The following is a 69,617-nucleotide window of genomic DNA, read 5'->3' on the forward strand; positions in this document are numbered from 1 at the left end:
CTCTGAGGCTGCTGGTTCCGTACGTGCCCGCCCCGCCCGCAGGACGAAGGCGCGGACAAAGACACAGTGTACGCCCGACGGCGCGGGGCCGGAACGGCGGGTTTATCCGAGGTCAGTCTCTGCAGCGCGAGCCCGCCGTTCCGGGGGAGTCCGGGGACTAGGAAGCCCCTTCTTCAAAACTCCCTCCTCCAAGTCACGTTGGCCGCACAGCCCGCAGGAGCGCAGCGGCCCCCAGAGCCTCAGCTCCGCGCGCCAGGCGGGGGCGTGGCCGCCAGGCGGGGGCGTGGCCACTGGGCGGGGGACGGGCTGCCGGCGTCCCGCAGCTGCGTCCCCGCGGGCGCCGAGCCCGGCCCCACGCCCCCTCCACTCGGCGAGACCGCTGCCGACTGCGCGGGTGGGGCGCCGCGCGCGTTGGGAGGGCTTTCTTTTTTTTTTTGGTCAAACTTTGGCCACGTGAACCGCCCCCCATTCACTTTTGCACCAATCAGAGGGCGCGGACGGATCCCGAGAGGGGCCACGACGCCTCGCCGCCCGGCCGCTTCTTAAACGCGCCGTGCGTGACGTGAGGGGCTCCTGTTGCAATGGCGAGCTAAGCCGGAGGATGTGCAGCTGCAGCGGCGGCGCCGGGCACGAAGAGCACGGGGACGGGCGCCGCGCGATCGCAGCCGATCCGGCCGGGGGACGCGGGCAGGGCGGGACAGCGGCGCGGACTCGGCTGCCACTGCAGTCACCGTTGCGCTGGCCCCGCGCCTCCGCGCGCGAGCGGGAGGAGCCGCCTCCGCCGCTGCCGCCGCCGCCGACTTGCGCCGGAGCCGCGGCCGGCGCGCGCCGGACATGGTCCCCTCTTAAAGGCGCAGGCCGCAGCGGGGGGCGTGCGGAACAAAGCGCCGGCGCGGGGCCTGCGGGCGGCTCGGGAGCCGCGATGGGCGCGGCGGGCCCGCGGCGGCCGCCGCGCTGCCGGGGCCGAGCCTCGCGGCGCTAGGGCCGGCTGGCCTCCGCGGGCGGGGGCAGCACACTGAGGGCGCGCGGAGCCTGCGGCGGCGGCGGCGGCCCGGCGGGCGGAGCGGCGCGGATATGGCAGCGCGCGGCCGGCGCGCCTGGCTCAGCGTGCTGCTTGGGCTCGTGCTGGGCTTCGTGCTGGCGTCGCGGCTCGTCCTGCCCCGCGCCTCCGAGCTGAAGCGAGTGGGCCCGCGGCGCCGTGCCAGCCCCGAGGGCTGCCGGCCCGGGCAGGCGGCGGCTTCCCAAGCCGGCGGGGCGCGGGGCGATGCGCGCGGGGCGCAGCTCTGGCCTCACGGCACGGCCCCGGATGGCGGCCAGCGAGACAAGAACTTTCTCTTCGTGGGAGTGATGACCGCCCAGAAATACCTGCAGACCCGGGCCGTGGCCGTCTACAGGTGAGCCCCCGGTCCACGGGCACCTCCTCCTGCATCCAGCATCCTGGCGGGCAGCCCTGCAGACCCTCCGAGGCTCAGCTCGAGCTTTTGCCCGACTCCCAGAACCTAGGCTGCCAGGGTACCCACTCCTCGGACGATGCCAAGCATTGCCAGCAGAGGTCAAAGGCAGGATGTGGAGCGCCACGCTCAAGAGCATGGGCTTTGGGGTCATATGCACTAGGGTGTCCTCTTCGGGTGTGGTCTTCATCCCCCTGACTCTGTGAAAGGCACTTCGGCTTTTCAGGGCCAACCTGTCTCCTTTGTTAGACGGGCCTGACTGAACGCGTTTCCCTGTTCAAAATGTTAGAAAAACTCTTACCTGTGACAGAGGTGGTGATTATTTGATTCTTCGAAAGCCACTTGTGTGCCCTTGCAGAACTAGGGCCCCGTGTGAATTAACCTGACGAGACCCCTTCCAATGGTCTGCGTGTGGATTTTACTGTTGGCAGCACTCCTGTGAGTGGAAGGGGGTGCTCTCCGCTCACGGAGCCCACCAGTCTGTTCAGTAAATGGAAGGAGAGCCTTCGGGGAAAGCAGCCCCTGGCCCCTGGTGGATCTGGTATTAACTCGCCCCGGTTAGTGATGATATCCGTCGTCTGGGCCCTAGTTGGCCAGATGAGTCATAAAAGTGGCTGGAATCATGTTCAGGATTAGCAAAGGGATTAGCCAAAGTCGCCTTCCGAAGGCAGATGATTCGGGAACAGCAGCTTTGTATCGGAGTGCATTGGAGATAGGAGAAGTGTATGAATTCATGAAGGCACTTCAAGAAAAACCTCCGTGTGTGTGAAAGACCGAAATGCTGAAGAACAGGCCAGCCAGCGCGGGTAGGTCGTCTGGGAATAGACTTTTCCAGCCCTGAGTGCTGAGCAAGGCCAAGCTGGTTGCTGGTGGTGGTTCTTCGCTTCCAACCAATACCTTTGTGACTTTGGCTTTTAAATCTAGCCCTGGTCCGAATTTTCAGGCATGAGGAGATTGTGAGGGGGAAAGCTTCCTGGATCCCCGTTTCTCTAAGGGAGGATGTAGAGGATTGAAAAAGGATAAAAGAGCCAGAGTGATGTCTGCCCTTTCGATGCCTCAAGCCCTGTGAGTTTCCAGTAGGATCTTGTCAGAATTCAGGGCTCAGGTTCTGCCCGGGAGGGTCCTGAGAGACTGAAAAGCTTCAAATGTCTGTAATGTAAAGTTAGATTAAATTCGCAGTTTGAGAATCTGCAAGGTCAAGGTTTTTCCCCCCTCTCATGTTTACTGTGAATGATCCAGAATTTATGCAAATTGCGTGGGTTTTTTTTTTTTTCCACAAGAGATATATCCGCATCCGAGATTGAGGCTGAGCTACCTTAATTCTCCACTGAGAGGTTTCAGAAGTAAACCCACAGGACTGCAGTTTGGTGATAGACCCTGTGAATGTACAACATTGAGGACAATGATCAAAGAGCAGTTTGTTCCAATAGTAGGTAGTGCCACTCCTTCCTTGTCCCTCCCCCCGGCCGAAGAAATACATTTTCATGGGTACAGAATCAGTATACACCAACCAGCAGGGTTCCGTTAGACCAGCAATAGTCAGAAAGTGCAGTGCTGACTGAACCAAGTATTTTACCCTTGGGGGTGATCTTGTCCCAAAGCCCATGCTTGACCTCTCTTGGCCTCCCGCCAAGTCTCCCACAGCATCTCTTTGAGATGTATATTTTATCCCATTGTTTGTTTCCTTTGCGGCAGTTGGGGGGAAAGTGGAGACGCGATTTACACTGTTTCCTCTCCCTTTGTGACCGCTGCCTTTCTGATAAAGGGAAGCACTTTTACGGGAAACATTGTATCCTATCTTCCTTTTTTGTGATAACTGTGCTTTCCTTTTTATTTCATAAGTATACTTCAGATACAGGAAAATCCTTAGGGGGGAAACAGTGTATCCTAGCTAATCATCCTGTCAACTCTCCCACATTCCTTTTTTTTTAATCTCTCTGATTTTAAGAAGTCACAGTTACCTGCCCCGCCTGGTAAGGTCCTCTGCTTCTCAGCTGTCCACCCTGTGTTTAGACTGGCTGCAAAGAGATGGCACAAGATGATTTTAGCCCTAAGGAACTTTGGAGGCCGGCCTGAGTTGGGGTGGAGGTTACGGGGCGTAACTTATGATTATGACTTTGCTGTGCTTTGCACCCGGGGCCAGAAGTCCACACTCAGCCCTTAAATTGGACATTTCATGCACGGTTCAAGTATAAAAAGCAGCGTGAATCTTCTAGCGCAAGGTACACCTCTAGCTGGATACTGGCTTCCATGTTGTGCTTCCATGCTGGCGTATTGAAAATGTCAGAAGGGAGGTCTAGGGACTAGGTAATCACTCAGGGAGGAACTTAAAATAACCTTTGAAACGTTCGAGGAGATAAGCCCGTCTGCACTGAGGCTGGTGCTTTTGATGACAGGACAGCCCTATCGCTACGGACTTTTACTTTTCAGACCTACCATGTGCTTGAGGTAGGGAGAGGGGCCACCAGCAGGTATTCTTAGCAATGCAGTGACTGCAGAGAGCGAGTGAGAAAGTGATTTTTTAAAAATGGGCACAGACGAAACTCAGAGTGTATCAGATCAGGGTCCACCCAGGGCTGACTTCTTTCACAGGCCCCGAGCAGGTGGCTGTTCAAGCCAGAGACGTGATCCTGATTGGCCAACGTGTTCAGATACGCACACTTTGAATTTATGCCTGTGCTCAGCAGGGACGTGCGCGGCTCCCCTGAAGCCAGACTCTTGACTGGGGACACCAAGTGGGGGATACTTGTTGTCACGGAGCAGCTGCTGTCCCGGTGGGAGGGACAGACGCTAAAAAGAGGGTTGCTGCTAGTTAGTGATGGGCACTGAGGAGAAAATAGAACAGGGTAAGGGCAGGGTGGGGCGGTGCCTTCTTTTTGGTGGTTGGGGAAGGACCTCAGAGAAAGTGGTGGCGTTTAAGCTGAGACCTGATGAGGAGGAACTGGTTGTGAGTGTCACTGACATGCAACTCAGTGGGAAGAGCTGGTTAATTAGAAGGCAGGGACCAGCCTGGAAAGGAACCTAGAAAGAGGATGGAGGCCTGGTGTTTTAAGATTTTATTTACTAATTTTTTAGAGAAAGGGGAAGAGGGGGAGAAAGACAGGGAGAGAAATATCAGTGTGTGGTTGCCTCTGGCACGCCCCCTACTGGGGACATGGACCACAACCCAGGCATGTGCCCTGACTGGGAATTGAACCTGCAACCCTTTGATTCGCTGACCAGCGCTTAATCCACTGAGCCACACCAGCCAGGGCAAGTGAAATCTTATTCTAAATGAATTAGGAAGCCCGCTGATAATTGAGGCAGGAAAGGGAGGCTATTGCATCAAGTTCTGAAAAGTTCCTCGTGCCTAGTATGTGGGGGATGATGGATTGTAGGGAACCAAGGAGGGGTAGGGGGTCACCCAGGTGGAGATCAGGATGGCCAGGGTAGTGTGGTAGCAGTGGAGAAAGCAGTGGTTGGTTCGTGGGTACGTGCCAGATGGAGCAGGAGCAGTGCTCCTGAGGAGTAAGCAGAGAGGAATTAGCAGTGACTTCGAGGACTTGACCCTGAAGAGCAGGGTGGGTGGGTGTGTCATTTATTGAGATGGAGAAGATGAGAGGGCAAACAGATTTAGTGGAAGAAGGCGAATCAACAGGGAGGTGGTTTTGCACAGGGTGAGCTTCAAGAAAGCTTTCAGGTGCATGTGTGGGTGTCTCCTTAGCTCTATCCATGTAATGCACTTAAAAAGAAATTCGAAGGAGACTTGCTTCTGAAGTGGTAAGTGGTAGAGCTCTGAAGTGATCCTCAAGTAAGTTTCCTTGAAGGCGCTGGGTATCGGGAGTTCTACAAGTAAATAAAATAGTGTGTGTCGACGCAGCTGCAACGTGTGTGTGTTCTAGGTAATTCCACTTTAAAGTGGAGCCGCGATTCCTCCATAGTAATTCATTCAGCTGCTGAGTGATGGGTCATCAGACGCCCCGGATTCCTCGTGTCTCTCATTACTCGCTGCAATTCATCTTTTTCCCATATTTTTCTTCTTCTTTTTGCTCTTCTTCCTTTTTTTTTTGATTATGTTGTTTGATACACAGTGTTTTCCTTTCTGATTTTAGGGGGTTTTGGTTGTTGTGTGTGTTGTTGTTGTTTTCTAAGCTCAGAAACTTAATGCCCAGGGGACATTTTTTTTTAAGCAACATTTTTTCCCCTGATTCTAGAAGGGCTGGAAACACCCAGACCTCCTGTTCCCCAGCTAGTATTATGTCTCAGCAGCACCTGGTGAAGCAGCCCCCGGCCCCCTACCAGCGCAGACGCCCTCTCCCTCCTCGCAATTCCTGGCTGTGTCTGTGCATTTCCCGTGTGTCCCATCGACCCTCCGGTCTGTCCTCAGGCCAGTGCCACCCGCTGAAACCATCGCAGGTGGAATGTTTTCATATCCGGTAGACAAGTGTCCCTTTGTTACGCTTCTGTGGCAGACATTTCTTGGCTACCCTTTACCTGTTCTGGCTGGGAGAGTTTTGATGCTTTTAGATTTTTTTTAATTAATGCTTTGATTTTTTTTTTTTCCTTAAGCACACATACTTAGCTTTTTTAGTCCACTTTTATGCCCGGAGCGCAGCGCGAACCTGACACCTTTTATTTGTCTTGGTTCTTAGCTGCCCTGGGCTGAAGATGGTGTCCTGTTTTGTCCTTTCTTTACTTTCTCAGAAGAAAGCGGGCCTGGTTTCCCTTCTTTGCCCCGCGAGTGATAAAGGGCACTGCGAAAGATTGGCATCGGCCTGTGGGGAGTTGTGGGAAGAGGGTTTGAGAAACACTAGCTCTGGATTGGGAGGCCTTATCGCCAGATGTCAGAGCAGTTTAATGGCCTCTTCCTAATGCTTTCAGTGAAGGCAGACCGCGCCTCGTACCAGCCTTCACGAGCACATCGCCAGAGTGCCTTTGCTTCTTTCTCCGACTCAGGAAACCTGCTTTGTCATAAAAGGCCGTAGAGCAGCACTTGCTGTCTCGGAAAGGATTCGGATTTGGTAGAAATCTGCCCAAAGCCTCCCATAGTCCAAGCAGCCAGCCTGTGAGCAAACTTGGGGAGCACGACCCACTTCACGCTGTGCATTGAGGCTGGTGGAGAAGGTGGCCCCGACAGGGAGTTTTGCTTCGTTTTGCGTGGTTAGACCAGCCCAAAGACACCCGTGGTTGTAGACAGAACGTCATATGTGACTGTGTTTCCTTCAAATCAGCGGTTTCACTTTCCCCTGCCCGTTAACTAAGCTGCTGTTTATTGAAAATAGACGGCTGATCCTATCTCCGTGCAGTTCACCATTCAGGGAAGAAAACTAACAGTAACAGCAGGTGAGCAGGGCGCACAGGCTGCCTGGGCTCCTGACTCCGGGGGTGCAGAAGAAAGACCTGCGCTGGTGTATGGCAGAGGCGATGAAGAAGGGTCTGGCCCGCAGCGCTGCCCGCTCTTTCTCTTGCTTCGTCATGAAGGCTGAGCAGGCGTGTTTGAGGCCGGGACGATAGGTGCCCAGAAACGTGGAACCAGCAGGAAGGAAAGAGGGAGCGATGAAAAGGCACAGCTCACGGGGGCTGGGATCTGAGATCGAGCGCATACATCCTCCGGAAACTTTTCCAGAGGCACTTAAAGCTCTCCTCGGAGAAGTAGACATTTCGAGGACCTGCGGTGTCCTACAGTGAGAGCCACGGGCTCCAGCTGATTCCACCAATGTAGCCCGGATCGCCTTCTCAGCCATAAAACACGGTGCGGCCGAAGTGCTGGAAGGAGGAGAGGGTCGGGGTACGTTTGTGAGCGTCGGTAGTGCAATCGTACACTCGGCCGGGGAGACCCTCTTTGTTTAAAGTCAAACAGTAAACTCTGTGTGGCACGGGAAGGGAAACAGGGTAAGGGTCCCCTCGGCACGGCGCCGAGGGGTCTTCGTATTCTCCTGGGCACTTCTCTGTTTCTATAGAGTTTTTCCACGGTGGTGGGGGGCGAGGAGGAGACGGCAGCTTCAGGAGTGCGGCGAAGTCATGGGCAGCCGCTGGGCACAGATGGCCCGTGGGCTCCTGGCTCCCTGGGCCTGGTCTGGGGTCATTCCTGTTTCACTGAGTGACAGTGAATCCTGTCCGGTAACACAGGGTGGACAGGTGCACTTGGTTGTTGTGATCAGATTTTCCTCGGCTGCTGAAACGTCACAACTCCTCGCTGATCCTGGGAGAGTCGGGCGGCATCTTGCACGTGGCCGCGCCTCCTGTGCATTTCATGGGAGCGCTGCACACCCCGGCCTGTTCTCTGTGTCGCTGGGGCCTCTGCTTCTGGCTGGTGGAGGGCAGACAAGAGGTTTAGTTACGATTTAAAAGTTGCAAAGCCGTCCATCTTCTCACTTCCGCTCCGTGTCACTTCTGAAGCACTCGTGGCCACAGTGTTTGTGCCGTAGCCGAGTACCCGTGTTCGTGGATGATTAAAAATAGGCTCCAATGTAACGTGTCTGGGTGTACAAACCCAAAACCTGGGGATTATTGAAAATGTAGACAATGGCGCCTCTTAAACGATCGTTTTGTAAGTCGAGCTTAGGTGCAGAGGCTGATTTGGCGTGAAACCTTTTGCGGTCCGTTTCCAGTCCAGTGCCAGGAAACGGTGGCGCGGATTTAGAGTATGGAGTGGCCGAGGGAACCAGGCGCAGAATGAGGGCTTCACAGGCCAACGTTCGTCCCGTCCAGCCTCCCGGCCGTCAGCTAAATGCAGCCCCAGCTCCGGAGAGGTGGCCTCCACGGCAGCTCTAGGCCAGGCCGACTCCGAGCGGCCGGAAGTGGCTGAAGTGGACGTGAGGCCACTCTCCTCCTCGTCCACAGAAGGGCTTCCTCAGCCTTCTCAGCAGAAGAGGGACGGAGAGAGAGATATGTGGGCGATGGCCTGGGGAACGGAACAGACAAAGGGCCGGCCGGCGCGGGCTTTAGACTCAGGCCCCATTTGAGTGCTGGCTTTGACATTTATTACCTTTATGATGGTGGGCAAATGACTCACCAGGCCCCGAGCCTCCGTGTCCTGCCCTGTGACATGTGGATGAGGGTCCCTCACAGACCTCATGGCGTTGTCACTAGGTAGAGGGTCCGATGCCCCCAGCACAGCACCTGGCACTTGACAATTGCTCGGGAAGGGCGGTGGTCAGCCCGTGAAGTGGGCTGGGTGCCTCAGTGAAGGAAGACAGACCCAGAAAGCATCTGGCCAGAGTGGATTCCGAGTCATTTTATTGTTGGCATTCAGTAACACTGACTTTGTGTGTGTGTGTGTGTGTGTGTGTGTGTGTGTGTGTGTGTGTGTGTTTGTGTAGCATTACGTTTGAAAATGACTCTTGCTCATGTGTGATCTAAGAATTAATTGCCTGCTGGCACTTCTACGTGCCCAGCAGCAAAACGCGAACTGTGAAAAGTCGCTCTCTGCCCCTAGAAGCATAGGGAACGTATCATGAGATCAGAATTTGCTTTTGGTCATCAGACTCTGGATTTTAATTCTTGCCTTCCAGAGAGGGTGTATTTGTGGTCGCAGCTGATGAGTAGTCCCATTGTTCGCGTGAACCCAGACTCCTAAGGGCAGGCGGCTCTTAGCTCGCGCTGCCTTGGGACGGCCTGCTGGGCTGGTGCCCGGCCGCCGTCGAGGTGGGAAGCTGAAATCCACCCGCCAACAGCTTTGTCGAGGGAGAAAATAAGGTAACAGTGAAGACTATACTTGGATTTCTCTTGCAAGAAACAGTTTTCCCACCTTTTTGCCTACTATCAAAATGAATTTGAGATTGCTCGCATCCTAAGGGCCTGCAGGCAGTTAAAGATGTGAAAAGAGGAGACTGCAATTCTGGAAACCCCACGTGCAGAGGGGGAGCGGGCCAAGCGCAGCGCCCGGCTGCAGGCAGGTGGTGCCTGAGCGCCTGTGGGACGTCCTACCGACATCCCGCCGGAGCGTGTTTCTTGGGCTCCAGGTGAGGCTTCCAGGCATCCGTTGGTATCCTCGGAAGACGGACCTCAGCAAGTTTTCCCAAGGGCCTGCTCCAGCTCAAGGTCACGGTAGCTCCGACTGGCAGCCTAGACCTGGGTGTAGTTTGGGGAGGAGGAGCTGAGGTGGCCTAGCCATCGCCCTGTGCTTCGTGCGAGGACTCTCGCCGCATTGGCTCTGCTTTCTCTGTCCTGGACCCCCGCTCCCCTGGCAGGGGGATCTTCGGGTCTGAGAGTCTGGGAGAGGTTCACCGAATGCCGGGCCGTGGGACACAGCCTGGGGGCTTCTCTTGAGTGCCTGCTGGAGATCTGTAGCTAAAGTGAGCAGATGCAGGGATGACGTGATGGCAAGGAGGTCTCAGCACTGGTGCGGGATTGGCTCGGCGCTGGCCGTGGGTGTGCGGCTGGCTTTGGGGGGGGCCCCACCGTGACTTTGCCCCGCCCGCCACCCCCAGGTGTAGGGGCACCTGCACACCTTGCTCCCACTTTCCTACTATAGATTTTCTTCAACCTCATTTTCTCACTTCTTTTTTCCATCACGTATACATGTATGTTGTCTTAAATTTTTTCCGTACCAGGGAGAATATAAATAAATATAGTCTGCATTTAATTCCTGTCATCTATCTGTTCTCCAGGGTAAAGCTGTGGTCTGCTTCCCTCTACTGACCCCAGATTCTGAGGTGGCGTCATCATGGGAAGTTCCTTCAAAGGAGCCATGTGACCATCGGGCAACACGTGTCATGGTGACTTGGGGACATCACAGGGAATCTCTGCTTGTCGCCTGTGAAAATTAGTATGACTGACAGTTTAGGAAATTGGGAAAGAAAGTGCTCAGTCTCTCTCCATTTTCTTTTACCTTTTGTCCACGGAATAGAGTAAACAGTGTTTTCATTATAGAAATAAAGTCTTCTATTGTCTTTTTTAAAATTTCTTTGGATGCTTTTTAGCTTAGAAGCTTTCCCTTCCCCCAATATAAATTTTCCCCAACTCTGAAACCGTAGAAAACACGAAGAAGAAAATGAAGCCCTTTCTGGTCCTTCATCCAAAATAACCCGAGTAAACAGGGTGGAGTTGCACTCGATACATTATTTTATTTCGTGTACTTCGTGATCCACACCCCAAGTCGGCACTGCCATCTGCCTTGTACACTTACCCGCGTGTTCCAAACGTGTACCAACAGTCGTGCTGCAGGCCCCATGGGCTCAGAAATGCACTCAATGTCATTTTTGTTAAAAGGACCCTGACCGGGCGTGGGGACCGTCCTTGGGTGTTCCTCGGCGATGCCGCTCCCCGCCAGCCGCACTGCGGAGCTACGATTTCTCCCTGTATCAGGGGAGCGTTTAAGAGGCCTGGCAGCACAGAGGGCCGCTTGGCGCTCTCACATTTCAGCTGTCTTATCTGTGCTCCGGCAAGAGCCGATTATCAGGCCGCGGAAACCGAGCTTTCCGGCGAGGGCCTTTGCTAGCGTCCCGCGGTTCCGGTGAGGTGAGAGCGCTCTGCTCCCGGTGACCAGTGCGTTGATGACAAGGTTGGCGCTTGCTTATGAACATCGAGGGGCCGGCCCGGCTCTGTCCCAGGAGGGCCCGCACATTTCCTTCCTTCCTTTCACATGTGCCCCTTCTCCCCCCACGGGTGAGTCCCACTTCACATTCAGAGCGCCGACTCGCTGGAGCCACTTAAACGCAGGTCCCTCCGCGGAAACCTCCTAATGTCTTCAGATGGCAGGATTTCCGAAAACGTCATCTTAAGAGATTCCCCTCAAACCACCAGTCATTTAAGAACAGAAAAGGGCAATGAGAGGTTTTTTTTCCCCCCTGGGTTCCCTAAAAAGGAAAAGAAAACTGGGTGGAGTTCACCATAAAACTGCGGCGAGGCCTTTAAGGAGGGTTTGAGGTCAGGTCGTCTGCTTTGGAAATTAATTGGTTTCTCTGCCTGGACAGTGACATCATTTCAAGTCTTAGATTAGTCCTTCACTGTGCCAGCACCCAAAGTGCTTCTGTCACTCTTTTCTGCCCAGCGGGGCACGCGGAAGCAGGGCCGGACGGACGTGAGTTTCGACCCTCACTCTGGTGCAAGGAATCCTGGCGTTCGCCCGACTTTGGCCCTGACATTGGCTGAGGTGGACAGTAAAACAAAATTCTGACTTACAGCCCGAGTGTCGGGTGTTGAGGCGGAAATGTGAGAAGAGGCAGTTTTCTTTCACCCCTTCGCTGGACACTGGTCGGCCCTCCCTTTCCTGTCTCCCTCGTTCTTTATGTCACTCCCTTATTTTGTTTGCTGATAAGTCACACCTCTGGAACGCTTCCTGCGTGCCACAGTGACTTGGAAGCATGTCACCCTCGCAGCCCTGTGAGGCAGGGACTGCACTTGTCCCCAGTTTACAGGAAGAAGGAGGAGGCATAGAGTGAGTTGCCCGGAGTGGGGCCGAGATTCTCGCCCCAGCAGCCCGGTTCCAAACTCTTGCTCTGAACTGTCACACCCTGGGTGATCGGCTCTGTCCTAGGCTGTTCCTTCCAAGGCCACCAGCGGTGTCTCGCCTGCCCCTGACCCAGAGGATGTCACCGTGCTTGAGTATGTTGATGGCTTTTGGGCTTGGCGGCTTTAGTACCACTTTGAACTTGGTCTGTCTTATAAATGACATGTTAGTTCAGAAGCAGCTGGGTCGACCCTCAAGTTCAGTTGATTTTGTTTACTACGCTTTTAAAATCCATTGTAATGTAAGACAGGTTTATTTATCTTGAAACCCTATTTCACAAGTACTATGAATGGTAGTGTGTTTCAACTCCAGAGAGCCTGTGAATTTTACCTAATTGTTTTCTGCTTGCGGTTTGATTGGACTTACTTCTTCACGAGGGAATGGCAGGAAAACTTTGTGTGGCTCGTGGAAAGTGATGAGACTCTTGCCTGGAAATGTCTGGAAGGGAGAGACAGAAATTGTCTGCCCGCGTGTGCGCACAGATACACGTGTACAGTCTTTCGGTCACTGATGCCACGCAGGTAGGCAGTGTCTCCTGACCTCTCCGCCGTGCCCAGCCCTGAAACCAGTTACGTTTGCAGAGCACTGTGACTGCCCCACGGAAATCGTTTCTACACGAAGGGAGGAGTCGGGCTCCTTGGCCGGGATGGCAGTCCTCTCAGCCCTTCCTGTCATCACCGACTTCCTGAGGCGGGGAAGTTGCCCTCCTCCCCATGTGACCACATCAGAAGACTGTGTCTCGTTTCTTACACTTTCTAGGTAGGTTGTGGTTCACTCTCATTTTGTTTTCCCGCTTTGACTTTTATTGGTATGTATTTTATGCTGAACTCACTCCCGGGCCGTCAGTTTTTGTGGCCTCAGTTCCGTCTGGGGCGCCTGTTTCTTCTGGGCTCGGAACGAGCTGCCCTTTCTCAGTGGGGGCCCCTCGGGGGGGCCGGGAGAGCTCCTGTGTGCGGGTCAGTCCGCCCGCCAGCTCCATAGGTTCTGCGCCGCATCTTGGGAGCTCAGTTCGCTGGGACGGGCTCCAGGACCAGAGGCTCTAAGACCCTTAAGTTCAGCGTTACTCTCTGCGTTCATAAGCACGCATAGCAACAATTCAGCGTTGTTTTGGGGCCTCTGCCCCTGCGTCCAGCCCCGCCGTTTGGCCCCGGGCACACCTGCCAACCCCACCACTGCAAGAGCGGGAGGGCACACATTTCTTCCGTCAAGTGACATCCTTCAGGGCTTGGTGGCTTTTCTGATATGCATGCCCTGGATGGCCCAGGCCATTTCACCTGTGTGTGTTTTTTTAGTGAGTACGAAGGTTTGAACCTCTGGATTTGCATAACTTTGTAAGGGCGTCTGGGTCGAGTGACTAGTGAACCGTGTTCAGAGGGCACCTGTGGCCACTCCAAGGAAGAACTCACTTTCACTGTTCAGTGCACTTGTCTCTGTAAGGGAGGGCTTGGCTTCTCTTTCAGTTAATTGCCCATCCTGCCTGGGTGATCCAACACGCTTTTCTCCAGGGGCATAGTCTTCATGAAAATGCAGAGTGTGCAGCTGTGCCGTCGTCATCTGCTGTCCCACGGGGCTCCGTGTGTGCCGGATTCTTTGTTACAACGTCCCACAAGTGACGGATGGATGGCTACAGTTAAAACCCGTCGGCGTTAAGGGGAAACATCACACCTACTGTATGGCATCCGTTCTGAGATGCGCCTTTTTTTTTTTTTTTCTTTTCACACTTTAACATGTCTGAGCCCTTGGGTGCCTGTCTCAGATGCTGGCGTCATGTGGTTGTGACTGGCGATTGTTACTGGTACACAAAACGGTGGTGCAGCTTACAGCAGGCATCCTGGATTTGATGGAAAATGATACATGTACGTTCAGTTCTTGGACACTTGGAGACGTGTGCTTGACACAAATCCTTGTGGATTTTCCCCTCTGCTTGAATGCAACAAGCATAAAGTCATTTTCTATTCTTTGTATTTGGGCTAAGAAGAGAGTTAAAAGCCAGTGGTAGTAGCTTTTTTTCAGTGTAGATTGTTTTTAAAATGACAAAAGCAATATGTATGCTTTAGAAATTCAGTTTTGCAAGATGACGAAACTTGGGCAGAATGGATGATGGTGGTGGTTGCAGAATAATGTGAATGTGCCTTGATGCCACTGAACTTGATACTTAAAAAAACGGTTAAAACGGTGAACTTCAAGCTTTCTGTGTTTTATCACAATTCGTTTTTTTTTTCCAGGAAGTAATAAGCATATAACAATCGCGCTCACTGTAGAGACAGACAGAATAAAAAGTGAAAGTCACCTCTCGCCTGCTCCTCCCCACCCCCCACTTGGTATTGATTCCCCAGAGGTGGGGTACATGTTTTCAGATAGTCTCTCAGACCTTCCAGGAGAGTCTGGCCTTGACCCTGCACGTCACTTGTCACTATAATAAATCCCATGGTGAGGGCCCTGCCTCGGAGCTGTGCCTTTTCGATCTCCCTGAGGCTAAATTTACTAATTGAGTCATCCTCTGTGAGATGTCTTTCCTAGAAGTCGTCTCTACACATGCATGTTTGTAGCTGGACTATTTCAGCTCTTAATACGCAGCGTAAGGGAAGGGGAAGGAAGAGCGGGACTCCGGGGCCTTCCACCCTCGGAGAGGCAGGACTTTGTGCCTTCTGACTGATCACCATTTCCCCTGTCTGTGGGGCGGGCAGGCCCTGCCCTGGGGGTGCACACACCTAGTGCTTCATCTCCCTTCTGCTTTAGAGCGGGAAGACCCCCGTCTCGGGGGCGAAGCGTCTGGCAGGCCCCGCAGTGTGCCCCCATTGACACCGCCCTGCCCTGCGCTCTGGGCCTGTGGGGCCAGTTCGCACTCATGGTTCTCATGCCTCTCGGTGCTGCGAGCCTTTCCTTCAGAGCCTGGTCTCCACGGATGGCAGTGTGTACGTCCATCTGTGAGACCGTTTGATGAGTGTCTGTCTGTCCCCACGCCGCCGCATGGGTCGAGCCGCCTCTGTCTGGCCCAGCACACACTCGGTGCAGAGCGAGCGTTCAAAGAAAGTGTCGAGTGAACAACTTGTTTAATAGAGTGGAGGAGTGTGTGGCTAGGGAGCGAGCAGTGACAGTGAATATTTAGACCTCGGTGGCCTGGCAGCTTGGTTTTCAGCCACAGCTGAAACTTCTCCTGACGCCATTAGAACGCTTTACCCTTCTTTTGGGTTGGGGTTCTTTTCAAACGACTGTGGAGTGTGGAATATCCAGTGCCACGGGGGCTTCCGCGGAGGGGCAGCCAGCCGACCCAGCAGCTCCCTGTCAGTTTCCTGTGAACTGCACGGCGGGCAGCTCACCAGGAGCAGGCCCGCGGGTTCCTGGAGACAAGGCGTTGGGCCCAGACCGTGCTCTCACTGCATTTTGTTTCCATTCCAGAACGTGGTCCAAGACAATTCCTGGGAAAGTTGAATTCTTCTCCAGCGAGGGCTCGGACACGTCCATCCCCATCCCCATAGTGCCACTGCGGGGCGTGGACGACTCCTACCCGCCCCAGAAGAAGTCCTTCATGATGCTCAAGTACATGCATGACCACTATCTGGACAAGTACGAATGGTTCATGAGAGCGGACGACGACGTGTACATCAAAGGGGACCGGCTGGAGAATTTCCTGAGGAGCCTGAACAGCAGCGAACCCCTCTTCCTCGGGCAGACGGGCCTGGGCACCACGGAGGAGATGGGGAAGCTGGCCCTGGAGCCCGGGGAGAACTTCTGCATGGGGGGGCCCGGAGTGATCATGAGCCGGGAGGTGCTCCGCAGGATGGTCCCGCACATCGGGAAGTGTCTGCGCGAGATGTACACCACCCACGAGGACGTCGAGGTGGGCAGGTGCGTCCGCCGGTTCGCCGGGGTGCAGTGCGTCTGGTCCTACGAGGTAAGAACGCCAAACAGGTCTTGTCCGTGTTGCCCTTGTTCTGAGCCAATCACGGGGGACACTAGCAATCCTGTCCTGAAGTGCTTTTACATCTTGATCTTCTTCTTTTTTTTTAGAAATTTGCATTCCCTCTTGTTAACCATGTCTCTTTGGTTTTTAGAGCATACCTTCTGTACGTTTGTCCCAATTCCTTAGTTAAGAAGTGGGTGGCATTTGGGGGCCCCAAGAAAAGGTGGTTTGCCACAGCTGGGCTGTTTTCTTAGTGACCCAAGAAGATCCGTCCCAACTCTTCTACTGAGTCCGCAGATGGGATTGCAACAGTGTGTGTGTGTTTGGAGTTGGGGGGGTGGTGCTTGCCCTGGCTCTGTCCCCCCAAAGACCAGCTGTTCTCTGGTCGTGTTGACCTGCACAGCTTAGAAGCCTCTGTGATTCAAGTTCATGAAATGAGTAATGGTGTAGAAAGCCAAGAGCGTGGGTCTCCACGTTGATTTCAAACGTTGGCTCTGTAGGCAGAGATGGTAATCTGGGAGTCTGCAGCGTTGCTAGCCGCTCCTCTCGGAATAGGCGGCAGGCGGCTGCGGAGTTACCTTGACACAGGAGACGCGGTGTTTGGAAGGAGGCGTCCTTGCAGCTGTTTTCTCTTCAGCCGCGCTCGAGGGTCTGAGTTGGCCTGCTCTGTTTTTGTTGGCAAATGCACACACCCTCCTGCCTGCGCTCCCAGGATCTGATATTAGTCAGCGTGGAAAAACGACTTAGGCTGTGTTGTGTTCAGAGGGACAAACCACAGACAGTCGTCAGGGACAGAGGGACTTGCTAGACCTTTCCTCCAAGAAAAAGCAACACACTTTCTGATATAAGTTAGCTTTTCTTCCGACTTTATTTTCCGAAGTGCTTCGGGTGAAGCGGTTACATTCTTGCCTGTGCTTGTCTTCCCCCCCCACCCCCAGGCTTGCTTTTAAATGTCTCCACATTGCTGTGTTTCTTTCTTCTGAACTTTTAGGGAAGTGGACGTTTTCAAGTACACAGGAAGTAGCCTTCACGTCATTTCTAATTATAAAAGACACGTTTTAAATCTCTGTGTGCCCGCTTCTCCCCACCCCACCCCCACACGGTTGATGGAGGGCTTGGTGGACCTGGGGGCAGGGTCTCTGCTGCCATGGACATTTGCAGCAGGGAAGGCTGTCGGGGGCACCGCATGCAGCTTTCAGCAGAATGCAGCTGCCAGTGCTTGGGCATGTCCCCATCCTTGATGAACTTAGCCTGGTTCTTAGGGGCAAAATATGTAACTTTGGGGTGCCTGCTGCACCCCTGGTCTCTGAGAAGCTGGCATTCCTGCTGGACTTGGAGAGGACTGACCTGCCTTTGACAGAGAACGTCAGAAGCCCCGTGCCTCAGCAGTGCCGTGCTGTTGTGTATTATGCTGGGCGGGACCAACACCGGCGAAGCCAGGACCTCGAGCTCATCTAGAACTTTGACCCAGTGCGAACGCCAACTCAGTTTAAAACATGTCCTGGGGCCACGGGGGTTGAGAGACAGTTTTCAGGCTGTTTTCCTCTCACTGTGATGCCATTGCCCAAATGTTTGGTCATCCTGTCTCTTAGAGCCACCTCTTAGACTTTTGCTGCATCTGGGAAATGACCTTGCTACCTAAAGGGCCCTGGTGGGGCCGGAAGCCCCCTGCCCTGCCTGGGCAGCGCCCTGTCCCCACCGAGGGGCTCCCGAGAGTGCAGGCAGTCGGCTCCCAGGGTGTCCCTGCCGCTGTCCAGGTCCTCGAGGGCCCGATGGCAGCGGGGCTGCCCCAGGTACTGGGCTTGCTCTCCAGAGGCTGGTACCCAGCGGCCCTCTGCATCTTCTCCGGGCAACAGGGCCTGCCTTTCCACGTCCAAAGTGGGGTTTTTATTATGTGCAGACTGCGAACTGAAGTATCGTCTCACTCGTCATTCTTTCCCAGGAGAGCTTGTGAAATCTTAAGAGATCTCTCCCTTCCTTAGGTTTCAGGAATTGTCTCCTGTTTTTCTCTGAATTTAAAGTTTCACTTTTTACATGTAGCTCGTCAGCATTATCGTTTTGAAGGATTCTGTCTGCTGGGACCTTCTCCATTCTGTGAGACCTTTGACTTCTTTTTTCAGCAGGGCTTTTAAAGTGCTTCTAACTTCAGTCATTGTTAGGATTTTTCATTGTGTTCACCAGGCAAGGCAAGACTAATCTCGCACACGAATGGGGAACTTTTATTTAAAACTTCCTAAAATCTACTTCCTCCATTAAGACGCACATTATGAGAAATTATCGAGGCGGAGTTTTATGTTGAAGGCAATTATGTGAAGCTTTGGGTCGTGGAAGGTGCTCATTTAGCTCTTTCATAAATCTGGCCAGAAGGTGTAATGTTTTTTTGGTTTTTTTTTGCAAGCTGCAATAATGCCTTGGGATTACACTTAGATAATTAAGATGGTTCGTGACCAGCCACTGCCATCGTCAAAATCCACATTCATTTCCGAGCTGGTCCTGATGATATTTTGTGGTTATTCATGAACACACGGTTTTTAAAAACTTTCTTTGGAAATAGTTGTAATTTCACAGAAATGTTACAGAAAGAAAAAAAGAGCAGTGCTGAGAGTCCTCACACACCATCCGCCCAGATTACCCTGCTGACACTTCCTGCCATTTGCACTGTGGTTCCTGCAAGTCTCTGCCCCCCTCCCCTCCCCTCCTCCCAGCCCCGGTGAGGGAGACAAAGACCACCCTCCTCCCACCCTTTAGTTGGAACTTACACTGTGGCCCTTTACTTTAATGTCAATGTATTTTGACTAAGAGCAGGGAAATCTTATGCAATCTTTATGTAACCTCCGCATAAGTAAATTGAACATGGAACATGGATACTTCAGCCTGCTGTGTACACAGTGATTTATCCGTGGACTCAGCAGGCCCCATGGAGCAGTTTCTTCTTCTCCCAGGCCGCGTCCAGCGCAGGCGCTGGGACTGCATTGGGTTGTCCCATCTTTTGAGCCACCTCCCATTTGTTCAGCCTTTTCCTCTGTCTTTGACAACCACGACATTTTCTCTAAGTGGCTTTGGAGACTTCATTTTCATAGCGAAAAACCGGCGGATGCCATAGAGTAAACCGTAAGGCAGTTTCTAGGGATGCTTCTCAAGGCTTATTGAAAGCTCCTCCTGTGAAGAGAGAATGGCCTGTGAGGCTGTCCCCCTGGCAGACAGGCCCCCTCACTGCCCAGGGTCACCACTGTCACTGAGGGTCGAGGGATCGATTTTCAGAAACATTACTGAAAAATCTGAGACAATCGTTTCTTTAGGCAAATATGTGAAACACAATATGACTCTTAATACAAAGGAACAAGAAGTGAATGGGCTTAAGTAACCTCTTCGTTTTATTTTTAGCTTTTTATTGAAGCGGTTTATGTCTATGGGAAAGTATGCGGGTCGTAAATATGTCCGGGCCCAGCAATTTCACAAGAACACAGCCGGGCAGTCAGCATCCAGACCTGTGTGGTCTTCACTCCACATTTCACTCGAAGGGAAGGGGTTTGGGGCGGAAGGTAGTCGTGGCTGCTGAGATAGACTCGGCCGCTCTAAGAAACACAGTCTTTTTTAATAGTCGATGCTGTCACAGGGCACAAAATTCAAAAGGCAAAGGGTCTGTGGGGATATAGGTCTTCCCACCGGTATCTCCAGCCACTGGGTCCCTCTGGTGAGTCAGCTGCCACAGGGCACCCTTAATTGATAGGACTGCATGTGGGTGTGCACATGCGTGTGAGCGATCAGTTGTGTGTGTCTTCCCCCCTCTGACGGAGTGGTAGCACGTACGCTTGGCTGGAACGTATGTTCTGCTGTCGCCCAGCAGGTGTCCCATCGATGTCTCCGTGTCTAGCTGTGTTTGTGTGTGCCCTTCTCACGGTGGCACTATGTGGGGGGTCTCACACCAAGCTGCTCTTCCTCCAAGAGAGACCAGCCATGAGAGAATTGGTCAAGATGGGTGGTCACAAGGGCACGTTCCCAGGAGCCCCCCACCCCCTGAACCAGGCTCTCGGCAGGGGGAGCCCAGTGCCCTGCAGTGTTTATGGGCTTCTCTGGTGAGGTCTTGTGCGTGTTCAGGGAGCCGTCGACGCCGTTCATACTCTTTCAGCATTTCCTGTGGTCCAGTGATGTTTTTGACGGAGACCGAGCTTATGTTTTGGTTACAGCTGGCATCCGCGGTAACCCCTGCACTTGCAGGGCCTTGTCCTGGGGAGCGGAGAGGGCGAGAGAAGAGTTCTGACTTCCGTTTTCTCCAGTACGTCGCTTAGTGCCCAGTGGGCAGTGGACTTGGCACCAGCCCCCTCTTATCACCAGTGTTGGACAGGCTGACGCTTTATACATTTGTTTCCGTTCTTCCCGCCTCGAAGCCGTGCTAATTGCAGTCAGTGAGGAGCCAGATAGACCACAAGTGCCGGGTGACAGTGAATCCTCAGTAAACGACAGCGGAAGTTCTGTTGGATGTGACAACAGAAACAAGTCCTGGCCGGAGATTAAACTGACAAACACTTTAGAGCTAAAACTAAGTGATATCTTCAGCGTATTTTTGTCTCTGCAGTGGATTGTACAGATGTCTTGTGTATGTGGTTTAGTTAGAAATCTTTCTCGAGCCTCAGCTGGGTTTTTTTTTGGGGGGGGGAGGTAGTTGCTTCTGTTAGTTGCCATGAACGATCACTAGAGATCAGCTTACCAGCAGATTTCAATTTGGAAGAAGAAACAGATATTAATGTTTCAAAACAAAATATTAATGACTATTAACACTATTAATTGATAAGCTTCCCTCCTGGAGGCAGAGCTTAATTCCCCTCCCCTTGCCTATGAGCTGGACTTAGTGACTCGTGTTTAATGAATGGAGTAGGGAGTGGAAGAAACATAAACTTTACAGTGTGAAGAGCTGGCAGCACCTCCTCCACAACAGCGATACTAAGTCACGTATGTCATGCGCTGTGGAGTGTGAAGGGGTTGGAAGGGCTCCTCACTGTTGCCTGGACCTCCCTCCTGTCTGGTCACAGAAAACATCAAAGCCAAGGTGAGGGACAGTTTGCAAATTACCCCACCCAGCCTTCTAACATGCCAAGGGCATGGAAAGTAAGGGAAGACTGAGGACCTGTCACAGATTGGAGACCAAGGAGACAGGACAGCTAAATGCATGCAGAGTGCTGGGTCGGAAGACAAAAGGGACATTAGTGGGAAACCTGATGCAGTCTCAATTAAGCTTCCAGTTTGGTTAACTGTGTTGTGTGAATGTTAATTTCTCAGTTTGGTAGTTACATAAAATGTTTAACAGAGGGAGCCGGGCGATGAGACAGGACCTCTCTCTACCGTCTTCATAACTCTGCTGTGAATCTGAAATTATTCATAATAAAAAGGAGTTGTCCTAATTGGACACAGAAGTGAAGCTGCTGCGTCTGCCCCTGTCTCGTGGTGACTGCCCCATGCCCTGGGAACCGGGCTGCAGCCCCAGAAGACTAGCCCTTCTATGAGCCTAAGTGGATATTGTGCAGGATGTGAGTTTTAGCTTATTGACTTCTAGGAAATCTAAGACAGAAAGGTCTTTGTTTGAGAGGGCTGCAGGCTTCTAGCCCTCATAAAGAGCTTATCATCTGAGCAAGCTTATAATGCACCGTGTTATTACTGTAAGAATTTGTAATGGTTCCATTACAGCAAAACTTTTCCCTGGCTACAAAGAATCTTTCAGCCTTCTCTCAGCAACCCAGCGCCAGCGCTCTCGATCACGTCATCATGGTTAACCCCGTAGGGCGTTGTTTCTGGTTTCTCTCAGGGCACACTCACAGGGATAAGAAAGCAGTGCCCAGGAGGGCGCCCTGGCCAGTGCGGTTCAGTCGGTTGAAGCATCGTCCTGTAACTGAAAGGTTGCAGGTTCGATTCCTGGCCAGGGCACATGCCTGGGTTGCCAGTTCTATCCCTGGTATGATGCCCACTCGGAGAGTGTATGGGAGGCAGCTGATCGATGTTTCTCTCTCACATCGATGTTTCTCTCCCTCCTTCTCTAAAAAGCAATGAAAAAATGTCCCTGGTGAGGATTAAAAAGAAGAAAGAGGAAGAAAAATACCGGAGGTCCTACTTTTTCTTTCACAGAAGCTAACATGCATTCTCCTTCTACAGCCACACTCATCTTAAAAACAAGACTTTTTTTTACAATGATGTGGTTTACTTCAGGTAGAAAGATAATTATTTCTTTTGTACCACTCAGTATATGCCTGCCTGTTTGCTTTTGAGGCTTTATAAATTGATTCTGTGATAGTTCAGAATTCTTATGATTTTTTTATTACAATAACATGGGTATGCAAATTGAAATATCCCACATGATACAAACACACTTACATGTTCAGAAAGCTTAGTTCATTTAAAAACGCTCTCTGTGTGCCTGCCTGCTACGTGAAGGCCTGTTGGAGACACAGCAGAGCCTGCTCTGGGACACGTTTGCTGCTCAGTGGGGTCAGGAGAGCAGAGAAGGAGGAGACCAGTCCGTGCTGGCAGGCGGTGCGAAGCCTCTCGTGCCTCTGACCTCGGGGGCGGTAAAGCCTCTGTGTGCTGCGGTGCGTACCTGGCACTTAGGAAGCGCTCCGCAGTGGCCACTCCCACCCGCAGTTTGCCCAAAGCAGCGACTCTCAAAGCGGGTCCTGGTCCCTGCCCCGCCCAAGCCAGCGCTGCTGCCCGAGGCCCCGCCCACTTCCGGTGTCAGAACTCAGCTGGTGTCAGGCTCTGGCGCCAACCCAGGGCGCCTGCTGGCGTTTTATGATGCGGATTGCTAAACCTGCAAGGTTCCTCCACCTCTCTTCCTGGCTTGAGGGTGCGTTTTCTCTTTAGTGCGGAATATTGTTCCATTGTCTGGATGGGCCACCACCGTTTATTCATCCACTGAAGGACCGCTTACTTGTTTTTAGTTTGGGGTGGTCACGCCCTAAGACATTTGCATGCATGATTTTGTGTGGACAGAAGTTGTTAAGTCAGTCGGGAAAATCTCTAGGAATGAGCATGTGAGGCCGTGTGGGAAGACTGTTCAGCTTTGTGGGAAACAGCCAAACGGTGTCCCCGGTGGCCGAGTCCACCCGCCGCGGTGCCAGCGTGCCCCAGGCTGTCATCCTCTCCAGCAGCTGGTGCCGTCAGCGCTCTGGGTTTGCGCCATTCCGATCGTGTGTGTCTCTCACTGCCGTTTTAGGAAGAGCTGTGCGTGCCTCAAGTACAGTTGGGTCCAGGCCGATGTGCCTCCAAACGGCTCCTGTTCCAGCTATTTACCATTTCAACAGGTGGCTCCTTCCGCTTTTGCGTTTTAGTAATATTGAGCTTGGACAGGTTTCTGCTTGACTATAATGAGACTATGGAAACTTGTTGCATTGATCTCCTCTGTGGTTGGGTTTGATTTTAACTTCCCCCTGTTCTTTTTATGCTTGCTCATGAGCCGCAGGCGTCTAGAATATTAACACAGAGCACTTAACAGTAACAGCAAACGGTCCCAGGACAAGTCTGAACAGCGTGCAGAAGGTAGTCAGGTTCCACGTGTCCTGCATCCTGCCTGGGTGAATATTAACGAGCCAGGAACATTTTGAAGAGGCACACGTGAAGTGTTCTTTACGTGTTCATTCAGCAGGTCCTTGTGAAATACCTCCAGTCAGATAGGGGTGCTCCGTGGCAGGGTGGTGAGGTGAGGAACCTGCACTCGCCCCCGCCCTTGGGGGTGTTTTCTGATGGGACAGGCAGTGATGTGTGAATGGCAGCGATGTACTCGACGCCCAGCAAAGCTGACAGTCTCCACGAGCCTGCTCTGTGGCTGCAGTGGCAGCTGGGCACTGGCTCTGACGTCCCTGTGAGGTCCCCATTCATCAGTCCCCCGGGTTGGCACCGCCCCCCAAAGACATGGGATGAGGGCTGTGCACACGGGAGCAGGCAGCCTGCCCAGACTGGTGGGGCAGGTGGCCTCCCAGAGGATGTCAGGAGGTTCAGGTCCGGAGGGGACTAGCCGAGGCGTGGAACCGGTGGCCAGGTTGGAAGGATGTCAGACGACAGAGCCTGGGAATGTGCTATCCTCAGCTCCCTCTGGCCCCCAGCAAGCCCGTGTTTGTGTGTCGCTCCCCACCCCCTCACCCTCATGGGGAATGAGGCGCCCCTGGCAGAACGGAAGGCACCTCTTGCCAGGGCCGGGCTTCCTTTGGTGGCATTTCTGCTGCCTCGTAGAAACAGCACAGATTGCTATTGGCATGAAAAGCATTGCTCTCCCATTAGCCAGACAGAGGACTGAAGGTAAGCAAGACAAGCGCCCCGCTCTGAAGAAGCCCGGCATCCCGCAGCCAAGAGGTCGTGTGTAATCACTTACGTACCCCAGGGAAGACTCGCAGCCCGGACCAGGGTGTTCTGGGAATCCGAAAACAGATGGCTTAGCGGTGGACACATCAGGAGGAGGGGGGACAGCAGCCCACAGTGGTGCCCCAGTAAAGAGGATGGTCCCACCCCACAAGGGTGGGGCACCTGTCAAAAGGAAGAGCAAGGGAGAAGTCACAGGGATATGGGACCATCTGACCTGCTGTGAAAACTACACGTGGCTTAGTATGACCGGAGCAGGGGGAAGTTACACTGGAAAGATGGTGAGCCAAGCTGGCTGGATTTGATTTGGGGGGACGAGGGCTTCCTTTCTGCAGCCTGCTCTATTCAGGTTGCCTTGATGTTTTAGTCATAAAAAAAAAAAAAATCTACCCTGGCTTATGTGGCTCAGTGGATCAAGCCAAACCAAAGGGTTGCCGGTTTGATTCCAAGGCACAGCACATACCTGGGTTGTGGGCATAAAATCTTTTTTGAAAACCTTTTTCCTTATTAGTTATGAAGTGAACTAATAGACCTTTCATGGAAAAGTTGAGCTTTCTATGACGTAAGGTGATGACAAGGGAGAGAGTAAAGATGTCCAGTTTCTTGGTTCCAGGGCAGATGTGCGTGCCCATCTTAGACCGCCTGACTCTTCCACGGGAACCCGTGCAAGTCAGAGTCACTCCGTGTGCCGTCGAGTAAGAACTCCAAGTGTCCCTGATGGTCTTGCTGGTCACCAAACATCGTGGAAGAAGTCGGTGCAGACTCCCGTATCTTTCAGTGTGGTTGCAAAGCTGCATTGTGGAGTCTTATCGAAGGTGTTTGCTGAGCAGCTTCTGCTAAGAGTTGGGGGGGTGCACCTAAAATCTAACTCTTAGCTGCCCCCTCCCCTCGGACAAGGGAATCACCAGGTCATTTTTTCCTCTGAGCTTGAAACTTGAAAAAGCTGTGAAAAGCAAGCAGATTCATGATTTGTTCAGACGACTATAGGAATTTGGCCTTAAACAGAGCACTCTGAATCGGGCAGTGGGCCCCTGGCAGTGGGGACCTAGCCATATTCGATTCTAAGCAGCCACCCATCACAGGAACCCCCGCTATGTCACGGACCACTAAGAAAGAGAACACTGCCCCCGCTGGCTGGGGCCGATGCATTTTTATCAGTGATCAGTCACATGCTGACTTCAGACTTAATCAGGTGTGAGAAACCTGGGGTGCATGCAAAATGCAGTTCCCTACTTACTGGCCCACTGGGGTATCAGCTGTGGAATTAGAGTTGACCGTGACATCCAAGTTTTGTTCCCGACACGCTCAGTGCGTTGCCTAGTTGAGTGAATACATGATGGATGGGATGGGTGGAGGGATGGGTGGCTGGGCAGACAGACGGACAGATGAAGAATGAGCCATCCTGGAAATTTAACCTAGACCATATAGAAAGGTTGATTTTTACTGCTTTTTCTTCTCCTTGGTTGACTTTATGCAAACATAGCTCTTTATGGTTGCATAGCAACTGAATTTATGTTTGTGGTTTTTATTGAGCATTTTTGTTTTTTGGTACTTTCCCCCTCATGGAACATGGAATATTTCTGATGGTTTGTAGGCTGTGAAGCATGACCAAGGTTTTTACTTTGTCCTCCTTCCCCAAAAACAGAAAAGGCTGCATTACATACAGGTTTTTATCTCTCATTTTTCATATATAAATCTGTATAAGTTGAAGTTTTATTAAAATAATTTTCAAAGTTTAGGGTGTCATGACTCATTAGTCATCTTCCGTTGGAAATAGGTCCTCCATCTTTCCTTGATTTTTATTATTTTTTTTATTTTACAGGTTTCATTTATTTATTTATTTTTAGAGAGACGGGAAGGGAGGGAGGACGAGAGGGAGAGAAACATCAATGTGCGGTTGCCTCTCGTGCGCCCCCTACTGAGGACCTGGCCTGCAACCCAGGCATGTGCCCTGACTGAGAATTGAACCAGCAACCCTTTAGTTCGCAGGCTGGTGCTCAGTCCACTGAGTCACACCAGCCAGGGCTCCTTGGTTTTTAGGCCTTGACACTGTGGGCAGTTACCGGCTGGTGGGATGCCCATCCGTTAGGATTTGTTTTTTGTTTCCTTGTGATTACATCTAGGTTGCACGTTTGGGGCAGGAACCTTGCAGAAGTGATTCTGCATCCTTGTATCCTAACAGCCCACAATCTCGATTTGTTCTGTTGTTGGTAAGTGTTAACCTCAATCACGTCATGGAGGTGGTGTCTGTATTCCTCCCAGAATCTAATGTAGTAAATGATTGATAAATTCACACACGGAGGGACTATGATAAAGGTAGCTTGGGATTGAAGTAAAATTTCCCCGAACAGTGACGTGGAATAGTATGTGAAGTGCTGGCCTGCGTGGCGGCGGAGCTCGGATCACAAGTTGGCCTCTGAAAGCCGGAGTGAGTAATTGTTAAACACAGTTGTTAGTTGGCAGTGCCGAGAAGCACTTGGTGATACTAATTCCTCCCATTCTGCAGTTTTATGTGGGTGTAACTCTTTCCTCTTCTTTCAGCCAAAGATTTTTTTTGTTCCCAAAAATGAAGTGTAGAAGAAAAGCCTTTTATTCCCATTTTAGGCAGCGAGTGGTTTCCTTCTCTTTTTGACTGTAAACGCCACAGTAAATATTAAAATGTTTGTCAGGAGTGGACTGATTCTGAGAAACAGACAAGATTTGTTGAGGTTTAGTGTGTGGCACCCCCCCCTCCCCACTTTAGGTTTGTTTCTTTGCTTTTGGTTTTGCTTTCTCTTGTCTGCAATTGTTTCTCTTCAGGAACTTTTTTTATTTTGTACCCGCGTAGCTGCAGCAGGGAACCCAGGTGTGTGTCAGTGTGCGGGAGCGGTACTGAGTCGCGTACGTTTCCAGAATTGTTCATTTCATCCCGCCACGGGGTCGAGAGAGAGAGAGTTTTCCACGGAGACAAACGCATGCATTATAGAATGTAATGCAGTTCTGTGTGGCTTTTTAAGGTGACAGATGCGGAAAGAACAGGAATGTTTATCGGAGGGCTGCTTTAGGCCATGCTTCTCAATAGTCACCCCGCTCAGTTGGGGGTACTGCTGTGTGGAAAACAGGAGAAGACCCCGTGTTTTCTCACGGGTTATAAGGTGTGTTTTGTCCCTGCCTGCCCGGTGCCAGTGTGCTGGCGTGGTCCAGCCGCGCGCTCTCTCCCACCTTCCTGGCTTTAACAGTTTTCTCACTTCCCGCGAGCTCCATATTCTTCCGCTGATGTCTCGCTCCGTGAGCGTTCATTTTCGGTAGCGTCCCTCAAGTGAAGTCAGCCCCCATGAAGTGTCTCTCTGTTCCAAACCTTTTTCCCAGGAAGCCAGTGTCCGTCGCTGCTGCCGTCCGGGAATGGGTAAACTAGTGGTGGCCGTAAATTCACACCGAGAGAGGCTCGCAGCTCCTCTCGGGGATGTGGCGAGTTCCTCCACGCACTCCCGCCCCGACCCTTTAAGAACAGACACGCGGGAATCGGTTCTTTTGGTCTGAGGCCTGTTAGGTTTTCGCCAGGGCCTGGCTGCACCGGCGTGGCCTCACTAGCTTCCCTACATCTTGCCTCTGTTGAGAGACCACCCTGGCCGGGAGAGAAAGGATGGCTGGCCTGGGGTTGGTTTTGAAATCAAACTTCTCATTTATCAGGCAGACACTGTGTAACCTACCTCCAAAATCAAGTGCCCTTAAATACTGTTATTTAACAAGGTTGGAGTGCATGACACCAGCTCTAGGTACTTCAAATGGAAAATAGCACCGTACCAGGGGCTTGGAAACGCGAGCAAATTATTAAACCATCTTCAAAATTCAAGTTTGTCACTTTGAGCAAAGTAAACGTGTAGGGTTGCATGTCAGCGTGTCAGAATGGCTAACACTAACGGTCATCCTTAGCAACGCCAGCTTTGTAACAGTTTGGTTATCACGTTCCCTTCAGGTCTGCCTATGTCTCTTTCAGCAAATAGCTCTAAAATGGGCGGAGCCGCTCTGTCCGTCAGGAGGGGAAACGTAAGGACCACACTTTTTCTTTAAGGGCAGACACGCTGCTGGTCTGGGAGTCGGTGCTGGCCTCTCTCCCCTCGGCGTCATCGGTGTGTGCGGCGGTTCGGTGACTAGGAGGCCCTGTGAATTGTCGGCCGTGCAAGCTGAGGTCATACCCACAGCACAGCAGGCAGAGAGGATGAATTCAAGACAGAAATAGTAACAGGTTTTTGTCCAGGAAACCTCAAAGAAGATAATGAGGGATTGCTGTGTGGGTTCCTTTAATAAAAAAAAAGGAAAGGGGAGTAGGAATCCAAAAGATGAAATATTGAAACCTTAGCTTTAATTGAACAGATTTCAGATTAAAGGCTCCTTGCTTTCTACTTAGGAAAACCTCCCTGAACAGCCGAAGGGGCCTTTAAGAAATTTCTTACCATAATTTCATGATTCATGCATTGGTGATGGCGCATTGCAAAACAACCGTCACTGCATGGTCATTTTAACCGCTTTTTGGGTAATTTTTTATTTTAAAGTAATTTTAGACCTAGAACTATTTCGAGAATAGTGCCACGAACTCCCAAATGCCCTTCACCCAGGCTTCCTGGTTGTTAACATTTACCACGCCGGCGTCATCACTTTTGTCCCTGTATTATTTTTTCCCTGAACCACTTGAGAGTAAGTTGCAGAAATAGCACCCTTCCTTGCCCCTAAATATTTCCAACGCATAGTTCCTAAGAACAAGGACTTTAACTCACATAAACACAGTGTGACAAAGTCAGGAAGTTAATATTGCCATAACACTATTATCTTATCTATAGACTCTATTTATATTTCCTAGCTCTTAACAGCATCCTTCACAGTGGGAAAAGAGAGAGAGAGGGAGAATAATTCAAGTGTTCCAGGGTGCAGTCCAAGATCACAGGCAGGGTTTGGTGGACAGATCTCTGAAGCGTCCTTTAGCTTTGACCTTGTCTTTACAATTCACGATCTTGACATTGTCAAAAAGTGCCGGCCAGTGACTTTTCAGGGTCCCTGTGCTCCGGTTTATCTGCAGTGTCCCTGGCTAAGTGACAGGCGTCCTTCTTGGGGTGTCATGTCACAAGGCACATGATGTCAGTGTGACCTCAATGGGCAGGGTTAACTTGGATCTCCAAGTTTTCACCGTAAGATCACTGTTTTTCCCTTTGCAATCTGTACATGTTTTGCAGGGACACCTTGTAAGACCAGGGGCTCTCCTATGCCTCCACTAACCGCCATCCACTGATTTTAGCATCTACTGGCGACTCTTACCTGGACTGTTCTGACGTGACCGCTCTGGCTTGCACCTGCGCAGTGGGAGGGAGCTCGGGGCTGTGGGCAGGGGCTGCCGTGCGCCCTCGGGGGTCTGCTGTGCTGTCCGTTACTTAGTCTATGTGTTGCATCACTCCCTGTCTCTGGGGCTGGTGGGACTCAGCACGCTGCACTTTAAAGCTCCGTTTGAGGTGTAAACAGTTCTTACTGAAATTAATCTGAGGGGATTTTGCTTGTTTCCATTACTTGAAAGTGGCCATTACTCAATCCTGTCCTCTCATGCTTTTTATTTGTGCATATTCACTGCAACTAATAAAAGGGGATTTTTTAAAAACACGGAGGCTAGGTCTCCATGCACTATAAACCCCAAAACCACAGCATTTCTCCCCAAATCATTGCTGGTTCGCTGGTAGGAGGAAGAGCTGTGTAAACACAGAAACAGTGTGTCTCACTGATACCTTGGGTACTTTTTTCTAGGTTGGGCTCAGTAAGTGCTGTCTGGGGTCACGAATGCGGTGCCCCCCCCCACTGCCCCCTCCCAGCCTGCGCCCCGCCCCCCCCTCCGGCTCAGCAGACGGGAGCCTGTCATGGGCGGCCTGTGGAGTTGCTGAAGCTGGTGCAGCGCCGGCAGACCTGCTGCGTTAGCTCAGAATGAAAGCTGAGTGCTGTCACGGGCCTGAGGGCCGTCCTTGCCCGTGGAGATGGCCCTTGGCTGGCTTGCCGCTAACCTGAGGCCATTTCTGACCCCTCCTGTCCCTGCTGGGAGGCCATGAAGGCAGCCTCCCAGTCACTCTTGGGCCCAAGTCAGGAGAGGTAGAGGGCGACCATCTTTCTTCCTTTCCTTTCCATCTGGGTTGCCTGGTGTCTCTGAGGAGGGCAGCCCTGCCAGCCCGGGGCCACCAGAGCTACGGGGTAACGCCTATCTCCTCTGTCGCTGGCCCTGCTGACCTCTGGTGACCTCCATGCAGTGACTCACAGCCGCAGCCTCGGCGAAGAGTCGGCTCCTGCGACTTGGTGCCTTCCTGCCTGACCTCCCCGCTGCTCGGCCTCCTGCTGGAAAGGGAGCCCCTTCTCCCCCATTAAACACATGGGCTTGGCCCCAGCAGGACATCAGGAAGTGAGGCTGGGCCTGTGGGAGGTAGTGATAGGCAGGTCGCCCTAAGGACCCTTCCTCCAAACACCAGCCTCTCGGTGTTCTTCACACAGTGGGTTCTGCCGGGGCCGGCATCCGGGTCTCGGGTGGTTCTGTACCTGGCACCGTGTGCAAAATCCCTGTCCTGGAAGGATATTCAGGGAGGTTCACCTTCGCCCTCCCCTTCTACTCCCCAGCACATACACAAACCCACCCCTTCCTGTGGGCACACGTGGGAGATCCTGTGAGGGCCTTGGCGTGGGGTGGTGGGCGACGCAGGGCACCCAGGCCCCCCACAGACCCAGAGAGGACTGAGTCCGGGTGGACAGCGTTGACCCAGGGAGGCCGACCAAGCTGGGAGGTCCCTGTGTGCAGGGGGACCCGCCGGCCCAGCCACAGCACTGCCCTGGGGCCGGGCCTGCTGCCGGTGGCTGGGACGGGAGGGGCCCTAGGGATGACCCAGGGCCATCCTCAGGGGTGGGTGGAAGTGCCAGCCAGTAAATAACACGCCCAGAGCTCCACATTTGAAAGGCCACCCTGATGGGACTAATGGAAGGTAAGGCCGGCAGGAGGAAGACCAGGAGAGAGTCCCGCAGCAGCCGGGTGGGAAGCAGAGGGGGCAGGGCCGGCTCCGGAGAGCCTGGCCGAGGGCTGCACAAGCGTGGGCGCGTCAGAGAGAACGGGGTGCAGGCGACAAGCCGGGAGCAGCCAGGGACCCTCGTCCGTGCCTGTTGCAGGGTCCTCAGAGTAGCCTGCCGGTGACCCCTAACCTCGATCATGCTATTAATCTGCCCTACGCTGTGACCCCGGAGGGGGTCCACGGTCAGCCCCCTCCCTTCACAGCTGAACTGAGGCTCGTGCGAGGGCCCGAGGCCCGTGGGAGGCGGAGGAGGCCCCAGCTCCGCGTCTCTGCTCGCATCTCACCAACCAGCTACCCTCACTGTTCCAGCACAACACACCCTAATAATTTTGTTTATGGCTAGCTTTTTTTCTGTTTTGTTTTGTCAAAAGCTCTTTTTATTTTTTACATTGAAATTTCCAAAAACCAAAAAGAAAAAAGAGACTTCCAGAAGTAAGCTGGCTCGTGAAATGACTATAGATGACAACAACACTTTTGTCTTAATTCAGCCTTGAGGGTGATGAGCATTTGGAACTCAGCCAGTATTTATTTCATGCTCTACAGTGATTGACAGCCAGACAGCTGTGCCTGGCCTGTCGCAGGCGCTCACCAAATATTTGGGGTGTGAACGGGCTTGTGTGAGTGAAGCCGCTCTGCTTGGTCCCCCGTTCATTCAGAGCGACGCTTCCAAGGGCCTCCCCATGACTTGTTCGCGTCCAGTTGCTGGTGCAGCGGGAACCGGGGTGAGAAGCAGATCGAATGAACTCGCTCTGCTGTCCGTGGGCTTGCAGGGCTCTATGCTGGGGAGTCCCGGGTCTGCTTGTAGTTTCTCGGCACTGCCTTCTCTGCGCAAAACCAAAGAAGGACAAACCTGTACCGCAGAAGTGAAAGGCGGGCTGAATTTGATGCCTGGGGTTTTCTGCTCCTGGCGGCGTTGCTCCAGCTTGACTCCGATGTGTTTAAAGAACAGAGCAGAAAGCTGTCGTTTTGAAATGGCTTCTGTGTGGGGAGCTTCTGTTAGAATTTCGAGGGTGGGAGCCCGTGGGGTGGCCTCTGCAGATGTAAGGGGGTGTCTTGGATTGGGAAAGACAGCTGGGCTGGTCCAGTGTGATGCGTTGGCAGCAGGGACGCCGGCTGCTGTGGCCAGGAGGGGAGCCCGGACGGAGAGGCGGCCCCACTTAGGAACGGGTTCGGTTCTGGCCCGGTCCGCCCAAGCCTGGCCGCCATTCAGTAAGTGGGGGCACCGAGGCAGAGTCGGGCTCTGGTCCGGGGGCTTTTCCTGCTGGGGGCCAGACTGAAGGTGTTTTAGGTTCTGTGGGCCACGGATCCCCGTCCCAGCGAAAGCAGCCACGGGCAGAGCGTGGTTCTGGTCCAAAAGTACTTTCAGCAAGTGGCCGCCCGCTTTAGCCTGAGGGCCAGCATTCACCAGCCTCTGCTCTGCTGTAACAGGCGCGAGGGTTTTAGAGCTTCCCTCGTGGTCTCCCTGTCCGGCGGGAATCATGCTTAGGGCCGCCGAGAGGTGACTGCCATGAGACGTAAAGCGCTGCTCAGAGAGGAGGCGTTGGCCGCCTTCTCTGTGCGGTGCCGTCCCCCAGAGCGGCACTGAAATCACGGCCTGGTCGTCCGCCCGTGGGTTTCCTACTGCAGGCAGGTGCATAATTGATGACGAACAAGGACTACACACTAGACCAGACACCTGAGACCCGCCGTGGAGGTCGACGGCGATGTCTCTCTCGAGTAACAGTCTGGGGTGGCGGGGACTCTGTTCCATGGGTCGTTTGGGGACCCACCTGTTTCATTGTGTCCTGCTTCTCCAGTCACCTGCACGTCATCCACCACGGCGTGGCTGGGATGCCCTGCCCGGGAGCCGGGCAGCCGTGGGGAGGCCCCGGCTGGAGGGGGACACCTGGCTGCACGCAGGTCAGAGAGCGTGGGCCACACCTAACAGGCCCTCATCTGTCAGCACTCTGAGCGGTCACACCTCTGTGCCATGGGACTGAAAGGAGTCTTTCGGTCAGGAGTGAGCTGGCCCGTGGACTGGGGCTTTGGTTTCTCGGGCTGCAGGTGTCAGGCAGCTGAACATCACTTTTGGGAACCGTGCTGGTGTATGTGCTGAGGTCGGATAGCTCAAAAGCAGAATCGCCCAAGGCGATTTAATAACCTTGGGGGTTAAAAAGCACCTCATTTGAGATCCAGACAGCCGCTAAGCTTGTGACGAGCATCTCTACTGGCGGGAAGCATTGCCTATTAGTAACCGGTCCCTGTGTGGTCTAGTTGTGGTTTTGGTTTTATGTTCACTGCAGTGCACGATGCTCTTGGGACTTAAATTTACGTAAATGCCATGATTTGGGGTGTCTGTAGGTGCTCCACCCATACTTTTCTCTCCTAGAAAATCATTCTGGCTGTAATAAAAAGACATAAGGACTTGGGAAAGATTTAATATGAAACTTCACAGATCAGTCCAGGTGGGAAGTTTCCCCAAGTGTATCTCCTTTTGAATGGGCGCTGTGCAGAATTTAGCTTTGTCCTACCATAACACTGACCCTGTGGGTGCATTTGTGATTAAACTGGTATTTGGGGAACACAGAAACTCCCTATTATTAGTTATCAAAGTTTAACCTGGTGTGTAAAAAAGGAATATAATTAATGGGTTTGCTGTCAAAATGTATCAGTCATTTGAGGGTGAATCTCAAATTGCAACAGTGCCACCACCTTTGGGAAGCAGTGAAGCAAAGTTTGTGGTTCTTGAGAACTCGCATAGATACGTATTTGTGAATGATCTACAACAAAGACTGAAATCATTAAAACTAAACATGCATTGCTTCTTTGTGTCCTAGGAATATGCCTGGAGATCTTTGTGAATTGCTAGGGTCACCTACACCCAATGTAACATTTCTAGCGAGTCAGCCGAGACTCTTGAAACCGGAGCATTCACATTTAAACGATGGCTTGTATTGCTCTTGTCGGCTCATTGTTCTGCAGTTCACAGCGTGAGAGTTCACCTGCCACACTCCTTGGTGCCATTACGGTGTTGTGGCGTTTCTCAAGTATTTTGACATTAGTTGAGGCCTGAGGTGGTTTGCTGGGGGGTGAGAAGGGAATCCACGTTCCCTTTGACCTGGGATGTCCTGTCTTCTGTCGGTGAAGGTGCAGGCAGAGCAGTGAGTCTTCCCTCTGTCCTTTGTCGCTGTGTCACAGTGCTGTGTGGCACCCGACCTCACTCACGGTGGGGGTAGGACGCGGGAAGCAGCCTGGCCGGGAGGCTGAGAAAGAAAGGGGTTTCCATTTCCTCTAGTGCAACTCCTATTTACGGGGTTTCGTAAGTATTACCCTGTTCAGTTACAGAGGATGTTTATTTCACACATCCATTTGCTTGGTATCTTTGTACATAAATTCTGTTGACTAACTTAGGTTAAGAAAGTATGTAAATTTTTGCTTTTCTTGCGGCTTATACGATTTTAGTGTCCCTCTTTCTGTGGTTAAGGTCCTGGCCGCCGAGGAGCAGGGTAGCTCGGCTTTCTTCAGGTAGAGCCGTGGACTGTCTCGGGTGGACTGTCTCGGGTCAGTGTGACGGTCAGGAGGAGCGTCTCCACCCAGCTGGGATGGACAGCAGGTCCTGGAATCACATCGTCTCACTCAATGTCGTTCCACTACGGCATTCGGGGACTTCTAATTCTTACTCGTTGGGGTTAGCCTGTGGTAAAACGGGTTTTGTTATGCGCCCTTTTGCCCAAAGTCGCAGGGCCTGCTGCTGATGGTAAGCGAGGACTTACTGTCCCAAGAAGCTTACGCACATGGCAGTTTGCAGAGGAGAGCAGGTTTCTCGTTGGTCTTAGCTGTGCACGGACGCCTTAGAACGGAGTCATTTCACTGTGAGCAAGAGCAAGTTCGTAAGTGAGTCCTAGCCCTGTCCGTGTTCTACAGTGAATGGATATTGCTTTACGGTAAAGGTTGAAAATCATCATTATACGTGATTGGAATATTGTTCCAAGACGGCGTTGTCAGAATGGCGTGGCCGACAGTGCCGACTCAGGACATGCAGCGGGTTGGGCCTGCCCTCCCCCGCGGAGCCCTCCCTTAGCTCACAGCAGCCTGTCTTCCTCAGAAGACACTTATGGTGGAATCCGTGTGACACATGAGGCAGACAAATGGATGAGATCTTATCTTTCTTGGCAGCCTTTTCAGAGGTGTGCTCTTAAAAATAGAATTGTGACTTCGTAAAGGCCCCGGGAGTCCCCTCGCCCCCGCCTTCCTGGCTGTCCCAGCCTGTCACAAGCAAACCCAGTCGGGGCGGTGACTGGAGTCGGAAATGGAGGCAAGATAAGAAAGCGGGGCTCCCCTGCGGGGGCTGGGGTGCCTGGCGTGGCTCTCTGGTCCAAGCAGCAGCGGGAGTTCCGGCTGGGACCGATGAAATCCCACTGCAGGGGACCTCGAGAGACAGTTCTCCCATTCTTTTCCTGGTGCTTGCTTCTCAGTTATATTTACTGGTGCGGAATGTGAGGTAGGAAGCAAGGGGTACACGAGCGAGCAACGCCAGTGGCTACACAGTCCCTACGGGACTCAGAGCGAAATTACCCAAGCAGTCATTTCAAGAGCCCAGTGAGGATGTGTTACTTTGTTACCTCGCCCGCTGAACTGCTTCTCACCCGTAGGCGCCCCGTGCAGTCTGGGGAGTGCACCCTTTAAACAGCGGGGCTGGCTTTTCCTTGAAGGGACTTTTCCGTTCCGTTTACTTTCAGTTTCGGGCCCTTGGAGCCCGCGTGTAAATCAGTGTTAACCAGTAAAACAAAAGTCATCTGTGCTTCTCTGTAGGAATGGCTTTTCACTTTTCTAACTAAAAGATTACTTAAGGCTGGAACTAGTAATGGCCACGGCTCGGTCGCTACATCCGGAGGGCACTGGGGGGAAGTTACTCAGTTCTTTCGAGTCATTTCCACTTGAAAAGACGACCAGGCGGGCGTTTGGATCCCGCTCTGCTCTGGGGCTGGGCCAAGGCGGGCAGCCGCCAGCTGCTGACTGTAAGTAAGCAGAGGGGAAGGAAGTGAGTGGGGAGGGAGGTGTGGAGAGTCATGCCGAACGCAGGAGACACCTTCCCTGGAATGACCCTTCCACTCCGGCACCCTGCCCCCCGCCCCCGGTGCCCAGACTTGGGGCCCCGCTGCGCTCTCCGCGGCCAGGAGAGTGGGTTTTCTCAGGAAGTGACGGTTCCTGAAAGTCCTCGCCACCCCAGTGTGGAAAACGGTGCTGTCGCCAGGAATGTCTGTGCCGTGCCACCGTAGCAGGGGACTTGCCCGCTCTCCCGCTGGCACTGGTGCTTCCTCTGACCAGAATCAGGCTCCACAGAGTTGATGTACTTGCTCAGGAAGATGTGAAAGGGGGACATTTCAGCTTTGAAACCTTTCTTACGGGTTATACCATCAATATACATGCATTCGCCCCCCCACCCCCCAGTGTGCAGGCACAGACACCCTGTGTGACCTCACCCCAGACTTACAAGGGGCCACGCCACACACGAATCCATGAGCTTCGTGGGGAGGTGGCGGCGGCGGCAGGGCGTGCAGGTTGCCGGGGCCGGAGAGCTCCTGGCCAGGGGGCCCAGTCCGGGGGCCTGCGCCTTGCTCCCACGCAGGGCCCTTGCACAGAGTAGGTGAGTCTATTTGATGAAGAAATGAATGTTCTAGAGAGGGCACAACCTCTTTTGTAACCCCTTGCATCCTCAAGGCTCTGCTCGGATGTGCCCCGGGCAGAGAAGCCATCTCCAACCCAGGGGTCCGGCCACAGCACCCCCTCTGCCATCTCCCCGAGTGGCTTCCTCACGCATTACCAGTTCAGAGTGAACTGCCTGTCCCTGCCCTGGCCTGGGGCTACTGGCCTCAGCCTGGGCCCTGGGCCCCGAGCAGCGCCTGCCGGGGGGACCCCCTCCAGGGGCCCAGAACCGGAGCCGAGAGCCAACTCCAGTCCAGCTGCCAAGTGGCAGCGGGGCACTGGGCACGTCGCCGAACAGGTAAACTCGGGCCTCCCGGTGTTTAAAATGTGGGAAGTTCTAGAAGAGCGCATGGGAGAGGCTTGTCAGCTCCCGGGACACGTTGATCATCCACACGATGACATCACCTGCGCTGTGGGTGCGTCAGTGAGACACCTTCGCAGAGACCCTCCCAGAGGCCCTGGTGCCCACTCCCAGGCCTCACGTCCTGTGTGTGCTTAGCCTCTCTTTGTGCGTGACTGTTTAAAGCTCCCTGCCTTTAACGTGAGCATTCGCTCTCCGGTTCCATGTCTGCGTAAGACTTCGTTTGAACGAAGACAGTTCTTCCGCGCGCCGTCGCGTTGGCTCATCTGCGGGAAGAAACAGGACAGGTGCTAGCGGGAAGCTGGGGTGACTCCCACGAGGTCGCACGTTAGCGACGAGCAGGGAGGGGGTTTCAGCAGTTTTCTGACCACGGCACCGGGCTCTCTCCTGTCGCTGCCGTGGTCGGCCACTCCCGTCACCGCCGTTCACTTGCAAGCTGTCGACTTCTGCTTGATCGCTGTGCTCGTGTCAGGTGTGCAAGGCCGAAACTCCTCCCAGCTGTTTTTGTTTTACTTTGCCACGCTTAGTTCTCAACGACTGGGAAATAAAACATCAGACCTTTCTGAAAGGTATTTGGATTTCAGGATGTGACACCAACCACTCAAGACACACACAGACAGTTCTCACTTTCGCCACTACAGACCCAGCTTAATTCCCACAAAAATTTACTTTTTTGAATGGTGTCTTTAAAATACAAAGCAGCTAATCCTTGAGCTTAATTGGATGAAAATTGGCAAAGCCTACACAAAACTAATGAGGAGAGACCTCATAGGGACTTTTGGGTAACTAACCATGGGCCCTGAGAGCCGGGGACGGGCCCATGTTACGTGGCCTTGGCCTAATTGTTAACAGCGTCCCTCTCGCAGCAGCTCAGTGGGTCCTCATACAACAGGTTACCTGGAACCCCTACCAACAGGGGAATAAGAACGTTAAATACTTACAACTTGTGAATGTGGTTATTTTGAAGCCACTGCTGGTTACAACGGGTCTCTTGACATTCAGGCAGCCCGTGTTTTCTTTGAGGTCATTTCTGGGACAAAAAGATAAGAAAACAGATTCCCGACAATGAACCGTAGTGCCGAATGAATCAGAACTGGAAATAGCCGCCGATTTGGAGCGGCGACAGCCCGCTGACCCGGCTGCGGTGTGTGTTCAATGGTGGGCCTGACTGCAGGCGGTTACCGGGGGAACCACGACTTAATGGGAGTGTTGGCTTCGCTGCCGGAACGAGAAGGACATTTGCTAATGAAGACCATGGAAGGTATTTGTTAACGGAAGATTAGATGTGGGTTGTGAGTGCTTGCTCCCAGCTGGGCTGGCCGGTCCTGGGAAGAGTGTGACCCTGACTTTTATAAGCCCCTCTCAGCTTCGCCTTGGAATGACTCGGCGGCCTGGGACATCTCACAGAATGGGGGGTGGCTTCGCTGGAGTCCCGGACCCTGGGGGTCCTTTCTAGAGCAAGAATCAGAACTCTCTTACGGACACCGGACACTAAGTGAAACCATCCGTGGCCGTGAGTGCCTGTCAAGAGATCTTCTTCGCTGTGTTTTAAGCAAGGAAAAACCTCGTGATGATGAAATAGTCCGTACGTCTTCGTTTGTGTGTTCTTCTGCAGTACTTCTCAACTTCCTATTTTGTGACATTGTCCCAAAGAATATGCCAAATTGTGGATTACTGAAATGTTTTATGTGGGGGCGACTTTCCTCCCAAGTCCCCCCGTGTGCCACGGATGAGAGTAATCATGACTGAGACACGATGTGATTTGCTTGGGGAGGAGAAGTGAACAGTGGCCAGTTTCTCAGGGAAAAAGGCCAGCAGTGGCCAGTTTCTCTGAGGAGAAAAAGGCCCTGAGCCCCCTCCTCCAGGGCTTTTATTGGGTTGTAATACACAGGAATATACAGGGTGGCAAGGATCAAACAGTAGATAATATTTCAAAGAAATCTGAGGGCTTCAGAGTCTGTCAGGAACAGAGTTTTAGGGTTTCCTGCTCGAACCTTTCACAAATGAATGAAAACACTCTTAGCAGAGCAGATTTCACAGGTTTATCAGTAAGTCTTTGTGATGCCAGATTTTTCCCCAGGACACGCTCTAGCAAGGCAAGGAGCTGCACCCCTCCCCAACAGGTATTCAGGCTTAAGGGGATTAGAGCCAGGAAGCGCTTCTCCCAGAGAACATGGGGACTCGTGCATTGTCAAAGCTGGGGGGCGAGAGTCCAGTGCTCTTTGTTGCAGCAACCCACCCCACCCCTAGTCCTTCCATGAAGGCCTCCTAAGTGATCGAGTCTGTCTTAGGCTGCCCCCTGCCATGAGGGGTCTTACCCGTCATTGACTTCTGACCGTGCTTTGGGGGCAGAGAGAGGAAACTGAGGCAGTGTTTGCTACCAGAGTCAAGCTTTGTCTCCTGTGGCTGGCATTCCAAAGGTCATCCCTTGCCCTTAGCCACAAGGGGTCAAGATACAATTTCTAGAACCAGGCAGAGCGGTCTACAACAGTTTTATAACAACAAAAAAAAAAGTTATGTATTATACCCCTGCAGTTATTAAAGTGAACTGTTATGAATCTATATCCTTAAACAATTTTTTAAAGATTTTATTTGTTGATTTTTAGAGACAGGTGATGGGAAGGAGAGAAATATCAATGTGTGGTTGCCCCTTGCACGCCCCCTAGTGGGGACCTGGTCTGCAACCCAGGCATGTGCTCTGACCGGGAATTGAACTGGCAAACCTCTGGTTCACATGCTGGTGCTCAATCCACTGAGCCACAACAGCCAGGACTAAACTATTTGTGTTTATAGCAGATTTGGAGGTGTGTGTGTTTATAGGCTGGAAACAGTTCATGGGGATATGTGTGAATGATACTGTTTCGTGCTGCAGATACCTTTTGACCCAGTGAAGGCAGAACCCTGTTAATGTTACAATGTCACACCTCCAACCACATCCGACAGGATGGGCAGACGGACATCAGGGCAAGACTTCGGAGTCCAAGGCGTCTGGTCCTAAGATTAGCACATAAGATCTTAAAATTCTTTACGTCGAAGGAACCTCTAGCACAAAACCAGTCATTCTGTGAATCAGAAAACTTGAGACCCAACAAATTCAAGTGACTGGCAAAAGGTCTCACAACTTACTATCAGCATAAAAGGAATGAATGTCTCTGTGGAGTCGTAACTTCTTAACCTTTATTTTTCTTAAATTGTTACATTCTAACCTTCCTTCCAGAGGCACAGTAGTTTCATTTCCATAACCAGAAAATCACTAAACACTTTCGTTAGTCATACGATTATATGATTATACGATTATCCCGCTTAAGGCCTCGGGACTCCAATCCTGGGATCCAGGAAATTGCCTGGAGCCGGGAAACCACCAAGTCTTACCTGCGTCACGGGCAGCGTCATCCTTAGGAGCCAATTGGCTGTAACAGGACAGAAGGTGGAACACGCAGGTGTCCAGCTTCAGGGTCCAGCCCTTTTTTCTCGTTCGGGCGCCCACAAGCAAAGTGGCTCAACGTCACCTAGCCCCCAGCATGCCTCCTGGCGCCAGCCAGGTGCGTGGAAAGAAAAACGAAAAGGTTGGGGAAACCCAAGTGACAGCAGAGAAGCTAGAAACCCGTCGAGGTGAAAAAAGAACCAAGAAAGAGAATTTGAGGAATTTTTCAAAGGATTCCAAACTCAAGTGCAAGTGCCTCTAGTCCCACGAAGGCAGAGACGAGGTCAGGTGGGCTGAGCCCACCTGATGGGAAGGGGTGGGTGGAAGGGGCGACTCGAGATGTGGGTACAAAGCAGGGGTGACGGGCTGTGGGGTGCTGTGCACTCCCAGCCCACAGCCAGGGCTGCCCGGAGGCCCAGTCGGGGAGCTGGAGGCTCGGGGGCCAGACTCCCAGCTGCGGCTTCCCTCTCATGAGTCACAGATGATTTGTGGACCAGCCTTCCCTGACCTGGCCTGAATGTCTCACTGAAGCTTTGCCTGGATAACAAGTGTTGGAGCGGATGTGGGAAGAAGAGGAACTCTCGTGCACCACGGGCAGGATTTGGAGATGGTGCGGCCACTGTGGAAACAGTGCAGATGCCTCAAAAAATTCAGATTGGAACTGCCACTTGATCCAGCGATTCTACTCCTGAGTATCTACCCCCCAAAATTAAAAACACTCATTTGTAAAGATAACTGCATCCCGTGTGTATTGCAGTGCTACTCACAACGGCCAAGGCATGGAAACAAGCTTCAGTGTATGCTTGGATAAAGATGTGGTATATACATGTGTGGTGGAATACTACTCAGCCATAAAAAAGATGACACACTGCCACTTGTGCCAGCACGGGTAGATCTGAGAGTATTATGCTAAGCGAGATAAGTCAGGCAGAAAAGGACAAGAACCATATGACTGCAGTCATATGTGGCGCAAAAAACTGAAGGCAAAAAATGAACAAACATGCAAACAAAAAACCAAACTCATAGATACAAACAGCAGAATGTGTCTATGGGGGGTCGGGGGACAAGGGTAAAGGGGGTCAGATGCAGGGTGATGGAAGGAGCTGAGACTTTGGTGTTGAGCATGGAAGGGCGTATAGAGCTCTCATATTGTAAAATTGTACTCCTGAAATTTATAAAAACACTATTAGCCAGTGTTACCCTAATGCATTTAAGAAAAGCTAAACAAAAATGATTGTTTTTGTTTAGGTTTTCCTTAAATCAGAGCCGGCCTGTCTCCATCCAGTCTGTCAGGCAGGCGGCTTCTCCATCTAAGACGTTTGCTTTATACCCTTGTCAGTGTACTGAGTGCATGCGCTGGGGAGGCGGGGGCGGGGGCACCAGCTAGTCTGGGCATGGACTTGGCCTTATTTTTAATAAAATACGTGCTCCCTCCCCTGAACACACACATACTTAATTTTGTCTCGCAGATTTTTTCTTTTAAAAAAAAAAATTTATATTTAAAAAAACGCAACACTCCTTTCAGCCTGACTCCTGGAGCTCAGCCAGAAGGTGCCAACAGGAACTTGACCGCAGGTACACACGGCCAGTCTGCCCTGGTTCCTGGGGTTGGAGGCTCCCACGAGCCTGTCGGTCAGTGATGCTCTGATTTACGTTTTCCGCACACACGCTCTGTGTCTCAGGTAAACTGGCATGGACTTGCGTCACTGTGAAGGCAACGGCCTCAGGCAGCCTCTGAGACAGTGCGAGCCACGGATCCTGAAAACGTCTGGGGACATGGGGCCGGGCCGGGCCGTCGCCGAGGGCGCACATCTGCGCTCGCTGTCCCTCTGCAGGGGAGTGGGTCGGGGGAGGGTGGTGGTAGCTGAGAATAAAACGTGCAGTTATCTCTTTGGTCTTCAGGGGAGTAACAAAGGACAACTGCATCCTAAGTCTGGAAAGGCATTATTTTTCTTTGAAATGTGCTAGCAATTTCTACATTTTAAAATGCGTCCAGTCCTTGGAACCTGGCCTTGCCCCTGTGTGTTCTTTACCGAGTGCGTGCGACCGTGTCGGCCCTCGTCCCCTGTGCCCCTCTGCAGTGAAGCCGCCCAGCGGTTTCTCGACACTCGTGCCAGGTGACTCGCCTGCTTCCCGTTAATTCATCAGCTGTCCACTGCGCATCTCAGAACGTGTGTGGCGCGGAGCCAGGCCCTGGCGATGACGGCCACAGCCCTCTGCGCTTCTTTGCCGTGGGCCGAGAAGCTGCTGGGGCAACACCAGGGCTGCGCCCTGAGCAGCAGGACCGACACCCACTTCTCACGGTCTGCAGGCCAGACGTTCCAGGTCAGGGTGCGGGCTTGGGCCTCTTCCGGGGAGGAGCGGCTCCCCGGTTGGCAGGTGAGCACCTGGATCGTGGCGGGGCGGCTGAGCAAATTCGGACGCGGCGGTGAAGAGGTGCTTCGGTTCCTGCCGCAGACCAGCCCTCCCGTCTGGTGCCAGAGGGAGCGTTTGCCCCTCTCAGAGCCGCGTGGGGGTCCCGTGGGAGGCGGGCGCGGAACCTGGCCAGCATCCCGTGCTGTCTTCTTTAAACTTCAAGGCGGTTTTTGCAAGTTATTTCCCTTCTTTTTACTCTTTTCTAGCTTTATTTACTGGTACCTTATAGTATCGAGTAGGAAACGGGGCGTAAAAGTGCTAATCTGTCATTTTTGTGTTATCATGTTAGCTGCAGTGGCTCAGAAGTTTTTTTGAAAAGTTAAAGATACGAGTCCAAAGCCAAATAAACTACTTGGCCCAAATCTGTGTCCCCGTCCTCAAGAGTCAGTATTTAGCAACAGGAAGAAAAGACAAGCTGGGCCGTCAGTGACGCGGGACTGATTTGCCAGGTGCCGACCGGCAGCACTGTTCCCACCTGTTCTGCGAAGTTGTGCTCTTCACGCCGCGAGGCTTTGCCGGCCCTTGTCAGGCGTTTGCCGTCTCGTTGCCTGTGCATCCCAGGGCATGAAGCGTGTTCTCTGTCAAAGTCCGGGGAGCAGGCCGATTCGGCCGAGGGGCCTCAGGCATCTGTCGCCCTGGAACCCCTGTCACAGGGACAGAGGGAGAGTGGGGTGGGAGATGAGGCCCCCTGGCGCTGCCTGCCCTTCGCCTGTCATCCAGAGCCCTCCGCACGCAGGCTTTGTGCCGGTGGCCTGGTGCTGATCGAGCAGACCCGCTTCTGCCCACGCAGAACGAGCTGGCGTGGAAAGGATTTTTCAGCCCTGGCTGGTGTGGCTCAGTGGATTGAGCGCTGGCCTGTGAATCAGAAGGTTGCCAGTTCAATTCCCAGTCAGGGCACATGCCTGGGTTGTGGGCGAGGTCCCCGCATTGGGGGCGCGCAAGAGGCAAGCACACATCCATGCTTCTCTCTCTCTCTCATAATAAATAAAATCTTTTTTAAAAAAAGGATTTCCAATGTGCACGCCCTTTCTCCACAGGAAAGCTTCCCCCTCACTCCCTCTGCCCGCAGAATGACCCTGGCCACTTCTGTCCCTGGAGGGACGAAAGTCTCGTCCCTTCACGCAGTTTGTAGCTCTAACTCGGCGCCCGTGACCCCGCGGGCCACCGTAGACTCCCGTGCTTTCCCCAGGGCCTCGCGTCTGCTGCGGCTGTGGCTGCGGAAAGATTCCTCACAGTTAGATTTTTTTAAGTGTGCCGGTACGTAAGGAAATAGAAAAATAGAGGGACGCCCCATCCCATAGCGCTTACAAAGGCCATCTTTTTCTTCTTTCCCCTGAACAGATGCAGCAGCTGTTCTACGAGAACTACGAGCAGAACAAAAAGGGCTACATCCGAGACCTGCACAACAGCAAGATCCACCGGGCCATCACGCTGCACCCCAACAAGAGCCCGCCCTACCAGTACCGGCTCCACAGCTACGTGCTCAGCCGCAAGATCGCCGAGCTGCGCCACCGCACCATCCAGCTGCACCGCGAGGTCGTCCTGATGAGCAAGTACAGCAACACGGACACGCACAAGGAGGACCTCCAGCTCGGGGTGCCCCCTTCCTTCATGAGGTTCCAGCCGCGCCAGCGCGAGGAGATCCTGGAGTGGGAGTTCCTGACGGGGAAGCACCTGTACTCGGCCGTGGACGGCCAGCCCCCTCGCAGAGGGATGGACTCCGCGCAGCGGGAGGCCCTGGACGACATCGTCATGCAGGTCATGGAGATGATCAACGCCAACGCCAAGACCCGGGGCCGCGTCATCGACTTCAAGGAGATCCAGTACGGCTACCGCCGCGTGAACCCCACGTACGGGGCCGAGTACATCCTGGACCTGCTGCTGCTGTACAAGAAGCACAAGGGGAAGAAGGTGACGGTGCCCGTGCGGCGGCACGCCTACCTCCAGCAGACCTTCAGCAAGATCCAGTTCGTGGAGCACGAGGCGCTGGACGCGGCGGAGCTGGCCCGCCAGATCAACCAGGAGTCCGGCTCCCTGTCCTTCCTCTCCAACTCCCTGAAGAAGCTCGTGCCCTTCCAGCTCCCCGGCGCCAGGAGCGAGCGCAGGGAGGCCAAGGAGCCAAAGGTCAACATCCTCATCCCCCTGTCGGGGCGCTTCGACATGTTCGTGAGGTTCATGGGGAACTTCGAGAAGGCCTGCCTCATTCCCAACCAGAACGTGAAGCTGGTGGTGCTGCTGTTCAACTCGGACTCCAACCCCGACAAGGCCAAGCAGGTGGAGCTCATGAGGGACTACCGCAGCAAGTACCCGAAGGCCGACATGCAGATCCTGCCCGTGTCCGGCGAGTTCTCCAGGGCCCTGGCCCTGGAGGTGGGGTCGTCCCAGTTCCGCAACGAGTCCCTGCTCTTCTTCTGCGACGTCGACCTGGTCTTCACGGCCGAGTTCCTGCAGCGCTGTCGGGCCAACACGGTGCTGGGCCAGCAGATCTACTTTCCCATCATCTTCAGCCAGTACGACCCAAAGATTGTGTACAGCGGGAAAGCCCCCAGCGAGAACCACTTCGCCTTCACCCAGAAAACGGGCTTCTGGAGGAACTACGGGTTCGGCATCACTTGTATCTATAAGGGGGACCTGGTCCGCGTGGGCGGCTTCGACGTCTCCATCCAGGGCTGGGGGCTGGAGGACGTGGACCTTTTCAACAAGGTGGTCCAGGCGGGTCTGAAGACGTTCAGGAGCCAGGAGGTGGGCGTTGTGCACGTCCACCACCCCGTCTTCTGTGACCCCAGCCTGGACCCCAAGCAGTACAAGATGTGCGTGGGGTCCAAGGCCTCCACCTACGGGTCCACGCGGCAGCTGGCCGAGCTGTGGCTGGAGAAGAACGACCCGGGTTACAGCCGGCGCAGCAGCACCAACGGCTCGGCGAGGACAGGCTGACCCGGCCCCGCCGGAGGGGGCGTTTTTAATTACCTAATTTATTTTGCAGAAATCGTTTTGTACGGTCCGTTTTGGAAGCCCCGCACAGCGGGGCGTGTTTTACACGTGACTTTCTTACCAAGGACTCCTCCTGGGGATGAGCTTTTTCGAACAACAGCAATGTGATCCTGTTTGCCTTCGAACACACGTTCCTTCCCGAACCTGCCGTAGCAGACCCGCCTGGCCGCGACCCGCTGCACCCCAGACGCAGGCGGCGTGGCTTCGTGCCGGGCGCATGGCTTCGCCAGCCCCCGCTGTTGCCGCGGTTGGAGGGCAGGCAACAGGAGTCCCTGCAAAGTATTACTGCAGCAAAGCAGTGTCTTGCTGTAACTCTTAGCAATGCACAGTCTCTACCTTCTGTCCGTTTTTACAGTGATTCTGTTTAAGCCATTGTGCGGTCCGGTGGTGAGGTGCAGAGGTGTGACGGTAGTCGGGTCCGCCTGCCTCCTCGGGAGAGCTGTCCGGAGGTTTGAAAAGCACAGGGAACAAGGAGGCCCCGTGAGGTGACGTGGCCGTTCTGGGACTCGTGTGGTCTGTGCAGACCTGGCATTCAGCTCCAAGAAGGATTTGGTATTTTACCCCCTCCTGGCCCTTCTCTTTTCAAGGGTAAAAAAATATTAATCTTTTGAATGGCAGAGAAGAATTAAGGTAATAAATCTGATGTACACAAACTAAAGCAAAAAAAACCCCACACATACCCTGCCCCCCCCCCCATGAAAGTATTGGGAAAAAAACGCGTTTGCTTTTTCTTCTCTTCATCCTGTGTTACCTGGGTGGCGATAGCCCTTTCCATCTTTAATTACCGTCTGTTTCATCCTTCGCGTCTGAAATACCTTTAATTTATTTAATATTCGTTGTCTAGAGAGCCGCCGTTCCTCAAGTACCCGTTAGTGGTTAGTATTTATGTGCATCGGGAGTGTGTTTAGTGTGCTTTATTTGCAGTAAACTGATCTCCAAAGATTTCCTTCTGAAAACACTCCCCCCGCCCCCCCTCCGTTTTTTACATTCCTTACTGTTATACTAAATATTAAGTGTTCTTTGACAATTTTGGTGCTCACATGTCTTAGGAACAAAAGTGAAATGAACCTTTCATGATACCAGAAAGTTTGTTTTAAACTCACGGATCAAATGTGCCTTAATAAAAAAAAAATTTTTTTTTTTTCATTTAGATTTCAAACGGTCATAGACTTGCCATGTTAATATCCATCATTGGAGATCTGCTCATTTGTAAATAGCCTGTTGCTCATTTGGAAAAATAAACCAGTGAACAGTATTTTTCAATTGGCGTTTTCAGACCCATTTTGTCTCATTCCTCCGGTTTCAGCTGAAGAAACGCATTCCATTGGGAGAGTAACCCAATGTAAACATGAAGCCGTAGTTTTTTGATTTATTTGGGGGAGGTTTATGTGGACTGCAGTTTGGGTTGCCAGCTTTGTGGGTGTGAATGACACCCCGGGGGTCGGCGTCTCCTGGGTGACGATGGTGAAGACCCCGTATAACAACCCCGCGCTCCCAACAGGAGTCGCTGCTGCGCCCCCTAATGGCCATTTAGCTTGTAAGAGCGTTGAGTTTTTTCCTTGGGAAAAAATGCACAGATGTTTTTATTCTTCAGTAAGGAAGAGCACAGCAGACAGCTTGATGGCAGGGTAATTTAAACTCTATCTATCGCACTAGCAGACTGGAGGGGTTTGGGGCAGCTTCATCGGGGTGGAATGTCCGTCTGCTGTCTTGGTGGCACCTCCTTGAGATGCATCGTTTCCCCCCCTCTGCCCACTCCCACGCGAGGCTGATGCTCTTTCCTGCTGATGTTTCGGGAGCTGTCACCCCCGCTTCCTCGAGGCCCAGGGTCCACAAGTGCTCTCCGACCCTGTTACTCCAGCCCCCGCCCCCGGTCATCTCTCACTGGACTCTGTGCCCACTGCCTCCTGGTTCATTCTTCTGGTCACTCTAGGTCCGGCTGCTAGGGTCCGCTTCCTGAAGCACCCTTCCAAACCGCGGCTTCGGGAACCTCCTCCAGCCAAACTGGGCTCTGAGATGGTGCTGATGGGGCCTTGCTCTGTCCCCACGTCAGTCCCCTGGCCCGCGGGACCCACCCTCCGGGAGCAGCTGAAACCCCCCCACTGCCCACCCTGATGTTGTCCTGCACCCTTCCCATGCGGGTGTGAAACAGTTGGACTGAGGGGCTTTTATTTCCCCCTCCCAAACAGGATTTTTCATTTGTCACCATTAAAAGTCTGAAATGTAAACAGATTCTTGGACTGGGGGGCCCTTGTCCATCAGTGCGTTCACCGTCAGCACCGGCCGCATCCCCAGTAGGTTTTCCAGAGCCGAGGCCTGGACCATGAGGCTCCATGAGCTTCTCCAGTTCAAACCTGGGCCTCTTCATCCAGCACTTGGACTCTTTCCTAACAGAGACCTCATGGAGCAGGTGGGTCGATTGGCCAGCCTTTTCTGCATCTGGGATCAGCGTATGGACCCCTTCTTTCGAATAATTCCTCTGTATCTCTCGGGATTTCCAGTATCTTCCAGATTTGGTGGACCTGTTGATGCTGACCAAGGGGGAGCATCTTCTGAGTCTGATTATTGCTTTTTTTTTTTTTTTTTAAAGTAAAACCAACACAGATTAGATGAAGCAAATAGCCATCACCAGCCTTGACATCAACACGACCTTCCATCACGGTCTGCCACTTCCAAAAGGGCTGGACTGGATTCTGTGGTCACGGGATGCCGTTCCCCTCCCGAGTCCCCGAGGGCAGACCCCAGGTTAGCATGCTAGCAGCACCCCACAGGTTAGGCCCCCTTGTCTCGTTGCCCCCACCCTGTACTCTCCTGGTGGAAGGTGCCCTGTCTGGTCGGCCCATCACCATGTGGGCTTCCACCTGGGGCCCCACGCTCCTGACCCGGAAGTCATTCCTTCCTGTCAGTTCCCAGTGCTTGCTAATATATACCTCTTCATTTCATTGGTTGCCTTACGCTTTTTTCTTAGCATGCATTACTTTGTTTTATTTATTTATTTATTTTTAAAAAAGATTTTATTTACTTATTTATAGAGGGGAAGGAGAGAGGGAGAGAAACATCAATGTATGGTTGCCTCTCGTGCATCCCCTGCTGGGAACTGGCCTGCAACCCAGGCATGTGCCCTGACTGGGAATAGAACCGCGATCCTTTGATCCGCAGGCCCGCGCTCTATCCACTGAGCTACACCAGCCAGGACATTACTTTGTTTTAAATACAGAGAAGTAGTAAAATGAAATGGTGCATAGCCCTACAAACCAGATGGCTCCTGTTAGCAATATTTCAAAATCAGGAATAATACATGAAGATGGTGGAGAGAGGGGAAGGGATCACTAGGCAAAAGGCAGGGGTTGGAATCTGTCTTCAGGGTGTCCTCCCAGCCCTCAGCTGCAGAGAGCCACTGGGGACAGTGCTCGGGGTCAGTAGGTGACCTCTGTATAGCCTAGACTGGCTGCGTTTTTATCTCACACAAAAGGGAAGCACGCGATCACTTGGGCACACAGACCTGAGCAAGCCTCCGGCTGTGAGACAAGCAGACCCGCTTCCCTGATGACTTGGTGGGCGTGTTTTCAGAAGCAGGGCTAGGTGGGCGTCCAGGCATTGTGGTCGCACGTATGGGAGCCCTGCGTGTATCTGCCCCCGCGTCTGGACGGCAGGATCCCTGTCCCAGCACTTGTCACTCTGGGCCAGGGTGCCACGCAGCTGCACGTGGACTGTAGCATTGCAGGACTTGCATGCTGGGAGACAGGGCCACGGGTCATGAAATACAGGTCATGGGACGACCTCTCTTAGCTGCAGAGTAGACACTGGGAGCGAGGGAGGTGGGCTCCTTTCACCGAATGCTGAGCCCAGGAAAGGGCAGAGGCTGCCGCTGGTCACTCCCCCAGCCCAGGACACAGAAGTAGCCCTGACCCTCCGAAACCGGCCTTGCCCCAGGCCCCACGAGCACCATCGGTGCAGCCGATGGGGTTCTCATCTGCAGACAAAGCCTGTGTGTGCCTCCTTCCTGCCCAGCGCCACCCCCAACCACATCCTATGTCACAAAGCCCCTGCGCCCTGCACCCTGCAGACAGCTGATGCAGGGGCCACTGCCGGTGTCCTGAGCAGGCCGGGATGGCTCACGCCATTTGTCAGGGTGTGTGACCAAGCTGAAGGACAGTCACGTTTTGCTTCCATCCTGTGCCCTGAAGGTGAGGGCATTCCCTGCAGCCCCCTCCGTCCACCACTGTGTGACCACAAGTAAAACGTGCTGGTAAGCCCAGTCCCCACGCCCCGCTCCTGAGGACGGTGTTAGGTTTTAAGGTGGGTGTGCAGAGTCCCTTGCCTCTCAAGGCCCATCCTCCAGGAAGGTGACACGCCTGTGGGACTGTGTGGCTGCCGAGGGGCTCTGCCCTGGCCCTGGACTTCCAGAGTCCCCTGTGCCTTCCCGTCACCGGGAAAGCTGGGCCAGCCCTGGGGATTAGGCCGTGTCGCTGGGTGTGAATTGCTGTAATCTGGTCTGCAAAGGCGCTTACCTGCCGCAGTGTGTGTGTGGGGGGGGGGGGGAGCGGTCTGTCGGCTGCAGGGACCTTGCAGGGCTGAACCTGCCTCCATGGGGCCCTCCCACTGTCCTTTCCACATCCTCGAAAGGTGTCCCTTTCTGTTCCACTTAGAGGAAAAGGCCACCAACACCAGTCCGCTTCGTCTAACTTGTCACAGACGCGATGAAGACATAAGTTACAGCGCCGTGATCCAGTTACAGTGACTCTGCCTGATTTCCAGGAGAAGGAGAAAGCTGCCTGCCTGTAAGTGTGGACGTGCTTCAGGTTTTCACTTGTTCTTTGGCAGGAGCGTGTGTGTGTGTGTGTGTGTGTGTGTGTGTGTGTGTGAGTGTAAGGGCGGGGGATGGGTGTGAAAATCTTCGAACCATAGGGCCAACCAGATTAGGGGCTGGCTTGTCACCTGTGCAGTTAAACCACTTAAAGGCCTGTTGCCGGGCATTTTTTAACGCGTTTCATTTACCATTCATTCTATTCCCATTGTGAGGGTCTTTGAATCTTCCTCCTGTTGTCAGAAACCAAAATGTGATCCTCATAAAGAACCCCCCAGTGGTGTTTTTTTGACACAGGTAAGAGCGGTCAGTTCTGCCTGGCTGGTTGCTGATGAGACGGAGTCATAGCAGATGGATTGGGTCACTCATACTGCAAACGGCCCAGCCCTGGAAGCTGCCAGAGGAAGCCGATGTTTTGGGAGGAATCGCTCTCCACGGAGCAGCTGCTCACGAGTCCGCCGGTGCGGGTGCCTCCGGCTGCTGCCTGCTTTTCCTCTTGCCTGTGGGCCACCTCTCGTCACCCAGCATCAGGCCACGGCCTGTGGCACACCTTCCCTGGTGCCACACACACCACGGGGGTGGGGGAGAAAGGAAACCCTTCTAGCCAAACCCCAAAGTCACCTTCAAATGCATTCATTCGGAGTCAAGCTTGGGCCTTTCTTTAGGCAAACGCTGCCTTCTCGTTACACGGCTAAAGGGTGATTTCACTCATGTGCTCACAATGCCTTCTGAAAATAGACCGGAACGCCTTCTAATAACACAATCAATATCGGAGTGATCACGTGTTACCAAACAAGCATTGTGGGCTTTTAACTGAAGTCTGTTCCTTCCATTGTAACTAACTGTGCTCACAGAACAAAAACACATGTATGGGGAAGTAGGAGAAAAGGCCCACAGTCCCTCACTGGACACCACCCTGCTCCGACTTAGGCAAATCCCTATGGGGTTTCTGTAACACATGAATGGTCTGATATAACGTGTACATACAGTTCGGCATCTGCCTCCCTCTTCCGTTCACCTCTCCCCTTTAAGAAAAACCTTCCTTGGCCCTTTGAAATGTCATGTAAGGGCTTCCTTTTTCCCTGGGGCTGACAGTGTCCCTGCTGCTGACCACCTCGAGCCTCCCATCCTTCTGCCTTGGATAACGCCCCAGGGAGCGTAGTGTGCACAGGGCCCTTTCCGCCTCCTCGGACCAGCAGCTGGGCTTGCAAAACTGGGTCCCCCGCAGTGTCTGGCCTCTCTGACCTAACACTAAGTCACTTGGTATTTCAGCATTGACATTCTGTCCTATTAGCAATGCTAATAAAACCTCTGAAAAGTAAACCTGAACAGTTAAGTGGCCTTTAAGAAAATACTATGGGAATGGGAATGGGGTGCCCAGTACCTCGGGGGCACCCGTATTTTGATCACATCGTCCTGGGAAAACGGCAGCCACGCCGACCCAACTCTGTCACTGCAAAAGCTGAGTCATTACACGGTGTCAAAAGAGGCAGACAAATTCCCTGATGACTCACGAAGTGAGGAGACAAGCGGCCTCGCTCCCAGCCACAGACATCATAGTTCCCGGAGGCTGCGGGGCAGGGTGAGGAGCGGAAGCGGCCAGCCCGAGATAAGGGCGGTTCTTTCCAGACATCGTTAGGTGGGGGGTGGGGGGCGGAGGGGCGACGGACACGTGGCCGTGACCAGAGGTAGCAGGGCCTCTCCGGGCAGCCAAGGGTGCGTTTTCTGACGGGAACCGTGCCTGCTGGAACGCAAGTGGGAATGAATTCCATTCCGTGCATTCATTCCAAAAAAAATGTCATTTGCTTCAAAGATGAAGCTACTGGGCACTTACCTACGTTCTAGGTAAGTTTGGAGGATTTATTACACATTATATAATCCATATAAAATATACAGGGGTGGGCAAAGGTAGGGCAATAATAAATAATGCAATCTATTTAATAAATAAATGCCAATACAAGAGGGTACTGTTCTGCGTACTCACAACTGTAAACCTACTTTTGCCCGCCCCTGTATTTTCCTCATAGTTCATTATTAGCACGTGACTAGATTCAAAAGTGGTTTTGAGCCCCGGGGCTTGGGGCTGCTGAATGACCGACTTGTACAGCAGGTCCTCCACTAATGTCATTTCGTTCAGTGTCATTTTGCTGTAGCATTGATGCTGTCAGCCCGTGGTCACATCCTGGCAGTCTCAGAATCAATCGGCAACTTCAAGGGAGGCCCTTCCTGAAGCCAGAGCAGGTGTTGGAGGGGAGAAGTGGGGGCAGGTCTCTCCCGAGTTCAGAGGGCACTTGGCTTCCACCTCCCACCCCACTGGGGACCCTGCCGTTAGCTCATGTTCTGCAGGGGCCATGTCACCGGCCTGGTCTCCCGGCTGAGGGCCTGACTCCGCCTGTTCCCTCACAGTTATTGCCGGAGCAGCCAACACCCCCTCATTGCTTTGGGAGATGAATTTATCATTAAACCACTCTATCTCACTCCAAAGCCTGTCTGTCCCCTCTTCACCCACGAAGGTGCACTGGAAGCCAGGTCCCAGGTTTGCCTTTTTTAATGATTGATTGATTGATTGATTGATTTTAGAGGGAGACAGAAACATCGATTTGTTATTCCACTTAGGCACACACTCATCAGGTGATTCTTGTCTGTGCCCTGACTAGGATTTGAACATGCAACCTTGGCATATCGAGAGGATGCTCTAAGCAACTGAGCTATGCAGCCAGGGCCCGTGTCTGCCTTTCTTCTGCCTCCAGGGCAGTCAGTCCCAAATTAGAAGGAAAACATCCCCAAACCTCCAGCCTCGAGGGGACCGCGGCAGGCGTTGAGTTCCGCAGGCCTGGCCCATGGCACTGCATTGCCTCCCGAGAGTTGTCTGAGAGGAGTTGGCCGTGCCGGAGCGCAGGACAGATGCCACACAAATAGCATCTATGTGCGGACTGTGGCCCCAGAAACACGACTCCTACTGGGGACGAGAAACCACGGTGCTGGTGTCTGAACGGTGAGCGGGTATCCGATCTGCTAATGTAGGGACACTGCCAAGGGCAGCTCCTTAGGTGAGCGTGAAAACCAGACGAGCTCGGAGTGCTGGGTGTTCCCCGCACATGCTCAGCGCAGTGCCTTCTCTGTGACATTGGCCACTTGAGTGTGACATTGCACTGGGTGTCCTGAGATAGCAGGGCCCGGGCTAGGGGACAGGGTGACAGAGACCAATTCTACGTACAATATCGCACTGGATACACCAATGGTTCTATCAGCCAAAGAGAGTTCATGGTGAAGGGCAGTGAGTAAAACTCAAAGACCTGGGTTCGTTGTGGTGCATTGCTGTGTTACTGTGGAGGGAGAAGGGGTCTCAGTGCCAGGCTCACTGGCACTGAGTGTGGTCGTACTCTGGTCAGGGGAGGCTGGCCCTGCTAGTCCTGGCTCACAACAATCACTTGTGCACAGTCTTCCCCAATGCCAAGTTCAGTCATACCACGCCGAGTGCCTAGAATTGGTGAGGTGGGAGTATTTACACCACAGGAAGTGGCAAACGCTTCAAATCGACCTTTTCCTTTCCTTTCTTTTTTGTGTTTGTGTCTTTGAGTTGGGTTTGCAAGCACAGCCATGCTTTGCACAGGTGTGGATCGGCTCCCCAGCGACGAGCCGGGCCTTGGGCCCGTCCACCAGCCCCCATGACCTCAGACAGGTCCCGTGGGCCGGAGCTTGGCTTCCCCCTCTCAGGTGGGCGCAGTTCCGATTCTCTCACAGGACTGATGAGAGAGTTCAGGGAGCCTGGTTCTCCTCCGTCACTGTCTCCATTCACGTGTCACCCCCGCATCACGGCCCCACCTAGAAATTTCAGCGGCTCCAAACTCCTAAGAGGCCATATCCGGTGAGTCACCCAACCCCACGATCCCTCCCGGGTGATCCTTCCCCACAAAGAGCAGGTCTGCCCACTTCCTGCTGCTCCAGCCCAGCCTCTTCCCAGACATCAGATTCTTCCTTAAAAAAAAAAAAGACAACTGTTACCTGGACTCTTCTGCTTCGACAGGGCCCGGGTTCAAGCCCTGATGTCCTGGCCTGGCTGCCGCACAGCTCTGCTGGACCTGGGTCCCGCCTGCCGTTCCAGCCCACTCTGAGCCGCAGCCCCCAAACCCACACCTCCCTCCCCAAGAGGAAACGGCACATCCCTCTGAAAACTCTGAGCTGTGGCCCCGGTGGCGTCGGGTGCCCAGAATGCCACCTGCTCCCTCCCTGGGCAAACTTGCAGGTGCTGTGGCCCTGTCCCCTTCCCAGCCACACCTTCCCTGGCCACCATTGACCAAGTGTCTCCTCACCCCACCCCAGGGCCCTTTTCCACTCACTCTTGGGGATTCTAGGTACTAAACTAGGGGCTTGTCATCTCCACCCGCGCGGTTGTCTGGCCGCCACACGAGGCGGCTTACTCAATGGAAGTGTGTCGTCTCGCATGTCTGAAGGCTGGAAGTCCAAGGTCAAGGTGTTAGATGTGCTGGCTCCTTTAGAGCGCTGTGCACTCTCTCCTGGGCTTACAGATGACCGTCTTCTCCCTGTTCACATCGCCTTCCTCCTCAGTGTGTATGTGTGTGCAAAGGTCCCCTGTTATAAGGACATCAGCCACATTGGATGAGGGACCGCCCTGTTGCGGTGTGACCTCCTCCTGCTGTAACTCATCCCACCCACAACGACCCTGCTTCCAAATACTGCTTCCACACTCTGAGGACGGAATTCAGCCCATGAGTGTCGTTCAAGGTTTTTTACCCCTCTGCCAAAAATGCGAATGGAGGAAAAGAGGAAACCTAAGATTCTTTGCAGATAAATCGTGCGGATTTCGATGATGGGCTCTGTGGGGAAGGGGCTTGTGACCCTCAGGGAGCACATCCAAGGCCAAAGGTCAGCACCAACCACGCAGGCCTGGGCCTTCTGAAAATATTCTTCCGAATGCACACTTTGTTGGCAGTAGGATCCCAGAACGAGCATGAGAACCCCTGTGCCCCCTGCAGCCCCTGCCTGGTCCCCCTCCCCTTTGACCTTCCCTGCAGGAATCCAGCTCCCACCTGGCTGGGCTCACCTGGATGGGAAGGAGGGAGCCAGTCCCTGGGGCATGGGGCTCCCACACCTCTTTTATTACTCTGGGCAGAGCTGGCTCCGAGCCTTGGAGAGCTCTGAGCAGAGAGGCCCCGGCGAGAAGCTCATCTCACGATCTCGCCTGGCAAGGCCCGGGCCCTGGCGCAGGACGCCTGCTGGCCTCGCTCCCGCAGAGGCGGCCGTGGCTCGGATGAGAGCGGCCTTTGCTAGAACGTCGGAAGTGGCCGTGAGGCCAGCCTCAGGATTGTCTCCCTGCCCGGATTGTCCCCGGATGGGCGATAAGCGGTCATCTGCGGCCAGAGGGTCAGAGTGGGGGCGGGCAGTTCCCAGAGAGGGTTTCTCATTACTCCCCAGCGGGTGTCGGCCGGGGCAGCACACAGGCCTTTGTCCCTGCCGGTGGCTCCGAGGCTTGGACTCGGTCCCTGGCCAGGCCCCAGGGACACCGGCTGGTTTCCTCCAGCAGCAGAAGCTGCCGTCTTTGTGTCTGCCAATGGTCCTAGTGCAAGGCGCTGCTTCGGTGGGGGATGATCGGGGAGGGCATGTGCGGGAGCTGAGTTCCCATCTTTGAGAGCAGGCGCTGGCTGGGGCGGGGGGCGGCTTTGACGTCGGGGGGGTTCTGCACAGTCCTCGAGACCATCCACCCCGTCCCCTGCGTGACTCGCTCGTCTCTCTACCTCCCCCTTCCTCCTCCTTTTCTGCACACTGCCCCCTAGCCTCCCACTCGCATCCCGCCCAGCCCTGCCCTAACTCCTTCCATGGCTCCCCACTGCCTGAAGGGGTGTCCCTCAAACCCCTTGAATGTTACCATTGTCACCATTTTTGAGTGTGCGGTTCAGCGGCATTAAGTCCTCTTATTGACAGAGTATTGGTGTCCGCGTGTGGAGCCCAGCCTCGGTTGCCATGGTATGTGGAGGCGGGGCCTTTGGGAGGTGCTCGGGTCACGTGAGGTCATGAGGGCGGGGCCCCAGGATGGGATTTGTGCCCTCCTCGGAAGGGAAAGAGGTGCTCCCTCTCCCCATGGGCACCCTCTGAGTATGGTCCACGTCATTGCTAGAGAACTATTTTTTGATTTTTTTTATTTTTTTATTTTTTAAATTTTTTTATTGATTATGCTGTTACAGTTGTTCTATTCCCCCTTTATTCCCCTCTACCCTACCCCTCATCCCCACCATTACCCCCCCTTTAGTTTATGACCATGTGTCTCAAGTCCTTTAGATTCTATATTTCCCACGCTATTCTTGCCTCCCCTTCTATTTTCTATCTACTGTCTATGCTACTTATTTTCTGTACCTTCTCCCCCCCTTCTCCTCCTCCCACTCCCCTGTTGCTAACCCTCCTTGAGATCTTCATTTCTATGTTTCCACTCCTGATCTAGCTGTCCTTTTAGTTTGCTTTCGTTTTAGGTGTGGTTGTTAATAACTGTGAGTTTGTTGTCCTTTCACTGTTCATGTTTCTTTAACTTCTTTTTCTTAGATAAGTCCCTTTAACATTTCATATAATAAGGGCTTGGTGATGATGAACTCCTTGAATTTGATCTTATCTGAGAAGCACTTTATCTGTCCTTCCATTCTAAATGAAAGTTTTGCTGGATAGAGCAATCTTGGTTGTAGGTCTTTAGATTTCATGACTTGGAATACCTCTTTCCAGCCCCTTCTTGCCTGTAAGGTCTCTTTTCAGAAATCCGCTGACAGTCTGATGGGGACTCCTTTATAGGTGACTGTCCCCTTATTTCTTGCTGCTTCTAGGATTCTCTCCTTCATTTTAATTTTGGCTAATGTAATTACGATGTGCCTTGGTGTGTTCCTTCTTGGGTCCAACTTCTTTGGGACTCTGAGCTTCCTGGATTTCCTGGAAGTCTATTTCCTTTGCCAGATTGGGGAAATTCTCCTTTATTATTTGTTCAAATAAGTTTTCCACTGGTGGCTGTGCCTTTCCCCCTTCTGGTACCCCTATAATTTGGATGTTGGAGCGTTTAAAGATGTCCTGGAGGTTCCTAAGACTCTCCTCATTTCTTTGAATTCTTGCTTCTTGACTCTTTTCTGTTTGGCCATTATTTGCTTTCTTCTGGTCCACTCCATTGATTTGAGTCCCAGTTTCCTTTTCATTGCTATTGGTGTCCTGTGCAATTCCATGCATTTCAATTAGTTTCGCCTTCATATGTTTGTCTAATTTGTCCGTATAATCAACCAGTTCTGTGAGGATCCTGATCACCAATGTTTTAAACTGTGCATCTGTGAGTTTTGCTATTTCTTCATCGCTTAGATCTATTGGCTCTGGGGCTCTGAGATCCTCCTGCGCCATTCTTGGTCTGTTCGGGCCCTTTAAGTGTGAGAAGCGGCACCTTGGATTCCCAGGTCGCTGGGTTGTGACGCTGTATGTGGGGGCGTGGCCAGAGCGGGGAAATGGCGACCCCCTCTGCCGCTTCTCACAGCTGGGTGCGGAGGAGCAGAGCCTTAGGTGGTTCACCTGGGCCGGGCCACTCAGAGTCGCTGGGTTATGACGCTGTATGTGGAGGTGGGGTCAGAGCAGGGAAATGGCGGCGCCCTCCACTGCCGCTTGCCGTGGGGACCTGCCGGCCCGGTCCAACCGCCCACTCCCTCACCTGTCCACCCGCGCACAAATGCGCGACCTCAGTCAACACGCAGCCCCGCTGCCCCGCTGTCTCCCCTGTGGTCGCTCGCCTGGTCGCTCGCTCGGTCGATCACTAGGTCTGACCCTGTGCCTGGATTCCATGGGCCTGAGTCCGTCTGACCGAGTCCTCCTGTGCAATCCCGCTCTGCCAGCCGCTGGTTTCGCCCCTTACCGGTCAGGCTGAAGAATTTGTTGTTAACGGACTTCCGAAAAGTTCAATTTTCCGTGTTCTGGCTGTGTTTTCTGTTGCTAATATTTAGTTGTCTCTAAACTTGGTTGTGTGAGAAGGCCCGGCACATCCACCTATGCCTCCATCTTGGCGGAAGTCCTGATTTTTTTTATTTTTAAAGATTATTTATTTATTCTTAGAGAGAAGGAAAGGGAAGGAGAAAGAGAAGGAGAGAAACGTCAGTGTTCCTGGCCCATGACCCAGGAACGTGCCCTGACTGGGAATCCAACCAGAGACCCTTTGGTTTACAGGCCGGCGCTCAGTCCAGAGCCACACCAGCCGGGGCCTCCGGTAATTTTCTGTTTCGTTGTCTGAGGAGCCGCCATACCGTTTCCCACAGTGGCCCCACCATTTTTACGTTCCTGCCAGCAGTGCCCCGAGGTTCCAGTTCCTCCAGGTCTTTGCCCACCACTCGTTATTTTCCGAGGTTTTGGGGGGACTATCTATCCTAACGGACGTGAAGTGAAATCTCATCGTGGTTTCAACGTGCATTTCCCTGAGGATGCGTGACACGGAGCATCTTTTCGTGGGCTTCTTGTCCGTTCGTAGAACTTCTTTGGAGACATGGTCTCTCCGCGTCCTTTGCTCGTGTTTGGATTTGGTTGTTGTGTTGTTGTTGTTGTTGAGTTGTGCGCACAGGCGGCTGTGAGTGACGACGGACCCTGGATGGAGAAGACTCGCCCTTGGTGGGGTGTCGAGGGCCCGTGCAGAATGCTGCCGACCCTCCTGTCTCACATCCTGCTTCTCCCAGCAAGAACTCTTTGCCTAGCTGCGTGTTTTCCTCCCTGGCCTTTATTGACACCATTCCAGCACCTTGAACCACAGCGGCAAAAAAACTTTTGCTTGTCTGCACAAGAACCAGCCTTCTCTATTACCTGTCAAAATAGTTCTGGTGGCACAACAGGCCGAAGGGTCCCTCCTTCTTCTGGCCACATCACTGGCTTGTGACTTGGGCTTGCCTGACTCCAGTGCTTCCATCACTGTGGTACCAGGGGTGGGCCCGGTGGGGGGGGGGTGGACACGCTATTCAGGCCAGGAAGGTCTCTATGTGATGACTCTGAGAGACATGTTCTTTTTCTGGTGGGCCTGCCAAGTGGGGATGATATAAGCACAGCCCACCTATGGGGGGAAAGAAAAGGTCAACGTGCAAACGTAAGATGAGTCAAGACCAGGAAAATGAAGAGAGAATATAAGAAAGAATGATGCTAGTGTTCGAGTCCCTGGATCCAGCTGTTCCTGAAGCTCATATGCTAGAGTCCCCTCACCCCGGATATTCAGGTATCCAGTAAATTCCCTTTTTGCCTCAGCTGGTTTGACCTTGTTTTTGGCCTCTGGTACCAGAAATTTCTGACCTTTAGGCCTCTGGATTATATACACTTGCTCTCCGTACCTCGTGTAACAGGGGGAGTCCTTATGAGAAAAATGAGCCTCGTGCTGGCTGGTGTGGTCTTGCAGGGGCACATCCAGCATCTGTACCCCCGACACACACACTTTGGGGTCGCCTCGGGTAGAGGCTCAGCCACACCCGAAGAACTCGGGGTCCTGAGGGGCTGGCGGAGGGAGGGTGGGAAAGGTGAGTAACTGCAGAAAACATGAGCTGGCGTCCTCTCGTTGTGTGTTCTGAGTGCGTGGCTTTTTCCTGTTGCAGCTGTGCTCTCTCTAGAGAGTTTCCAACCCCAGCGCAGGAAGGGGAAGCCGCCCCCAGTGGGTGTCTTTGCGGTTCGGTGCCTGGGGCGGGGCAGGGGGTGGGGGGTAAAGTGGGAAGCTAGACCTTGGAGGGGCCTGCATGGAGGCTGGTGCTTTGGGTGTGAGGTGTTGGGGAATCGCCCCCCACCCCAAAAGAGGGGAAGGGGACGGATGTTGGGGTCCTGCTAAGGGGTGGGAGCAGCACACTGAGAAATCAACTTCTGGGGGTGCTGGGGGACCCACCCCCAACGTGCGCAGTGCTTATACTGCAAGGCTGTGTTTTGGTGTGACTCACTCATAGAGACATGTTTTTCTAACTTTAGAAATTCTTATTGAAAAACAAAGAAACATTTCTTGCGCCAAGGTATTCCAGAGCGAGTCCTTGTGTGTTACACACATTGGTGAGTTGGTGGGTCACTTGAATACCAGGCCCCTGAGGGCAGGGACCAGGTCTGTCCTATTCACTGACTTAGCAGAGGACCCGGAAGAGCAAGCCATCCGTAAAGAAATGTCACCTGCAGAATTGATCAGTGTAGCCCAGGGCCTGGTGTTTCAGAAATGTGTACCACAACGCTCTTGGCTTGAACGCTCCGGCCAGTGTTGCCTGGGTGGGAAGAAGGGTCTTGCAAACGCCACAACCCACTTAGCGGTCAGGCTGGATTTACCACGAACCAGTCTGATCTGCTAATAACCAGGAGTGAAATGCAGCCCAGCAGCGCAGGCCATGCAAGACCCTATCTGCCGCCTGCTGTGACCCGAGTCCCCACGCCAACCCCAGGCTTCTCAAAGGTGGCCCCTCGGAGGTCTTGCACCTCCTGACAATCCTGCAAAGATCCCGTGACGTGTGTGAGGGGTGCAGATCCCCCAGGCAGGTCAAAGGGGCTCTGTGTACCAGGTGCGGCTCTGCCCCACGGAGGGCGAGCCAGAGCCCACGCACAGGACGGATTTGTTCAGGCTTGTGGAGTTGCAGGAATAACATGTGCACCACAGATCTCTCTGGTTCATCGCGTCGGAGGAGAAAGGAGACACAGGTAGCACTACTAAGCGCTACCTGCTATTGCGGGTAGCACTTAGTAGGCCCCAGCTGTATGCTCGTGGCCAGCTCAGCCTCCCCCAATTCTGCAACGCAGGCCCATCTGCACAGCACAGGCGGGGCTCCCGCAACCCTGAGTGGCCTGCAGGGACCCTCTGGCGCGAAGAGCTGGGACCGCGGCCAGGCCCCCGACAGCGCCCTGCACGGCTCCTCTGAAGGGCAGCCTGAGCCACACAGGCAGCCTTGGCCCGGCTCCTCCGCAGGTGAGGTCACGCTTTGGGGGTTCCTGGGTCTGTTCCTCTTGTGGGGGCCATGACTTGGCAGCCTGAGAATGTGGGGCCACAGCGAAGGCGGGTAGGAGGCTGGCCAGGGCCCCACCCTGGCTTCGCAGCCTTGCCAGAGCAGGCCCAGGGCATCTCTCCACCTCCCACAAGCCTCCCACAGGGTTCTGGGAACTGTCCCAGCATGCGGGTGACAGCCACAGCCCACCTGGGGAAGCTTGGGTTCCTGGGGGAGGAGGGGCCCGGCTCAGTGCTGGGCACTGTCCACCCCGTGTCTCTGTGGGCACTCACTCCCCACCTGTCAGGCCGCTGACGCCACCGTGTGCTGATCACTGTCACTGACGCCATTGTTGTTGTTGTGGTGGTGGTGGTAGTTTTCATACTGACATGGGAGACTGTACCTCTTTTTTTGGGGGGTGGAGGGTACACACAATGCCCAGAAGGCAGGAGCATGGGGTGGGTGAGTATATGGGTGGGCAGTTAGGCAGGTGAGCGGGTGTAGGGTGGGTGGAAAAGAGGGTAAATGAGTGCGTGGGTGGGCAGACACACAGACACACACTATGCACACACATGGGCACGCACACACCGCTCTTGGCTGCTTGATGAATTCACGCTCCATCTCGCGAGGCTGTCAAAGAGCAACCTTGCCATTGGCAGCTTGCTGGGCCCTGCCGACGACGATGGCGTTACGGGGGAGGTGGGTGCATGCATTTCTACACTGACCTTCCTGAGGTCAGTGCACAGGCGTGGGCAAAAGGAGGTCTGCCGTTGCCTGGTGACCTTCCTTGGAGTGAACAAAGCCACTGTGATGACCATCACCTGCGTCTTTTTTTCCACACAAACAGCTGTGAGCCGGCTTCTGCCCACCCCTGAGCCTCAGCAGCAGCTTCCGGCCCCAGGAGCCCCCTGGACGTTGCTGGGAGTGACGTGTCTTTTTCCGAGAGCAGAAGGTGGGCAGGGGGCTGAGGCTGCCAGATGGTGGCCCACGTTTGTGAAGTAGCGCCCAAACCTAGACCGTCCCCAAAGTCCTCGCAGGCCGCCTGGGTTCTCCCCCCCCATCCCAACGCGGGGCGGCCCTTCCTCCAACTGCAGGGCCCAGGCGCCTCCGGTCACGTCTGTCACACCAGAGCCTCTGTTCTGGGGGAACCTCTGAACACTTACACAGTGTACTAACTCCTCGGGGAGATTGTCCTTAAATAGGAATCAGAATCTCAACACTTAGGAAGGAGTGGTGGGGTTTCGGGCACCAGCCGGTAGACGGGCAGCGCTATTTCCGTGTCTGACCTTTCCCAGTGCACTTGTGATTACTCATCGTCTGGGTTTAGGCCCTGACCACAGGGGCCAGACCGAGAACTTGAAAAGGAGCCTTCCACTGGGAGGGCCCCACGCACCTGGAGGATGCGTGCCTAGGACTGACCCACGCAGGAACCTCTGCGCTCCCAGAGCCTGAGGCTTGGAGTTTTCTCACCACTGTTGGGCCCGGCCAGTCCCCAGCCCCCCTCTGGGGTCCCCTATCTTCTGTTTAGGGAAGGGGGTCACCTCCGTGGCAGTCAGCACCCGAGAGCTGGCCCCTGGGTCCTAAATCCGGTGCCCATCCGCTGCTCAGGACCGGCTCTTTGGAGACGGGTGATTCTAGGTCTGGGGACAGCAGGATATGGGCCTGGGCCATCTAGAGCCGGAAAGAAGGAAGCGCCCAAAGACCCCTGGGTAGCAGCGGAAAGTGCAGGTGAGCACGTGAGCACCAAGAACAATGCACGCAAGTCCCGGCCGGGGCTCTCAGTGACCATTCACTACAGAAAAGAAAACGGCCAGGAAGGGGGGGCAGAGGGAAGAAGAGAGAGAGAGAAGGGCAAGAGAGGAGCCCGTGTCCCCCAGCCCCCCGTCCCCCAGGGGGCCGAGCGGCACCCCTGTTAGGACAAGCGTGGGCTCGCCCCAGGGGACAGAGGGGGGAGCTCCTCACAGAAGAATTTCAGTCCACGCAGAAATAAGGAGAAAGTCAGAAAGCCGCCGAAGTGCGGCTCTGTGTGGGTAACCGGCTCAGGCCAGGACCGCACGGGGCCTCGGGGTCGGAGGCCGGTGAGTCCTGTCTCCCCAGTGGCACGTGGTTGGGGACCAGATCCCTGAGTGACACCTTTCTTCCACCTGAGACCCTTCCTTTGAAGGCAGCAGGCAGGTCCTGGCGGCCTGACTCTGCCCGTAGGGGCACTTGGGACAACGTGCTGCCAGCTCTGGGCAGTTCATGAAGCGAACGCCGAGGAAACCTCTTACCCTTGTTTCTAGGCCTTTCCTTGTCTCGAGGGAGGCCACACCCTGCTCAGTAACCGGGTGGCTCTGTGACATTCGTCACTGCCCACCGAGGATGTTCCTATGGCTGGTAGGAGCCAGGACCCCCACCTCACTGAGCCCTGGTGCAAAGTGACAAAAGCAAGCTGTAATGACACAGACAGAGAAACCACACGTGTCCACATTTGAGGTGCTGCGCTCACGTGTGACAGGCACCCACACGCCAGGAAGAACCAGCCCCCGGCGCCACCGGCTGGGGGCAGGAGCAGGCTGCGGGTGTGGGCGAGGCTCGGTCCCACCTCCTGTCTTACCTGTGGGATTAGAAACCCAGGAAGGGAGGTCTGGGCCCTGGCCGGGTGGCTCAGCTGCTTAGGGCAACGTCCCAACGCACCAAGGTTGCAGGTTCGATCCCCGGTCAGGGCATCTACAAGACTCACCCGATGAACACATGAATAAGTGGAACAACACATCGATGTTTCTCTCTCTCTCTCTCTCTCAAATCAATAAATAAAAATAAAGAAAAGAAAATGCTAAACCCTTTTAGCATTGGCTATTTCTTAGAAAGGTACACCTATTATGTGAGCTGAAATCCCACCCAAGAGTGGGGAAGACATAGGCCCACACACAAACTCACACATGAGTGGCCAGAGCAGCGTCACGCCCAACAGCTAAACACTGGGACGTTCCCAAAGCCCCTCACCTAGCGACTGAGAAAGAGCGGCACCCCCATCCAGAGGGGCACGACCCGGCAGCCAGAGACTGAAGCTTGGACACACGCAGTGCTCTCGACGGACTCGCCAACAGGAAATGAAAGAAGCCAGAACCAGAGGGTGACATAGTTTACGATTTTAATGGTAGGACAATCTAGAAAAGGCAAAACAACAGGAGGGAGGGCAGGTCAGTGGTTGCCGGGCCTGGGGACAGGAAAAGGATGTCGATCGACCACGAAAGGTCACAGGAAACATACTGAGGTCATGGAAACATTCCTTATCTAGAGTGCGGTGGTGGGTACTGAGTGTATAGGCTGGCCAAAACGCCTCAAACTGTATACCTAACTGGGTGACTTTTACTGCATGAAAATTGGACCACAGCTGATTTGATTAAGAAATAACTCAGCCCTGGCTGGGTAGCTCAGTTGGTTGGAGCATCGTCTGGTATGCCAAAAGGTTGTAGGTTTGATGCCCGGTACAAGAGTCATCTGATTGATGTTTCTCTCTCTCCTCTCTCTCTCTAAAATCAATAAATATAGCGTTGGGTGAGGGGGAAAAAAAGAGCCCTGGTTGTTGTAGCTCAGTGGTTGAGAGCCAGCCTGCAAATCAAGGGGTCACCAGTTTGATTCCCAGTCAGGGCACATGCCTGGGTTGCAGGCCAGGTCCCCAGTAGGGGGCGCATGAGAGGCAACCACACATTGCTATTTCTCTCCTCTTTCTCCCTCCCTTCCCCTCTCTAAAAAGTAAATAAATTAAATCTTTAAAAAGAAACACATTCAAAAAAAGAAGAAAGAAAGAAAGAAAGAAAGAAAGAAAGAAAGAAAGAAAGAAAGAAAGAAAGAAAGAAAGAAAAGAGAATTCAACCTGAACAGCCATGAATAATTCAAGCATCAGGACGTGCGTGTAGACCACCATCTTCTGTACAGATAGTCTACACTGAGGGGGAGGGGCCTTGTGTGAGAGCTGGGCAGCAGGCGAGGGCGGGGGGGCGGGACAGGGAGGGGTGGGGAGGGAGGAATGACACTCACGAAAGAGCCAGGTCAACCGCTGAGACCCCAACCTGCCCCCCTTCCCAGGCTGTGAGCGAATGACTGGCATCCTCAGTTGCGGAAGGAACCCTGAGCAGGTCCATCCCAGCAGAGGGATCCTGTCGGGACCTTTCGAGGCCAGATTCCAGAAACATCCTTGCTAGAGAAGGCTCCTTTCAGCCCCGACCCTGCTGCCCACTCCCTGCTCTCCTGGTGTGGGGGGCTCTGGGCACCCTGGCAGGAGCTCCCCCCAGGGCAGGCAGACCAGGCCTGAGCGGGCAGCGCCTCCCCGCTCCCCGCAAGGCCACCTGGGAGCCCATGGCGGCCGCCCGAGCTGCCCCTCCTGCCTCACAGCCTGAGTGTCAGAGAATGAGGAACATGGCCGGCCGAGAGGCCCTGACAGATGGGGGAGGTGGCGGAGGTGCCCCGCAGCTGTGGCCGGGCCAGAGGCAGGCCTGGGAGGCTGGGCTCCCACCGAGCTCAGGGACCTAAAGCAGGAGCACGGGCCTGGGGTGCAGGAGGGTCAGGGGTCAGGAAGGGAAGGGTCAGTGAGCACCAGGACTTTCTGAAGAACAACTGGGGGCCATTTCGGGATTACATGAAGAATTCGGCTGGCCAACCAGGGCCTGCCTGGGGCTGGGTGCGGGGAAGGGCAGGCCTCCCCTTTCTCACACAGCGCCCCAGGGCTGGGCTGGCCCACCTCCCGACCTGGGCCCAGCAGGTCCCGCCAAGGGCATATAATGCCTGATTCAAAGGGACCCTGCCTGCTCCTAATAATTAAGACATCTGTTCCTTTGAATACGCCTTTAGGTTTGAGGGACGCTTCAGTCACAGGGACGCCACAAAGCCTTCGTGGTGGCCTCTCCCGGCCAGAGCAAGACGCAAGGAAATAGGTCAGCATTTATGAGCCTCTCCGTGTGGCCCCTCCAGTCCCCACAGCATCCTCAGAGTGGACCGAGCTTGTCCCTTGGGCCAGGGTTAGTGACAGTGAGGGCCAGGACCAGCAAGAGACTTCACACATAGGCCACCACGCCTTGTGGCCACCAGTTTCACGGCCCCATTGTCCTCTTCCAGGTGGAGAGCAGAAGTGGCCTTGGTGCGGGTGCCCGGGGTGGGGTTCCTATCTGGGCCGCATGCAATAAGCCCCTGAACCCTGGCTTCGCCTAGTGAGAGGGCCCACCTCACACCTGGGTTTGTGCAGACATGCGTAGGTGACGTCTGTCCCCCAGGAAGGGTGGCCATGGGCACGGGCAGCTCACCCAAGGTCAGGCCAGGGCCCCAGCCCTCCGTGTGACCTGAAGTTCAGGGTTAATTCCTGCAACAAAGCAGGGAGTTAAGGTTGTACCCGGAGACATGCAACCTGACCCCTCCTCTTCCTGGGCCAAACACCACATTCTGATGCCCGAGTATTATTCTTGCAACCATTTAAAAAAAGATTTAAATGTTTTTGCATTGGCAATAGTTTCCCATTGGTACAAAAGTCAGAACTGTTTCCAGCTACTCTTCCCTGGGGGCAGCCGTGGATTCATTTTCTTAGGCGTCTTCAAGAACTCCTTTGACTTAGTTGAGCAAACACTTTCATAGACCCCTCTGACCCCTTTTACCTCAAATGGCAGGCAGCGTGCTCTACGTAAGGACGTGCACCTTCCTTAATTCATTTGACATATTGCAGAGATCGTTGTGTTTACTTATGGAGCTGCCTCTTTCTTTAAAAAATTTTTTTAAATTGATTATGCTGTTACAGTTGTTCTATTCCCCCCTTCATTCCCCTCCACCCTACCCCCCCATCCCCACCATTACCCCCCTTTAGTTTATGACCATGTGTCTCAAGTCCTTTAGATTCTATATTTCCCATGCTATTCTTGCCCCCCCTTCTATTTTCTGTCTACTGTCTGTGCTACTTATTTTCTGTACCTTCTCCCCCTTCTCCTCCTCCCACTCCCCTGTTGCTAACCCTCCTTGAGATCTTCATTTCTATGTTTCCACTCCTGATCTAGCTGTCCTCTTACTTTGCTTTCGTTTTAGGTGTGGTTCTTAATAACTGTGGGTTTGCTGTCCTTTCACTGTTCATGTTTCTTTAACTTCTTTTTCTTAGATAAGTCCCTTTAACATTTCATATAATAAGGGCTTGGTGATGATGAACTCCTTGAATTTGATCTTATCTGAGAAGCACCTTATCTGTCCTTCCATTCTAAATGAAACTTTTGCTGGATAGAGCAATCTTGGTTGTAGGTCTTTGGATTTCATGACTTGGAATACCTCTTTCCAGCCCCTTCTTGCCTGTAAGGTCTCTTTTGAGAAATCCGCTGACAGTCTGATGGGGACTCCTTTGTAGGTGACTGTCCCCTTAGCTCTTGCTGCTTCTAGGATTCTCTCCTTCATTTTAATTTTGGCTAATATAATTATGATGTGCCTTGGTGTGTTCCTTCTTGGGTCCAAGTTCTTTGGGACTCTCTGAGCTTCCTGGATTTCCTGGAAGTCTATTTCCTTTGCCAGATTGGGGAAATTCTCCTTTATTATTTGTTCAAATAAGTTTTCCACTGGTGGCTGTGCCTTTCCCCCTTCTGGTACCCCTATCATTCGGATGTTGGAGCGTTTAAAGATGTCCTGGAGGTTCCTAAGACTCTCCTCATTTCTTTGAATTCTTGCTTCTTGACTCTTTTCTGTTTGGCCATTATTTGCTTTCTTCTGGTCCACTCCATTGATTTGAGTCCCAGTTTCCTTTTCATTGCTATTGGTGTCCTGTGCAATTCCATTCATTTCAATTAGTTTCACCTTCATATATTTGTCTAATTTGTCGGTATAATCAACCAGTTCTGTGAGGATCCTGATGACCAGTGTTTTAAACTGTGCATCTGAGAGTTTTGCTATTTCTTCATCGCTTAGATCTATGGGCTCTGGGGCTTTGAGATCTTGCGACATTTTTGGTCTGTTCTGGCCCTTTAAGTGTGAGAAGCGGTGCCTTGGACTCCCAGGTCGCTGGGTTGTGACGCTGTATGTGGGGGCGTGGTCAGAGCGGGGAAATGGCGACCCCCCTCTGCCGTTTCTCACAGCTGGGTGAGGATCAGCGCATTAGGTGGTTCACCTGGGCCGGGCCGCTCAGAGTCGCTGGGTTATGACGCTGTATGTGGGGGCGTGGTCAGAGCAGGGAAATGGCGGAGCCCTCCACTGCCGCTTGCCGTGGGGACCCGCCGGCCCGGTCCAACCGCCCACTCCCTCGCCTGTCCGCCCGCGCACAAATGCGCGACCACAGTCAACACGCAGCACCGCTCCCCCGCTGTCTCCCCCGTGGTCGCTCGCCTGGTCGCTCGCTCGGTCGCTCACTAGGTCCAACCCTGCGCCTGGATTCCCGCACGTCTGGATTCCGCGCCTGAGCCCGTCTGACCGAGTCCTCCTGTGCAATCCCGCTTCACCAGCCGCTGGTTTCACCCCTTACCGGTCAGGCTGAAGAATTTGTTGTTAACGGACTTCCAAAAAGTTCAATTTTCTGTGTTCTGGCTGTGTTTTCTGTTGCTAATATTTAATTGTCTCTAAACTTGGTCGTGTGAGAAGGCACCGCACATCCACCTATGCCTCCATCTTGGCCAAAAAATTTTTTTAAAGATTTCATTTATTTATTTTTAGAGAGAGGGCAAGGAAGGGAAAAAGAGGAGAGAAACATCAATGAGTGGTTGTCTCTCACACACCCCCTACTGGGAACTGGCCTACAACCCAGGCATGTGCCTAGACTGGGAATCAAACCCACGACCCTTTGGTTCTCAGGCTGGCATGCAATCAATCCAC

At 53.4% G+C, this 69,617-nt stretch overlaps 1 protein-coding gene and 1 long non-coding RNA gene across 2 annotated transcripts; both read left to right on the forward strand.

Annotated features, from left to right (window-relative positions):
* The first annotated feature begins 960 nt into the window (after positions 1-960).
* CHSY1 (chondroitin sulfate synthase 1) lies at positions 961-47,319 on the forward strand. Its single transcript, XM_037145914.2, has 3 exons — positions 961-1,394; positions 15,283-15,778; positions 44,415-47,319. The coding sequence occupies exons 1-3, from the start codon at positions 1,075-1,077 to the stop codon at positions 46,005-46,007; spliced, it is 2,409 nt and encodes an 802-aa protein (XP_037001809.2). The 5' UTR covers positions 961-1,074; the 3' UTR covers positions 46,008-47,319.
* A 2,826-nt stretch (positions 47,320-50,145) lies between these two features.
* On the forward strand, positions 50,146-52,441 carry LOC119049765 (uncharacterized). Its single transcript, XR_005082610.2, has 3 exons — positions 50,146-50,313; positions 50,714-50,845; positions 51,169-52,441. It is a non-coding gene; the product is annotated as an uncharacterized LOC119049765 (long non-coding RNA).
* The last annotated feature ends 17,176 nt before the right edge of the window (positions 52,442-69,617 follow it).

Source organism: Artibeus jamaicensis, unplaced genomic scaffold (genome assembly GCF_021234435.1).
Source record: "Artibeus jamaicensis isolate MK-2021 breed Jamaican fruit bat unplaced genomic scaffold, CSHL_Jam_final scaffold_612, whole genome shotgun sequence".
NCBI classification, from domain to species: domain Eukaryota; kingdom Metazoa; phylum Chordata; class Mammalia; order Chiroptera; family Phyllostomidae; genus Artibeus; species Artibeus jamaicensis.

Excerpts from the sequence above, each read along its gene's own strand:
- CHSY1 (XM_037145914.2), top strand. The coding sequence starts at position 1,075 with ATGGCAGCGCGCGGCCGGCGCGCCTGGCTCAGCGTGCTGCTTGGGCTC. Across the intron at positions 1,395-15,282 it reads CGGGCCGTGGCCGTCTACAG|AACGTGGTCCAAGACAATTC; the intron begins GTGAGCCCCCGG and ends TTTCCATTCCAG. Across the intron at positions 15,779-44,414 it reads AGTGCGTCTGGTCCTACGAG|ATGCAGCAGCTGTTCTACGA; the intron begins GTAAGAACGCCA and ends TCCCCTGAACAG.